Source organism: Pseudonaja textilis, chromosome 2 (assembly GCF_049901715.1).
Source record: "Pseudonaja textilis isolate UNSWEBS1 chromosome 2, rPseTex1.2, whole genome shotgun sequence".
Lineage (NCBI taxonomy): Eukaryota > Metazoa > Chordata > Lepidosauria > Squamata > Elapidae > Pseudonaja > Pseudonaja textilis.
Genome location: NC_141991.1, coordinates 8,206,743 through 8,267,690, shown reverse-complemented (window position 1 = coordinate 8,267,690; position 60,948 = coordinate 8,206,743). Strand labels below are relative to the sequence as shown.

The following is a 60,948-nucleotide window of genomic DNA, read 5'->3' as shown; positions in this document are numbered from 1 at the left end:
TATTATTATAATTATAATGTAATGTTATGCATTATTAAATACAAAAGTTATACATGTTTTGAAGGTTCCTCCAGGCCAGTTTATTTGTCCTGTTATCTGTATTAATGTGGTGACACCCATAAAGGAACCCTACTTTTTCTACAGAATGCAATCTGCCCTATATATCTTCGGTTTCTATTTCTGTGCTGTTGGAAGTCTTGACTTTCTGTCCACCTTTTCTACTTGATCTTTCCTGGCTGGTTGATTGGCTGATATGCTATTTATGTTTCACATAGCAACAGAATGTCCTACTGTTTTCTTTTTGTGTGAAGACAGATGCAAAGTATGAATTTAGCAGTTCTGCTTTTCTCTCTCCTGCCCATTACTTACTTGGGAGATGGGGAAAAAAATAACGAGTAGAGAGAAAGCAGAACTGCTTGATTCATGCTTTCCTCTGTCTTCATACAAGAAAACACATCTCAACTTTCAAAAAAGAGAACCATAAATGACAGGGAAGGAATGCAAATTAAAATATATAAAATATATTAAAATATACTTGGAAAAGATAATCAAGTAACAAATCTGCGAACATCTAGAAGCAAATAAAGTTATAACCAGAAGCCAATATAGGATTATCAAAAACAGATCATGCCATGAAGAAATCTTACTTCATTCTTTGACAAAGTGACTAAATTAGTGAATCAGTCAAATGCTGGGGACATAGTATACTTAGATTTCCGTGAAGCATTTGATAATGTAGATGCACAACCTACTTCTTAGAAAGCTAGAAAAATGTGGAATAGACACCAACACCACTAGGTGGATCTGTTACTGGCTGACAAATTTGTGTAGTCCTCAATGGAACTACATCCACATGAAGGCAAGCGGTGGGGTTTCCCAAGGTTCCGTTTTAGGTCCAGTACCGTTCAACATCTTCATAAACAATATAAATGAGGGAATAGAGGGGGAACTCATCAAATCTGCCAACGACACTAAAGCTGGCAGGAATAGCTAACACCCCAGATGACAAGCTCAAGATCCAAAAAGATCTTGACAAGATTGGAACACTGGACCCTAGCTAACAAAATGTAATTCAACATAGATAAGAATAAGGTTTTACACTTAGGCAAAAAAACCCAACTGTATAAGTACAGACTAGATGACACATAGCTTAATAAAGCAACTGTGGGAGGGATCTTGGAGTCCCAGTGCACAATCACTTAAATATGAGCCAGTGTACAGCAGGTGTCCAAAAAGCCAACACTGTCCCAGTTTACATCAACAGAGGAACAGCACCAAGGTCATAGGAAGTCATCATATTCGTCTATATGGCATTCGGGAGGACCTAGGTACCTTCAGCTTAACAAAACAGAAAGGTTAAGGTAGCAGTCTTCCAGTGCTTAAAGGGCTGTCCCAAGGAGGAATGGTCCATTTATCTTCCAAAGCACCTGAGGTCAGGACTAGAAGCAGAGGGAGGAAGCTCACTGGTGGGACAGTGATCCTGGAAATGAGGAATTTCCTAACAGTGAGAAGTATTAATTAATGGAACAGCTTTTGCCTCCCGGAGTTGTGCATGCTGCATCACTGGAGGGAAGGTCCAGAAGGGTAGAGTTAAGAGCAATAGCCTGTTGTTGGGGAAGGCACGTAATACAGTGAAGCACGCTGTTTCTAATGCTGTGCTGTGTGTGCTCACTCCTTGGATATCAGAGAACACTCACAGGATCATGAATAATATTCCAGATCAAACAAAAGATATCTGCACATTCTATGCAATAATAAGCTTCCTTCTCATTTCTGGATTCTTTCATGGTTAAGTAATTTGTTTTGAATGAAGCTCATTCCATAGATTTATAATATTTCTTCTGCACACATAATTTTATGAGGTTTTCGTTGTCCTTTCCAAGTACACCTCTTTCAACACGCTATGAATTTATATGGATTTTCCCCACTTTGGATTCCTTCCTTGTGATTATTGGAGCTTTCTCCATACTACAATGGATTTATATGGTCTCTTGTGTGGGTTCTTTTATGAGAATTAAGTTGTCCTGTCTGAGCAAAGCTTTTTCCACACTCTGTGCATTTATATGGTCTCTCCCCTGTATGGATTCTTTCATGAGTAATCAAATGAACTTTCCGAGTAAATTGCTTCCCACACTCCCTGCATGTGTATGGTCTTTCCCCAGTATGGATCCTTCCATGTTGAATAAGTTCTGTGCACCAATGAAAACTTTTTCCACACTCTAAGCATTTATATGGTCTCTCTCCTGTGTGGATTCTCTCATGAGAAGTCAGTTGTCCTTTCTGAGCAAAGCTCTTTCCACATTCTATACATTGAAATGGTTTCTCCCCTGTATGGATTCTTTCATGATAAGTAAGATGGCCTTTCGTAGTAAAAGATTTCCCACATTCCACGCATTTATATGGTCTTTCCCCAGTGTGGGTCCTCTTATGATGAATAAGTTCTGTATTCCGACGAAAGCTTTTCCCACACTCCATGCATTTATATGGTCTGTCCCCTGTGTGCAACCTTTGGTGGAAGGTAAGTTCACAATTGCTAATAAAGCTCTTCCCACACTCCATGCATTTATACGGTCTCTCTCCTGTGTGGATCCTTTGGTGCCGAATAAAATTTCTGTTCTCAATAAAGGTCTTTCCACACTCCAAGCATTCATGCCGTCTATCCATTGTGTGGACCCTTTGATGTCGAGTAAGGCCACTGTTGTCAAAAAAACTCTTTCCGCAGTCCAGGCATTTATATGGTCTCTCCCCTGTGTGGATTCTTTGATGGGAAATAATATCACTACTCTCAGCGAATGTCTTTCCACACTCCTTGCAACTATATGTTTTTTCAGCTGTGTGGATCTTCTGATGGCGAGCCAGATTACCGTTTGTACTGAAGCTCTTTCCACATTCTATGCATTTATAAAGTTTCTGCCCCATGTGAGTCTTTTCATGACGATTAAGATGCCCTTTCCGGGTAAAACTCTTTCCACACTCTAAGCATTTGTATGGTTTCTCACCTGCATGGATCCTTTTGTGAATAGTAAAAGTACTAGAGTTACTAAAGCTCTTGCCACACTCTATGCATTTATATTGATTCTTTCTGGTGTGCATTCTTTCATGACGAGTAAAGATTCTGTAGTGATTAAAGCTTTTTCCACACTCTGTGCATTTGTATGGTCTCTCCTCTCTGTGGATCCTTTGATGGTGACTAAGGTCTCTGTTGTCGATAAAGCCCTTTCCACATTCTATGCATTTATATGGTCTCTCTCTTATGTGGATCCTTTGGTGCCGAGTAAAAATTCTGTTCTCAATAAAGCTCTTTCCACACTCCAGGCATTTATATGGTCTTTCCCCTGTATGGATCCTTTTGTGATGAATAAAATGTGTGTTTCGAGAAAAGCTTTTTCCACACTCCGTGCATTTATATGGTTTCTCCCCTGTGTGGATCTTCTGGTGACGATTAAGTGTACTGTTGCTACTGAAGTTCTTTCCACATTTCACACAGAGCTTCGTGTCTCTGCTCACACTGAAACACTTTCCAAATTTTACAAATATATTTGGCTCGTGTTTCCTGTACAGTTTCTTAGGTAAAGAAAGAGAGAAAGAAGGATTGATGGATTTTGCATACTGTCTGTATTCATATGGTTTTCCTTTGCTCTGGCTTCTGCCGTATTCAGCTAAATCGAATTCATTTTTCTCCCTTTTGCTGTATTTTCCCTTTTGCTTCCCATTCTGGTCTTGCTGGATTTCAATAGGAAGATAAGTGGAAGATCTCGCCCCCTGATCTTCTGAGTAGCGTTTTTCTTGGGGGCTTGCATCCTGTTGATGGTCAAAAATCACTTCTTCTACTTGAAGGTTTGCTGTTTCCATAGGCATTAACCTCATCTGTTTCTCATTGTCATTCTCCAGACTGTCACCTGATTTGGAAAAAGAAAATGTAAGCTCCCATTAGAATGTAGTAAATGGATTCTTGGTTGAGGGACTACTATCCTTCTAAAAGGAGGCAGCAGTGTCACCTCCAAAAGCCATTGCTCAGCCTGATGATTCTGGATTCCTAATATATTCAAATCTTCAAATGAGGCTCTTTAAAAAAAAGGATGAGGCTACAGCTACATAGGACTCAGCTTGGAGAACATTATCTAGACTTATTTTATGGAGATTCAGGTCAGGGTTACACACAACATTACCTCCTGAGGGATTGCTATATCAGGAGTGTCATTATCTAATCTTCTTTGTGGCTTTTCATACAATTGAAAATTCTGGACCATCCCCATATCACATGTTGAAAATATTATATTGCAGTGGTTCTCTTTTCCCAAGGGACAGTTCTGGAGCAGCGTTGAGGGGGAAGGTGGGATGGAGGGGTGATTGACCCCATGGTTGCTCAGTTGTGGTCTTCCTCAGCATTTGACATCTCCTTAGTTAACATGGAGATGAAGCTACTAGTAGAGGTGATCCACCAAATAGGGTTGGGCAAGTCATTCTGATGTTGAAACTGCTCATGTTTATTTCTGGAAGCCTAAGCTGAACATAGGATGATGCCCAAGATGTTCAAGTCTAGACTGGAGGAGGAACAAATTACTAGTGTATTTACAGGTAGACATATGACCACAACTGAGCCCAAAATATCTATTGCTGAGATATTTGTGAAATGAATCACCAGTCAAAAAGAGGGCTGTGAAAATATTTACAGACCCCTCACATCCCGGACATAAATTGTTTCAACTCCTACCCTCAAAATGATGCTATAGAGGATTACACACCAGAACAACTAGACAGAAGGACAGCGTTTTCCCAAATGCCATCACTCTGCTAAACAAATAATTCCCTCAACACTGTCCAATTATTTACAAAGTCTGCACTACTATTACTATTAATCTTCTCATCACTCATCACCCAACCCCTCCCACTTGTGACTGTAATGTTGTCGCTTGTATCCTTACAATTTATATTGACTGTTTCCTAGTATGATTTGATTGCTTATTGTACCCTATGACTAATATTAAGTGTTGTACCTAATGATTCTTGACTCTTGACAAATGTATCTTTTCTTTTATGCAATGAGGGTATTTGCACCAAGTATTTGCACCAAGACAAATTCCTTATGTGTCCAATTACACTTGGCCAATAAAGAATTCTATTCTATTCTATTCTATTCTATTCTATTCTATTCTATTCTATTCTATTCTAGTCTTGTCTACTCTAGTCTACTCTACTCTATTAATTTTGTCCCATTTTACAATCTTTCTTGCCACAGTTGTCAACTAAATCATGCAATTGTTAAGGTACTAACACGGTTGTTAAGTGAATCTGGCTTCCCCACTGACATTACCTGTCAGAAGGTTGCAAAAGGTGATCACATGCACCTTTCCTTTTAGATGGTGGGGAGAAAGGGGGGGCAGAAGGGGCAGGTCTGCTGGTAGGAAGGTGGCTTCCTCTACACACACACACACACACACACACACACACACAATTTTAATTCCCAATTCTTGAAAGATGCCATATGGATCTAAGTATCAACAGGCATACAACCTATTTCCTGCCAGAAGATCTCTATTTGTGTTTTGGACGCAACCAGGAATTTTTCTTGACCGTAACACAGAAGTGGCAAAGAGAGTGCAGTTATTCAGGGGGCACCCAGGCAGGTGTCAGGAACAGCTTATGCAACTGAGTGCAGAGATCTTCCTTGTTTACCTCCCACTTAAAACACCTTTCCCAATTAACTGGACCCAGAGCAAAATGGCTCCTTACCCAGAGCGGCCATATTCCTAAAAATCTCCAGCATGACTTCTCTGCACAAGGCCTTTTGGCCAGAATCCAGCAGTGCCCACTCCTCCTCTGTGAAGTCTACAGTCACCTCTTCAAAGAGAGAAGAGCCCTAGAAAGAGAAAGAACACTATCCCTAACAGACAATCCTTTCTTACAATGCAAAACACAGCTTTTCAAGACCAACTGGACATTTTCTTACAGGATAGGTATGTTTGTAGGTCTCCATGGTCTATAGACCAACCACCTGAGCTACTCCTGCAAAGGTGCAAAATACGGCTTAGATGAATGGAAGTTGTCGGATGACAACACCCCCTTTGCGGAGTTGCCAACAGCTCCAGAATGACTCAGCAAGGTAGTTTTTGGGACCACAATCAGCAAATTCCTTTCAAATAGGACGAAGCCATCAAGATCTTCTTTCCTGGCCTGTTTCCAAATTTTAGAAATAACCAGGGAAATCCCAAATCCTTTGACCAGCAATCTTATTGTTACAGCCATTTAGGATTCACTTAGTAGGTTTTACAGAGGGAACCTGCCCTTCAGGTGATTCAATTTTAAATGGATATGCTGGGACATTTTGGAAAGCAGTTCTTTTCCAATTCATAATTTGTAGCTGGTTTTCAGGTTCTTTTGAAAGAGACGTATTAAACTCTTCCAACAAATTGATTACATTTTGTAATACAAGCCTCTCATTTTGTGAACCGTCCTTTGCTTACAGACTAAGAACAATGTAGAAAATGACTGAGTGTGACTCAGTGGAGCATTCTGGGGAGACACCATGTCCAAATGCACAGATTTGGCATTTGGTTGTAAAAGCAGCTCTAGAATGGAAAGAGGTGGAACTTTATTGCTTTCAGAAGAAACCTATACTTGCCTGGCAAGATGGCCCAAACTGGATCCTCCTGAAATGAAGCTGTTGAGAAGGACTGGATTCATCTCTTTCCTGGAGCTCTGCTGAGATCTCTCTTGCGAACAGCTCCTGTACCTGAAATAACAGCTTGTATTATGATCCATGTTCATAAGACTATTGCCATGTTAGATTGCTTGGCTTACCTTTTGACTCTCCACTTGAATTTCCCCAACTCAAGTCAAAGTGAGAGAACTCAGGGATTCTGATTTGAAGGTGACTGTTATTTCTGGGTAAATGTCTGGCATTTTTTGTATAATGTTTTTTTTGCCTCTTTTTATTTCCTCTCTTCATTCTAATCAGGAGTTACTTCTTTATCTTCTCCCTGAGCTATGCCTTCCACCTTTGTGGATTTACATATGTCAGCTCTATCCCTTCCTCTGGGAATATTTTCTGTTAGATTTAGGGACCATTAGCATTTGGGAGGGATGGGATTGATCTCTCCTTCTTTTTGGTTTAGCTTCACTAGGATAGGGAGGAAACTTCCAGTCGGGCAGCTCGTGGACATACAGGTGAAACTCAAAAAATTAGAATATCCTGCAAAAGTTCATTTATTTCAGTAATGCAACTTAAAAAGTGAACCTAATATATGAGATAGACTCATTACATGCAAAGCCAGATAGTTCAAGCCATGCTTTTTCATAATTGAGATTATTATGGCTTACAGCTCATGAAAACCGCAAATCCACAATCTCAGAAAATTAGAATATTGTGGAAAGGTTCAATCTTCTAGGCTCAAAGTGTCTAATCAGCTAATTAAGCCATAAAAACTGCAAAGGATTTCTGAGCCTTTAAATGGTCTCTCAGTCTGGTTCAGTAGGAATCACAATCAGGGGAAAGACTGCTGACCTGACAGTTGTGCAGAAAACCATCACTGACACCCTCCATAAGGAGGGAAAGCCTCAAAAGGTAATTGCAAAAGAAATTGGATGTTCCCAAAGTGCTGTATCAAAGCACATTAATAGAAAGTTATGTGGAAGGGAAAAGTGTGGAAGAAAAAGATGCACAAGCAGCAGGGATAACCGCAGCCTGGCGACGATTGTCAGGAAAAGGCCATTCAAAAGTGTTGGGTACTTTCACAAGGAGTAGACTGAGGCTGGAGTCAGTGCATCAAGAGCCACCGCACACAGACGGATCCTGGACATGGGCTTCAAATGTCGTATTCCTCTTGTTAAGCCTCTCCTGAACAACAAATGTCAGAAGCGTCGTACCTGAGCTAAATAAAAAAAAGAACTGGTCTCTTTCTCAGTGGTCCAAAATCCTCTTTTCTGATGAGAGCAACTTTTTCATCTCATTTGGAAACCAAGGACCCAGAGTCTGGAAGAAGAATGGAGAGGCACACACTGCAAGATGCTTGAAGTCCAGTGTGAAGTTCCCACAGTCTGTGTTGATTGGGGGAGCCATGTCATCTGCTGGTGTTGGTCCAATGTGTTTCATTAAGTCCAGGGTCAACACAGCCGTCTACCAGGGGATTTTGGAGCACTTCATGCTTCCTTCCACAGACGAGCTTTATGGGGATGCTGACTTCATTTTCCAGCAGGACTTGGCACCTGCCCACACTGCCAAAAGCACCAAAACCTGGTTCAATGACCGTGGGATTACTGTGCTTGATTGGCCAACAAACTCACATTACTGAAATAAATGAACTTTTGCACGACATTCTAATTTTTCGAGTTTCACCTGTACCTTGGGATCAAGGCCAATTGTTCACAAGGCCACAAAATCCTGAAAGCATTTCTTGCCTCCTGTCCTTTCACTCTCTGGTAAACTGAAGCATTTCCCATTTCCCTGCCACCCGCCCCACCCCGACTGTCTACTTGTGGGTGACGGTTGTGTATTCCGTGGCACTTCCCTTTCCAATGTCATTCCCACAGATCATTACACTATCCCAACATGCATCTTCTACACCAGAAGTCTCCAAATTTGACAACTTTAAAGACTTGTGGCCTTCAACTCCCAGCCATGCTAGCTGAGGAATTCTGGGAGTTGAAGTCCACAAGTCTTAAACTTGTCAAGGTTGGAAACCCGTTCCAGATTTCTCTTGTCAGTGACTATTTTTAAAGAAGAGAAACAAAGGAGTGCATATCTTTAAAAGAAGGTTCACAATATTGTAAAGACGCTGAAGAGTTTGATTAATATCAATTTAAACCAAGGGTCTTCCAACTTGGCAAATTTAAGACTTGTGGACTTCAATTCCCCAAATTCCTGAGCCTAACATGACTGGAGGAGGAATTCTGGGAGTTGAAGTCCACAAGTCTTAAAGCTGTCAAGCGTTGAGGAAAAAAAGAGGGGAAAAGTGGAGAAGGGATTCCAGCCAGCTCCCCAAGACTCTGGAGCTTCTTTCATCCTTTCAGGATGGTGGTGGCAGGACTGGACTGAAGTTGGCTTGAATTTCTCCTCCTTCCTATGGCATTATCACCAAGAGGAAGAACAAGCTTTTGCATCAAAAAGAAATAACTTTTCAAAATATTAAGAGCTGCTGAAAATTTTGCTGCTGACTCTTCCTTCATATGCGGGATGTCTTTTTTTTTTATTCTTCACCTGTTAAACTTTTTTAAAAATACCGGTATATGTTTTATTTTGATTCATAACCATTTTGAATAGAGTTCATTGTCAGGGCATATCATTAACGGAAAAAAAACCCCAAACAGAAATATCAACATATATACTAGTAACATGCGGTTTTCTTAGGAAGGAGACGGGACCCTAATAAACTTGAATTTCTCCTCCCTCCCTTCTCCCTCCGATGGCTGCAAAATATTTCAGCCTCCCACGGCTGACTTGTCTCACCTGCCGCCCCTTGCCGGGCTCCGGGGAGTCTGAGGGGCCGAGGAGGCAGCCTTCGGCCAGGGCCACCGCCTGGGCGCAGCTCTCCGCCCCGCACTCCCTCAGCCAGCCCGACAGCTCCGGGGGCAACAGGGCCAGCAGCTGCTCCAGCACCACCAGGTCCAGCATCTCGGCTTTGCTGCTCCGTTCGGGCCGCAGCCACCCCCGGCACAGCCGGTGCAGGCGGCTGCAAAGCGCCCGGGGCCCCTCGGCCTCCCGGGAGACGCAGCAGGGGAAGCGCCAGCGCTCAGCCTCGGAGCTGCGGGGACCCTCGGGGAGGCCGCTCAGGACGCCGCTTCCCCCGCCGGACTCCTCGCCGCCGCCGCTGCTGCTCCCCGCCTGAATGGGAGACTCCATTCGGTCTCCGGCTTCAGCGCAGCCCCGATGAGGTAAAACTTCCTCAGAGGCCGCCGCCGCCTTCGGTCACAGCTGTCCGCTTCTCCTCGAGACTCTCCGGGCGAGCCTGTTCTAGTCACCGGCCGCCCTTTCCCGCGTTCCGCTTCCAAAGCGAGCAAAATCCTCTCCGGGTCCAGCAGAGGCGAAGCAGCCAAAGGGGATCCGAGGAGGGGAGAGACACCCCCGAAGCGTCGCCTCTTCCCGCTGCCCCACCGACATCAGCAGCTCCGGGCGAGGGTTCGGGGACCAGAGGCCGCAGCCGAGGCTCCTTTCTCGGCTTCGGCTCCCTCGAGTTCCTCCCTCCTCCACGTCTTCTTCTCGGTTCCCGGGAGGGGAAAAGGCGGGCGCCGCTTCCTCGGGGGCTTTTCCACATCAGCAAATCGGCCGCCAGTAGCTCCGGTCGCAAGTCCCCCCGCCTCCCGCCCCCTTCCCCTGTCCTCCCAGCGGTTCGGACACAGAGTCCTCTTTCCCAGAGAGGCAAAGCGCCTCCTAGCGGTTGGGAAACAGAGGCCTCTTTCCCAGAGAGGCAAAGCGCCGTACGCGACCACGCTTCCTGCCTTTGGCGAGAGCGCCTCCCACGGCCAAGTGCCAAAGGTGCTTACCCCCCACCAAGAGGCAGATGGATTCGTTTTTCTTTGAACTTGACAAGTGGAGTGCTGAATTTTTTTTTTTTAAATGACCAGCTATCTGCAAGGAGTATAAATCCTTCCATTCCCTGCCATCCTGTTAGAGCTGAAGAGGCTTCTTGGATGACAAGTGAAACGTCTTCAAAAAAAAACAAGTCCAGTTGCCCCTTTGAAATGGGACAACCATGACCTGGATGATTGAGAATCTCCATAGGCTTGTACTGAAATAAAGGTTTTAAATAACAGATGATCAGTTGGAAGGGACCTTGTAGGTTATCTAATTCAACCCCCTGTCCAAGCAGGAGACACGACCATTTTTGACAGATGGGAGTCCAATCTCTTCTTGAAGGTCTCAAGTGATGTCGCTCCTACAGCTCTGATCTTTTATTTTCTTCCTTCCTTTTTATTTCTGCTTCAGTGTGTGCTCGACGTGTTTAAGTCCAGCATGTAAGACTTCAAGAAACTTCTATCTTTCTTGTAAAGTTCTGACAAGACTTGTCTTCTTCATTATCCTTAATAAATAAATATCCCAGCAAATTCAGTGAGGCAATTATCCTGTCTTACTGCTGGAGATCAATTTCAGCACCTTCAGGAAGTAAGAGCACCATGTCCAACAGATACACAATGAAGAACAGTAAAAAAAACACCACCTCCTGCTTTCTGCCTTTTTTAAGGACAAATCAATTTGATTTCTAATATTCCAAATAATATGTCCTTCCATGCCAGAATGGTTGCTTGTCTTCAATAAACATATAAATACGTATTTCCCTTCTTCGCCAAACTTACCTATAGACAGATGCAACATTTTCAAGCTCTTCTTTCTGAGATTCAAAGGGGCATTGGGTCATAACTTTGACTAAATCCTGAATTATTGTGATAGCCTTCAAACTCCAAATAATCAAGAAAAAGGCTATTATTTTCCAATCTCAAGAGACAGTTCTCCAAAAGAGCAAGCCCTTTTGATAAAACTTCTGTCCTTTTCAACAGAGCTGCAATATGCACCATTTAAGTTATATAAGTTATATAATACTATATAAGATAGGATGGTAAAGCACCTGTACATTATTCCTTGTCCGTTTTTGATAAGTCTTCCATTATTCCAGTTTCGATAAGTCTTCATTATCCCACTTTTCATTTTACATATTGACTGACAACGCACTTGTGGAAATAAGTCTCTAATATCTGCTTGTGGGAAGTACACCCCAAAAGGACAGTGCCAGAAACCTCACAGCATCTGAAACCTCAGAAAACAGTGCCAAGAAACTCAAGCCAGTCCTTCCCCCTTTAAGAAAACTAAGAAGTACCACCTGAAAGGAAAACTTAGAGCAGTTAGAAAAGTAACAAACACTTAAGTAGAGCCATTAAGATAAAGGGAATCAGGCTAAAAATAAAATCCAATAAAAAATCCAAGGCAGGGGGTCTCCAACCTTGTCAATTTTAAGACTTGTGAACTTTCAACTCCCAGAATTCCTCAGCCAGCTTTGAAAAAAAGTCACTTCAAGTCCACAAGTCTTAAAGTTGACAAGGTTGGAGACCCTTGCTCCAAGGCAAACTGAAACTCCCTCTTCCTGACCCCTGACAGGATTAACTCTTAGGACAAGAAAACACAAAGATCCAGAAAAACAAAACCCAGGGCAATCAGGAACAAAACTCATCAAGCTACAGGAGTTTCAAAGGGAAATTGAGCATAAGACTCAGAGTCATACTCCCAACCTGTTCCCAAGCCAGGAACGCTCCAGCTGTGTCACTTTTTGCTTCTTGCCTTCTTACAGTAGAGTTCCACTTTCTGACAGCTGGCTTCTGCATCTATTTCTTCTCAGCGTCTGTGATGTGTCCCAGCCGGGAACGAACTCAGGAAATTTCTTCCAACATGCAGCTACAAACTGCCTTGAGGGATTCTCAGCTGTCTCTTCAGCCAATGGGTCAAGCTCTGCCATTAGCAATGGGTATTTTAAACTTTTTAGGCAAAATTCTAGTAGTCCCTCCTTTAGATCATTACAATTGCCACCTAGTATGTATGATATCCACGATATCCACAATTTCAAGGACAAATGAACTCACAAACTGTCCTAGAGCATTAAGGCACTGGCAAAGCCTGTGTTGGCTTGCATTTTTCACATTTGATTTAATGAAGAGTGTTCTTGCAAGGGTAGAACTCATTGAAAACAAAGGCTGCAACTGAAGAAACCACTGGAGTCAAATAAAATCTTTATTTCAGTATTCCACTTGTCAAGTTGTTCAAAGAAAAACCAAAAAGTCCAGCTGCCTCTTTAAAAAGCTACCTGGGTGACACTCCCACTTCAAGCCAACTCCTTTCTTCTCTGCATAGCAGGGAATTGATGTTAACTGACAGGCTTGACATATAACACTGTAGTCCCATTCTTTAGAGCAGGGGTCTTCAGACTTGACAGCTGATGTGACCCTATACCATTTCAGACAAATGGCTGTCCAGCCATTTTTTCAAATCTTTCAGCGATGAAGCACCCACAACTTCTGAATGTAAACTATTCCACTGGTTAATTGTTCTCAGTTAGGAACTTTCTCCATAATCCCACATTGCTTCTCCTTTTTTTTATTTTTTTCTTGTTTACAAACATAACATTGTGGGGACAGTGTGGTACCAGAGTGTCTTACATTTTAAAACAAATGACAATATTGTTCATATTCAATACAGTTGGCAATCTTATAAAATTTCATATTACACATATTTTCTTTGATAATTCACCATTTCGGTATCTTATTTTTATGTCAATCTTCATGTTCTAAATATCCTTCTTTTACTACAGGTAAAATATTATTAACCATATTTGTAGTGTTTAAAAGATTCTCTAATTCTAATAATAATTCAATTTATATAATCTTCCATTATTTATTCTCTAATTTTTAATTGTGCCACTATTATGTTTAAGAAAAATCCCCTTTCTAATCACATTTTACAACTTATTTAATATAGATAAAATATTTATGTTTGACAAGTTATATAGTTCTAATAATGCAGTTGTTTTTATCAAGTGTAATTTTTTCATTATTCTTATTCAATGTTTCATTATTTTCGTATCAAATTTTACATATTCCTTTTTCTGCATAGACATTAATATTCATATTTATTACGTTCAACAAACCTAGCTAGATTTCGTTGAATTGTATTCAGTTGATTATGTATCATATTCGAAGTTACCCTCACTGAAATTCTATCATCCCTCATTATTAATTCACCTTATAATGTAAAAGTATCTATTCCATTAATCCCCCTTTCTCTAACTTCTACCTCTTTTTTATTATCCATCATCTCTCATTCACCTTAAAACTTTAATTATTTGTTTCTTGGCTTGTCTCCCCTATTCCTTTCTTGCATCTTTAGATTGGTTACCACTTCTTGGCCCATCCTCTTAAAACATTTCTCCCTTCTCTACACATTTCCATTGCCTCATTTTCAAGTTGTGTAGTCTTAACACTGTCTCTTAAAAAAAAAAAAAAACTCCCTGCAATTCCTGTTTAACTTCCCTCAAAACTCTCCCCTTGATTTATATCATCAATCATTGTCATTTCTTTTTTCCTCATCATTTCTTTGTTTGTTGCTTTGTCTTTTCTGTTTCTTCAGCTGCTTTTTCAATTAACTCCTCCTCTTTCTGGACATCCTGTTTTCTCTTTGTCATTTGTGTCTTAGTTTCCAACTCATCTATGCTCTGTATTTTATTCAAAATCTCCTCACACCTTATCAAAATATCCTTCATATCCTTAATTTCTGATGCAATCTCTTCCCAAAGTCCATCTTATTTTTCTCTAAAAAAGCAATCTTTTATTCAAACTAAAGCCATTTCTCAAACAAAGAATTCAATGTTCAATGTCCAAGAGTCTTTATATCCCCCAGTTAATCAGTGTTTTTCTAAATTATCCAAAAGTGGGACCTTTATAGAACTTCCTGCCAATTCAATCTTTATTGAAACTTTCAGGGGTCTTTTTAATAATAAAGTTTTTCTTATTCTTTCCTTTAAATCTCCAAAAGCCAAGCCTTGCCTGTATTTTGGGAATATATTGTGCCTTCCTTTGACAGCAGGTGGAGCTCTTACATCAGTTTTCACTTTATCTTGTCTTCCAAATTCTCCAAAATATTAATATAAAATTAGCTGTTTATGTAAATAGTTCCAGCATTTTACAGTGCCTACCCAAAGCCAACATCTGTCCAATTTAAAAGTCCAATTTTCTGTGTTTTTACCAGATTGTCTATGTTCTTCCTTTCTCTTCCATTTTAAAAGCTTAAATTTTTAAATGTTAAAATATGTTAGGTTGCTGCCACTTTAACAAGTTCTGAGTCTCTTTCTGAATCTTTTTTTGGGGTGGTGGGGTGGTGGTGTTACACTTTAAATAGAGGATTTTTCTCATCCAGTTCCAAACACTGTTCACCAGCTCTGCTCCAACACTTAGGTGACAAGCAGTCTCCAGCTGTATGGCAGCCATCTTGGCTGCCTCTTCTTCCTGCCATGGCATAGAGGGCTCAGAAAGCCCTGGGGCTCTACAGGGAGCTGCGTTCCCCCCTGGAATTTTGCAGGATGCCCCTCTTTTGCTTCACCACCCCTCCAAAGCAGCTTTGGCTGCTTATGGACCCATGAACAAGGAGAACCCAGAGCAGGGATGGATCTCCGTTTCCTTGTGACATCACCAAGTTTTTGAGTTTCTCTCCTTGATTAGTTTCCATCCATTGGTTCTTCTTTTAGCTTCTGGTGCTTTGGAAAATGGTTTGCCCCTCTCATCTTTGTGGCAACCCCTCAAATACTGGAATCCTGTTATCATAGCTCACCTAGTCCTTGTTTTCATTAGAGTAGACATACCAAATTCCTGCAATTGTTCATGTTTTAGCCTATAGCTCCCTAATCATCTTTGTTCTTCTCTGTACACATTCCAGAGTCTCAACATCTTTTTTATATTGTGGTGACCAAAACAGGATGCAGTATTCTAAGAACGGACTTCTTAAGGCTTTGTAAATTGATACTAATACTTCATATGATCTTGATTCTATCCCTCTATTAATGCAACCTAGGATTGCATTGGCTTTTTGGGTTGCTGCCATAAACTATTGGCTTATATTTAAGTGATTGGCTACCTGGACTCCAAGATTGTTCTGTGTTATTGGTATTGAGCCAGGTTTCACCTAGCCCGTAGGTGTAGTTGCTTTTTCTTGGCAAGTGTACAATCATACTTTTATCTACATTGAATTTCATTTTCTTAGTAGGATCTAATATTCAAGTCTGTCAAGATCCTATTGGATTTTGAACCAATCTTCTGGGGTGTATCAGCCTGACCTCAATATCAGGGAAGATTCTGGAAAAGATAATCAAGCAACTAATCAGCGAACTAGACTAATCTTATTGCCTTCTTTGACAAAGTGACAAAATTAGTTGACCAGAGGAATGCTGTCAATATAATTTACTCGGACCTCAGTAAGACATTTGATAAAATAGACCATAACCTACTAAAGTAAAAAAAAAAAAAAGTGGGTTAGATGGAATAACTACCAGATTCGTAACTGGCTAACCAACTGCACTCAACATGTAGTCATCAATGGAATTGCATAAACATGGAGGGAAGTATGCAGTGGAGTACCCCAAGGCTGTTTTAGGCCCAGTACTCTTCAACATCTTCATCAATGACTTGGACAAAGGGATAGAGGGGGAACTCATCAAATTTGCAGACGACACCAAGCTGGCAGCGATAGCCAACACTCCAGAAGATAGGGTTAAGATACAGAAGGAACTTGACAGACTTGAACACTGGGTGCTATCTTAACAAAATGAAATTCAATGGTGAAAAAAGGTTCTACATTTAGGCAAGAAAAATCAAATGCACAGGTACCTTGCTCAATAGTAATAACTGTGAGAGGGATCTCTGAATCCTAGTGGACAACCATTTAAATATGAGTCAGCAATGTGCAGCAGCTGCCAAAAAAGCCAACACAGTTCAGGGTTGCCATCTGGCCGTTTTTCCGGCCAAATTCGAGTAATCTGGCCATATAGAAATCTGTTTGGCTGTGAAAAAAATCATGTCTCCAGCCAAATATATTTGGCCGGAAATTTGGCTGTATGAAAGTTGCTTGGCCATGAAATTGAAATTTTGGCCGAATACTGGTTTTCAATACAATATATTCACATGAAAATGACTGCCGGATCGTCTGAAAACCTCTGAAAAACGATGCGATACACAGGCCGAAGCCTTCTGACTGTGAACAGTGCTGCGTAATATAAGCGGATGTTAACCCGGATGTAAACATCTCAGTATTGGATTGTTTTCTTGCCAGCTGGTGTGCAGCGTCACGGAAAATCCCGGATGTGCGACCGAGAGAATATGCCTGTGGTACATGTAAGCTAGCCAAATGCATTGTGCGTGTACTCTGCATGCATGGTAAGGTAGCTATGTGTAATATGTATGTGCACAGCGCATGTATATTAGCAAGCGGAAGCCTTACGTTAGCGTTAGCCTAGTCTCTAAACCATATTTTACCCCGAACAAGTGAACAACTCTGTATCTACGGAAGATGGCAGCGATGGGAAAATGGAAAAGGAAATATGACAGTGGTAGAAAGTATAATAAATTGTGGGAACAAAACTTCTTGTGGCTCACAAAATCTAGCGATGGAAGTGAACATGGATTGTGCAAGCTTTGCAAGACACAAATCGCACCAAAGCTTTCTTGCCTTTCGGACCACGAAAAAACGAAGGGGCATACAGAAAGAGTAAGTGCTAGTTCTCATTGTGCAGCATTACCCTTTTTTCAGAAACTGAAAATAGACAAAGATATTGAGATAACCAAATGCATAGAAATTGAGCTTGTTGTGACTATAGCATGTCACTGCGCAACGTCCACTGTTGATCACCTGGCAGAATTTATGAAGAATGGGAAAGGTAGCAAACTCGCAAACTTTCAAGTTCATCGCACTAAGTGCAGTAAGCTTATCTCTAAAGTAATTTCCCCTGCTTGAAGGAGACTCAACAGCATGATGTCAAGAACAAAAAATTTGCAATGCTCATTGACGAATCAATGGACATTGCTATTGACAAGCATCTGTGTATTGTCATCAGGTATTTCAACCAGTCAGTTACATATTGTGACTGAATTTGTTGCTCTAAAGCCCATTGTTGGGGCTACAGGTACAGAACTCTTTGAAATACTCAGGAACACACTAGATGAACTTGGTCTGAAGCTGGTTGACTGCATCGGGTTTGGCAGCGATGGTGCATCTGCGATGATTGGGGAGCACAACTCCATGTGGTCTCGAATTCATGAGCAATCACCTCATTGTCAGCTGAACCAATACATATGTCATTCGCTTGCACTTTGTATCGAGAAGGTGTTTGATAAGCTTCCATCAAACCTGGGGTATCTCCTAGCAGAAATTCCCAAGTGGTTCAGCAAGAGTATCCTCCGGAAAGAAGCATTCTCAGATCTGTTCAAAGTGATGGATGCTACAGATGAGCGAAAGGGAACACCTCTTCCTTTCCAGAAGCTGTCTGCAACACGATGGTTGGTGAGGGGCAAAGTCATCTACAACATTCTTATCAACTGGGAAGAGCTGAAGGCTTACTTTTCGGCAGTCGTCCCCACTGCTGATGCCTCCTGCCGGTACAAGGCCACGGAGATCCTGGGGATGTTGTCAGATCTTGTGAACGCCTTGTACTTTCACTTTGTGTCCCCCATTGTCGCCGAATTTGAGCGGGTCAACTCTTTTTTTCAAGCAACTGATGCTGACCCAGAGGAGATGGTGCAAGAATTGCTCATGTACTACAAAAGTTTGAAAGGTCGTATTATCGACAGCAAAGGGAAACCACTTGACCTGGACAGAGTTGATTATGGGGCCAAATTTACGAGTGAGCTTCGTTCCTTCGTGAATAGCCAAAATCGTTCCCCTGACGCACTCAACAAGGCAACGGAGATGAAGACACGCTGTGCAAGCCTCCCGAGTGAAGCCCTCAGTCAGCTCGAGAAGCGCCTTCCAGCATTGATGGAAGTCTTCAAAGGTCTAAGAAGCTTGTCACCGAATAAAGTGTTGAGCCAGGCCGCCAGGTTTCCATTTCAAGATCTGCCAATGCCTCATCTCTGAAGTGCAAATGAAGCTGTGATTGAGGAGCAGTATCGGAGAATTCTTCATGTGCATTGGGCAGAGGAGTCAGTGTTTGATGGAAGAATTCCAAGTGACACAGCAACCTTCTGGGCAGGGGTGTTGCAGTACAAGTCCAAAGCGGGTGAGCAGCCGTTTGAAGAGTTGGCAATGTATGTGCTGTCCTGCCTTGCAACACCAATGAGTAACGCTGTTGTAGAACGCATTTTCTCTGCAGTAACACATGTGAAAACGAAGGCTAGAAATCGCTTACAGATGGAAATGTTGGACGCCATCACCAGAATTCATACACATCTACAATTTCAGGGAAAGTGCTATATGGATTTCAGTGCAACAGAACGCATGCTTCAGCTGTTCACATCAGAGAACATGTACGGAAACCAAGCCGGTCAACCAGATCATCCTGAGGATATTGACGAGGATATCATGAACATTCCATATTAGAACACTTCATTCATGACTTTGCTCCTATTTCAATCATACTTGACAGACTTGATCTTTGTTTGTTTGTTTACCTTTTTCTTTCTTCACATTGCTACATTAGAAATACTTTTTGTTTTCATGTAATTATTGGGATAACTCCTTTTTGAAAAGATGGTTATTGAGCATTCAGTTTTCATAAGGATTCTATATATAATTGCTATTTTTGTGTCATTTTATTTGTTTAGTGATTATATTTTTTCAATTGGGGGGGGAGAATCCCCCTAAAAACCCTCATGCCTTAGCTCCCGCCTCCTCAGGATCGCTGCATTTGGCTCTGAGCTTTCCAAACGGTAGTAGCGGTTATTTGAAGTGAGCTGCCTAGCCTGGATGTGAGTAAAGAAATGCAGAAATTCCCATGACGTCATGTCACGTCAAATAAACACTATTTTTTATGATTTGATTATTTAAAAAGTTTAAAAAAAAAAACAAAAAACAATATATCCTCATGTTATATTGCATAAAAAAATTTGGCCGGAAAATCTGGCTGTGGGAGAAAATAATTTGGCCAAATTTAGCTGTATTTTGACTTGAGTTTGGCCGCAGAGCCAAGCTGCAATCTGGCAACCCTGACACAGTTCTAGGCTGCATAAACAGAGGAATAGAATCAAGATCACATGAAGTGTTAATACCACTTTATAATGCCTTGGTAAGGGCACACTTGGAATACGGCATCCAGTTTTAGTCGCCATGATGTAAAAAAGATGTTGAGACTCTAGAAGGAGTGCAAAGAAGAGAAAACAAAGATGATTAGGGGACTGGAGGCTAAAACATATAAAGAACAGTTGCTAGAATCAAGTATGCCTAGTTTGATGAAAAGGACTAGGGATGACATGATAGCAGTGTTCCAAAATCTCAGGGGCTGCCACAAAAAAGGAGTCAATTCTTCAAAGTACCTGAGGACAGGTCAAGAAGCAATGGGTGGACACTAATCAAAGAGAGAAGAAACTTAGAAATTTCCTGACAGAACAATTAATCAGTGGAACAACATGCCTCCAGAAGTTGTGAATGCTCCAAAAGTTGAAGTTTTAAAAAAGATGTTGGATGTTGTCTGAAGTGGTGTAGGGTTTCCTGCCTAAGCAGGGGGTTGGATTAGAAGACCTTCAAGCTCCCTTCCAACTCTGTTATTCTATTCCATTTCTATTCTATATTAAGATGTCTTTTTTGAATAAAGTCCTTTCCACAGTCCAGGAATTTATATGGCTTATTCAGTATGGATCTTTTGGTGTCGAAGCAGATGAGAGTTTCTTATGAAGCTCTTTCCACACACTGTGCATTTATAACGTCTCTCTCCTGTGTGAATTACTTTATGAGAATTAAGATGTCCTTTCCGAAAAAAGCTCTTTCCACACTCCATGCATTTATAGGGTCTCTCCCCTGTGTGGATCATTTGATGGATAGTAAGTTCTCTCATTTCAAAGAATCTCTTTCCACACTCTCTGCAGCTATATTTTTCCCCCTCTCTGTGAATCCTCTCATGGCAACTAAGAGAACGTTTGAAAGAGAAGCTTTTTCCACACTCTGTGCATTTACAGGGTCTCTCCTCTGTGTGAATTATTTTATGAGAATTAAGATGTCCTTTCCGAATAAAGCTCTTTCCACATTCAAGGCATTTATACGGTCTCTCCCCTGTGTGGATCCTTTGGTGATGAGTAAGAACTTTGTTGTCAAAAAAGCTCTTTCCACACTCCAGACACTTATATGGTCTCTCCCCTGTATGGAACCTTTGATGAATAGCAAGACCTCCCTTCTCAAAGAATCTCTTTCCACATTCCTGGCAACAATATTTTTTCTCCCCTCTGTGCCTCCTCTCGTGGTAATTAAGCCTACTCTTGAAATGGAACCTCTTTCCGCACTCTAAGCATTTATGTGGTTTCTCCCCTGTATGGATCCTTTCATCAGAATTCAGTTTTCCTATTAAATCAAAGCCATTTCCATATTCCTCATAACCGTAAGGTTTCTCAGTTATATGGATTCTTTGATTGTTATTAAAAGTAGCCTTGCTCCTGAAGTTATTTCTATACTTCATGCATATTTCAGTCTCTCTGCTCAGACTGGAATCCTTTTCTGATATTATAGTGGTATATAGTTTATGTTTTCTATAAAAGTTAAGACAAAAGGAATGATGAGATGTGGAGGGCCTTTCTCCTCCATCTTCTGATTGTTTTCTCTCTCTCTTTGGATTCTCTTGATGGTCAGATGTCACCTCTCCTTCACAGTTTGTTGTTTGCAGTAGCATTAACCTCTCCTGTTTCGCATTCACATTCTCCATTCCATTACCTGATCAGAAAGAAGAAAACAGAAATCCTTGTTCAATTTAGAACTGTGAGGTAGGGGAAGATTAGTTCCTGTGGGGTGAGGAGAACCAACACCTTCATTTTTCTGTAGTGTCATTTCACTGAAATTGGTAGGTGGATGACAGGCTTCAACTTGAAAAGTTTTTCTAGAAGAGAGAACTGGAGATTGCCTAAATGACAGTAATAGAGCCTGCCTATTTCGGTCATAAGGCAGGATGTTAATTGGAACTCATTAAGTGAAAGCGCCCTCATCCCAGATTACCCCAATGCGTATATTAAACAAATGTACGGGTGAATGCAGGGGTCGTTAAATACACATGGGGTGCCTCAGGGAAGCCTGCATGCCTTGGGCCTCTGAGGGCATCCCCCATCCCCTGAAATACCACCTGCTCTGCTTCTTTTCCTTAGGGTCCCGTCAGCCAGTTCCAGCCCTCACAATCACTTGCTTACCTTCTGGAGATTTGCAGAACTCAGGATGTGGGTGAAGGAGGGAAGGAAAATATTGGTGACATTCTTACTGGGCCATGGTGAAGCCGTTAGTTTGCAAACTTGTGGTGACATTTTTTTTAAAAGAAACAAGAGCGAGGTGTGGAAAACAATGAAGGGTTAAGTGTTAAGTGGGAAGGAGCAGGGAAGAGCTGCTTTGTCTTGTTTGAAACCTGTCCTGGAAGGCAAAACAGCTCTTCCCCTCCTTCTGCATCACCCTTTTAACACTTAACCCTCATTGTCTGTTCTCCACACTGCACTCCTGTTTCTTTTTAAAAAACTTCACCAGCAAGTTTGCAAACATGGCCTACTAAGAAGGTACTTTCCTTCTCTTCTTCACCCACACTCTTAGTTCTCCAGAGCTCCAAAAGGTAAGCAAGGGATTGTGAGGGGTGGAAAGGGGGGGCAAAGCAGTAAAATTCTCATGTTTGAATCATGGTGGTACATGGCTTTTCTGTTGTAACTTTGAACAGTTACTAAATGATCCGTCATACCTTGAGGATTACTTGTATGTACCTTACACTGCCAATTTTTGTAAGCTGACAGCAAAACCTCTCATTGTGGAGCCTCTTGGGATTAGCTAAAATTGTGGATTGCAACATGCTCTGAAACATATATGCTGTTTCATCAGCTGCTGGGTGGCATTCTCTTCCATCTATTTTAAAAAGTATAATGGCTTGCAGCTTCCTAAAATTTTTATTTTTAGCAATCTATTGCAATATACAGGCAAGAGGTTATTTTAGAGGGTTTTTTTTTGAAAGCTTTTAAATGTTTTGTGAAACTAATTTAAAATTTATGAAGTAATTAGAAAGAGTAATCACCAAACCAGTAGTAACGCTGGTTGAATCCCACTCCTGGGGACCGGTGAAAGTAGACTAAGTTGAAATGGTGCTATATTAACTATATATGTTCTTAGGTATTTTTATTAATTTTTACTCGATCTTTGCTGAATAGTAAGGAGAGCTGATGCACTTACAGAATATTGGGTGATGTATGGAATGATGAACTATTTTGGTTTTATCTTGAAAGATGAATTGTTAATGTTGAACATACTTATTGGAGATGAAGGGAAACATTTCTTTCATATACATACAAACATAGGTATGGGGTATTTCTGGGATTTCTAAATATTGTTTTTCTTTTTAATGTATTTTGTATTACATTAGTGTGTGTGTTTTATCTGTTTAAGATAATCTTTAATAGAAATGTTTAAAAAAAACTATAAAGGAGGGGTGTGTTCTTTAAAAACATATCAATCTGCATTCCAGGTATGGTATCAGACATGAATCCAGCTTGGATGCAAATTGTTAACTAGGAAATTCTGATGCTATCCAAGGGATTTTTCAACTAGGAACCAGATTAAGATTTTGCTGTTGATTGGACAGTCTGGGGAATTTCCCAGCTCTATGGTGAGCAAGGCTTTAAGGAGAGGTGACTACCTTAACCAGCTTCACTTCAAGTATCTTCCTTGTCATTTCCCCCCCCTCCCAAAAAAAACCCCTTCCTTCACTAATGAATGGAACCCTGAGCAAAGTGGGGACTTACCCAGGGCAATAATATTCCTAAAAGCCTCCAATGTGACTTCTGCGCACAGGGCTCTCTGGTCAGAATCCAGTAGCGCCCACTCCTCTTCTGTGAAGTCCACAGTGACCGCCTCAAAGGGATCAGACCACTAGAATGAGAATGTTGTATAGAAGATTGTTCCAGAAAAGAAGTTTTCCCTCTTACTACACAAAACAGAACTTTACATGAAACCAAATGGGCATTTTCTTATAGGGCAAATTGACATCTAGATGTTCACATGGTCTTGACTGTGAAGCCGCCAGTTTCCCTTGCCCTAATAGCTGGTGTTCTTAAGTGCACAAAATATGACTCCATCCAAGTTGCTGACTAGCAACACAGCACCATTTAGGTTACTTCCTGCTTGTTTGGAATTACTCAACAAGTGGGATTTGGGGAATAGATTCCAGAGGCTCACCTGACTTGGGAAGGAAATTCTACATTCTTTGTAAACTAGGAATTTCTTCCATGGCTTATTTCAAAAGGGCCTGGAAATCTAAAGACACTTGAAGAACACTGATGCAACCATTTAGTGATGATCTTAGGCTTTTTCATGAGAAATCTGTCCTCATTTGGGGGGAGGGGAGGGAGGAGAGTCACTGTTTAACTACACACAGACTCAGCATTTGCCTATACTGCAGAAGAGCTCAGGAAGGGAGCTTGAACTCTGCTGCTCTCAGAAGAAACCTACAATTACCTGCTGAAATGGCTCAAGTTGGGACCTTCCGAAAAGCAACTCTTGGGAAGGACTGCATTGATTTTCTTTTTCCTGTAGCTCTGCTGAGATCTCTCCTGTGAACAGCTCCTGCATCTGAAAGAGAAGCCTAGTTTATGATCCATGCTCATAGGACTGTAATTATGTTAGTTTGCTTGCCTTACCTTTTCAATTCCCCAAGTCAAAGTGAGAGAACTCAGGGATTCAGATTTGAAAGTGGCTGCTACTTTTGAGTAAATGACTGCCATTTTTGTGAGATGTTTCATTGCCTATCTTTATTTCCTTTTATTCTGATCAGGAATGTTCAGATCTTTACTTGTCTCTTTCTCTTAATAGCTTTGTTATCCTCTTTTGTGGATGTACCTATGCTTGTTTTATCTCTTCCTCAGGTCTTTCCTTTACATTTACAAAGCTTTACCTCTTAAGTGCATGGCATGGATCTTCTCTTCCTTTTCTTTTGGCTTCCCTATGTCTCTTGTAGTGGGGAGACTCTCAACCAGGCAATTCAAGGAAAGAGCTTGGGATAAAGATTGAAATGGTTTTTGTGAGGAAGATGCACACCAGTCTCATTGTGGTAACTGAGATACCTTTTAGAATTAGATGGTTGGCCAGTCTGATTTTTCACCTGTTCTCCGAGTTATTCCCACAGACCCTTACACAATACCAATATACGGCCTCTTGATGTAGGTTCCCAGGGAGAGTTTGTAAAGAAGGGAAGCAGGAATGGGGACTTCAAAATAAGATTTGCTATGTCATAAATGGAACAAATTGTTTGAAGAATGTCAGCTGAAATGGAGCAAATTCTCAATTCATTAAAGGAAAGGGGAGGAGGGATTCTGGCCTCCTCCCTCAAACTCTCTTATAGTCCTGAGATGTTGCTCTTTCCTTCCATAAAATTACTCCCAAGAGGAAAAATAAGCATTTCCCTCAAGAACAAATACACTGACAAAATATTAGGAGTTTCAGAAAAGTCTGGCAGACGGTTTCTTTATGCCTGATTTCTTAGAGACACTTATCCTCGCATGGACACCCAGGTTGAAACTATCTCACCTGCTATCCCTTTCCAGGCTCCTGGGAGGCTGTGGGGCTGAGCAGGTAGCCTTTGGTGAGGGGAATCCTGACTTTAGGAAACATTTATTAGCCCTTCCAGGTAGACCAGACAAGCCCCACAATGCATATTAGCTCTATCTTTAGTGCAAGACCACATTAATAAAATCTTTTTTGATCCTCTCCTTGTACTTGCTGGAAAAGTAGGCAAGGTTTTAAATGACACGTTCCCACCCACCCACGATGGGGGGAATTGAGATATCTTTTGCATTATGGCTGTCCAGTCCACGACAAAGTATGAGGGGAAAACAGAATGTGGCAATAAGGTCCCACAATGTTATTCCCACATACTATTTACTGTTTATATCCCAACACGTGTTTGGATGTCTTCTCTCTGCGATTATGTGCAAGGAAGAGAAACGAGGCGTAGAAGAGGATGAAAGTGCCTCACCTGCCGCCCCTTGCCGGGCTCCGGGGAGTCTGAGGGGCCGAGGAGGCAGCCTTCGGCCAGGGCCACCGCCTGGGCGCAGCTCTCCGCCCCGCACTCCCTCAGCCAGCCCGACAGCTCCGGGGGCAGCAGGGCCAGCAGCTGCTCCAGCACCGCCAGGTCCAACATCTCGGCTTTGCTGCTCCGCTCGGGCCGCAGCCACCCCCGGCACAGCCGGTGCAGGCGGCTGCAAAGCGCCCGGGGGCCCTCGGCCTCCAAGGAGGCACAGCTGCGAAAGCGCCAGCGCTCAGCCTCGGAGCTGCGGGGTCCCTCGGGAAGGCCGCTCGGGCGCCGCTTCCCCTGCCGGACTCCTCGCCGCCGCCGCCGCCGCCGCTGCTCCCCGCCTGAAGGGGAGACCCCCGGGCCTCCATTCAGTCTCCGACTTTAGCGCAGCCCCAACGGAGGGAAACTCTCTCCGAGGCCTCCTTCGGTCACGGCGGACCCTCCCTCACCCACTCGCCCCGCCCCTTTCCCGGTTTCAGTGGGGGGCTCCGTTCCCTCAGAGGTTCTACGCAAAGCTGCAAGTCGTTCCCGCCAAAAACTTCCCCCACCCTCCCAGAGCCTGGACCACAGTGCTCCTTCCTAGAGAGGCAAAACGCTATACGCGATCGTTGTTTTATACCCTTGACGAGTTTCTTCCTCCCACAACACTCCCCGTGCAACGAAAACCCTCCCCTACTGCTGGCAGTACGTTCGCCTTCTGCGCATGCTCATTTCGGTTGTGACGTCAAAGATCGACCGAACTCCTGCGCCGGCGGAGTATTATGTTGGGGTGGGGGGATGCGATGAAAGGAGTATTGAGGAGGTCGTGGATGATGGACATTGTGTGTGCGCGCGCGCGCGTGTTGTAATAAACAAAGCGACCTTTGGATGAAAACTTCTCCTACTTGTGTCCTTGTCTGTTTCTCACAGAATCTCTTGGAAATGTGGATGTGCTCCCGAAACAGACAGTAAATTCATTCATTTGCTATCGAATAAACAGGCAAGTAAACCTTAAGGAGATTCTTTTAGGCCAATTTATTTATATTGACAGCGATTAAAACAAGGACGACAAAATAAATTGCATTAGAAGGATTCCTGGGATGACAACTCACATGACAACTTTTTTTCTAGAGCTGACCTTTACCTGCTTTCTTTTGTTTTTTTATTTCTTGTTCTGATCACGCCTTTTTATATATATATATCTTTACACCTTTTCGCTTTGGTTGTTTGTGGCTGGTTGATTCCTGAAGAGTAGAACAGGTTCAACTGTACAAGTTTAAAAGAAAAACAATACATGGGCTGGGTTTCTCCCCCAGCTGTGTTTAAATGTCAGACTCAGCAGGTCATGACAGATTCAGATAAGGGGAGAAAAGACTCATGAAAGGCAATGCCGAGAGGATTACAGGTTAAAGAAAACGTTTATTACTAAAATGCCAAGACTTGTAACATCAAGGGATTTCTTCCCTGACATCCCCAAGGAAGCTTCAGTGGTGATTAATTTGCCACGGTACTACTTGCAAAGGGGCAGATCTCATATCCCTTTATTTATGTATTTTGATTTGTCAATTGCTTAGAAGATAATAAGTATAAATATATACATAGTTATGAATACATGAAATGGGTACATATAAGAAAAATAAAAGAAACAATAGGACAGGGACGTAGACACGTTGGTGCGCTTATGCATGTCCCCTACAGACCTCTTAGGAAAGGGGTGGGGTCAATAGTAGACAGTCTAAGGTTAAAGTTTTTGGGGTTTGGGGAAGAAACCACAGAGTCAGGTAGAGTATTCCATACATTGACCACTCTGTTGCTGAAGTCGCATTTCCTGCAATCAAGTTTGGTGCAGTTAACCTTGAGTTTGTATCTATTGTGTGCTCTTGTGTTGTTATGGCTGAAGTATTCATTTACTCTTTCTCCCCCCCCCCCTCAGAAAAAGCAAACAAAAAGGCTAAATCAGGGGTCCCCAAACTTGGCAACTTTAAGGCAAGGATTAAAGTTTCCAAGTTTGGAGACCTCTGAGCTAAATCTTTGGAAGAAAAGAAAAAGACCAGACACAGAGATAGTAGAGAACATACAGAAAATAACCTCTCAGAAGGGAGGTAGAAGATCTTGATAGGGTGCTTGAGAGTTCGCTGTTGATCCTTAGCGAGGAAGCAGAGGTGCACCAAAAAGGAAATGGCAAGAAGTGCTTGTCCTCAACCAGGGAAGCAGCCTCACCATAAACCCATTAATAGGCAGGGAAATATGGTAGGTTGAAGGATTATGACGGAATGGCTTTTTAGATGGGAAGGTAAACAAATGATGGGTGATAATACACCTTCTTGGGTTTGAAAGCAATGTCAGTTCTTCGTTTCCCATGTTCTGAACAGTAAATGGTGTGATCTGCTTACCAAAACTGTCCAATTCCAGCCATCTTAATAAATTAAGATGGAGAAAACAAGGAATAATAATAATAATAATAATAATAATAATACCCTGATTTTACAAAAAAACCCACCCTATTTGGAACAGCTTATATCCTTCGATGCTACCTGAACAGTTCCTAGGTCCTTGGAAGCTGTTGAGCTACCAACCAAAGGCTATGAATCTCACTAAAGATTTAAGGTGTGGGGGGGAATTCTGCCTCTGCCTATCAGCATCCATCGATATAAAGGTATAGTAGCTTCAAATATTTCCAAACAGCCCTCAACTCTCATACTGACTGGATGCTAGCCAGATGAATACCGATGGATGCTGGTAGGCAGAATTCCCCCCACTTAATTTCCTCCCCCAAAACTAAGCCCGATCACATAGTTTCTTTGGAGTTTCTAGAAGTTCTGCTTTATTAGTGAGATTTCAGGAAACAAAAAAAATACTCATTAGGAATTAACACCCCCCCCCCCAACACAATCAGTTAATGGAATCAACTCTTGATATTTCAAAGGGAAGGACAGAAATACAGGTAGTTCTCAACTTACACCCACAATTGAGCCCAACATTTCCGTTGCTAAGATAGATAGATAATTGAGTCGTGCCCTAGTTTGGAAGCTTTTATACAACATTCATTTATCAAATCACTAGGGTTCTCAAGTATGGTTGTTCAGTTAGCAACCATATGTATGGTTGTTCAGTGAATCTGCCTTTGTCCATTAACTGTGCTTGGTGGAAATTTACCAATGGAGATCACATGACCCTGGATGCTGCAACCACGATAAATGCATGTCAGTTGAATTTTAATCACGTGATCATGGGGATGTTGCAACAATCATGAAGCATGAAAATTGGTCTAAATCACGTTCGTCATTTTATTTCATTTTTTCATTGTAACTTTGAAATTTCATCCAAAGCAGCTTCTAGCTCCTTGGGGTGTCATTAACAAAGACTTTAAGATTTACAACAAATGCAGCCAAAATTTGAATGTACTTATTCTTATGCTTCATTCTGTGTAACTGCATGCCAAAAAAACCCCTTCTCTCGTTTTTTAGTTATATCAATAAGACTATTGGATTTGGTTATTTAATTTCTAGTGGTGAGACCAAATGAATCTCTTTTGTCTGCAGCTAAGGAATAGTAACAATTCCTTGTCAGGCGGTTCGGCAAGATTTAAAACTATGAATGCCACCAGTCCAATATAGTCTTATTAGCTAATCTGCTGCATACAAGGTTATATGCCAAGGCCCAGGTGATTTTTAAAGAGTGAGTGGCAGTCCTGTTTGGCTATTTACTCTACGCAGGTTTGCATTTTAACATCTCCAATTACTTCGTAATTCTGCAGATTAAAACAAGTTTAAAAAAAACACGACTTCCATTTTTGGACAATTAAAGTCAGAAAATAGAGTGGAGCACTACTCCATAATAATGAAATCAAATGCAATAATGTATAATAATACTCACCAATCCATACAAAGAGCACGGAAAAAAAACCAGGACATTATTTGACCCTTATTATGGGTCAAAATCACATTTAGAGTAGCTGGAAGCTCTGCTTTATAAGTGGCTTAAATGCTGTTATAAAGGCTTCAAATTTCAGGAGGAACATAATTTGCTCATGGGGTACAAGCACCTCTCTCCACCAACAAAATCAATTAATGAAATCAAGTTTTTTTAATATTTCAGATTGAAGGACAGTAATACAGGTAGTTCTCAACATATACCCACAATTGAGTCCAACATTGCTAAGTAAGGCAATTAAGTCACTTGTTACCCAGTTTGCAACCTTTTATGCCACAATCATTCATCAAACCACTGCTGTTCTCAAGTATGATCTGTCAGTTAACAACCATACACGTGGTTGTTAAGTGAAACTGCCTTCCCACGTTGACTGTGCTTGTTTGTAAGTTTCCAAATGGAAATCACATGACCCTGGATGCCGCAAGAATCATAAATGAAAATACTTGACTTATGACAACAGAGTCCAAAATTTCTGTTAAATGAGACATTTCTTAGTTTTTGCTCCATTTTACGACCTTTCTGGCCACCATTAAGTGAATCATTGCAGTTAGCAAGTTAGTAAGCTGGTGGTTAACTGAATCTGGCTTCCCCATTGACTTTGCTTGTCAGAAGGTTGCAAAAGGTGATCACATGATCTTGGGACACAACAATGGTAATATGAACCAGTTGCCATGCATCTGAACTTTGATTACATGATCATGAGGATTTTGCAATGGTCTTAAGAGTGAAAACTGGTGTCAGGCAACTTTTCTCCTTTTATTTCATTTGTGCGTTGTAACTTTGAATGGCCATTAAATGAACAGTTGAGGACTAGCTGTATATGGTATCTCCATAATATGGATTCTTTTATGAGAAATAACTTGGCCTTTCTGACTAAACCTAATTCCACACTCCAGGCATTTATAGAGTTTATGCCACGTGGCTCCTTTGATGGATAGTAAGGGCTCTGCTCTCAATCTCTTTCCACACTCCCTTTGGGTAAGCTTTTTCTCCGGTGTGGATCCTCTCATGGCGATTAAGAGAACTTTTGAAACTGAAGTTTTTCCCACATTCTGTGCATGTATAGGGCCTCTCCCCTGTGTGAGTTATTTTATGGGAATTAAGATGCCCTTTCTGAGTAAAGCTCTTTCCACACTCCAGGCATTTATACGGTCTCTCCCCTGTGTGGATCCTTTGGTGACGAGTAAGAACTTTGTTGTCAAAAAAGCTCTTTCCACACACTGGGCATTGATATGGTCTCTCCCCTGTGTGGATCCTTTGATGGATAGTAAGGGCTGCCTTCTCAAAGAATCTCTTTCCACATTCCTGGCAACTAAGCTTTTTCTCTCCTCTGTGGATCTTCTCATGACGATTAAAAGTACCCCTAAAGTGGAAACTCTTTCCACACATTGTGCATGTATATGGTTTCTCCCCTGTGTGAATCCTTACATGAGAATTAAGTTTTCCTATTAAAGCAAAGGCTTTTCCACATTCCATACAACTATATGGTTTCTCAGTTATGTGGATCCTTTGATGGCCATTAAGACCAGTCTTGTTAAAGAAGCTCTTTCCACATTCTGCACATTTATAGGGTTTCTCTCCTGTGTGGATTCTTTCATGAGTAAGATTTTCTTTCTGCTTTCCATACCCCATAGAGTTATACGGTTGCTCCCCTGTGTGGACTCTTGTATGAAAATTAAGTTTTCCTTTCTCAATAAAGCTCTTTCCACACTCCAGGCATTTATAGGGTCTCTCCCCTGTGTGGATCCTTTGATGGATAGCAAGGGTTCTGTTCTCAAAGAATCTCCTTGCACACACTCTGCAGCTATACTTTTTCTCCCCTGTGTGGATCCTCTCATGGCGATTAAGAGAACTTTTGGAACGGAAGCTCTTTGCACACTGCATGCATTTGTAGGGCCTCTCCCCTGTGTGGATTCTTTTATGAGAATTGAGATGTCCTATCTGACTAAAGCTCTTTCCGCACACCAGACATTGATAGGGTTTATCCCCGGTGTGGATCCTTTGATGACGAATAAGAACTTTGTTGTCAAAAAAGCTCTTTCCACATTCCAGGCATTTATACGGCCTCTCCCCTGTGTGGACCCTTTGATGGATGGTAAGCTCTCTGTTCTCAAAGAATTTCTTTCCACACTTGTTGCACCTATATTTTTTCTCCCTTCTGTGGATCCTCTCATGACGGGTAAGACTAGGCTTGAAATGGAAGCTCTTTCCACACACTGTGCATTTATATGGTTTCTCTCCTGTATGAATCCTTTCATGATCATTAAGTTTTCCTATTAAAGGGAAGTCCTTTCCACATTCCACACAACTATATGATTTCTCAGTTATGTGGATCCTTTGATGGCCATTAAGGCTAGCATTGCTGCAGAAGCTCTTTCCACACTCTGTGCAGTTATATGGTTTCTCTTCTGTGTGCATCCTTTTATGAGAATTAAGTTTTCCTAATAAAGCAAAGCTCTTTCCACATTCCTCGCAACTATATGGTTTCTCAGCTATGTGCATCCTTTGGTGGCCATTAAGGCTAGCATTGCTACTAAAGCTCTTTCCACATTTCGTGCATATTTTAGTTTCTCTAACCAAACTGGTACCCTCCCCCAATTTCACAATACTTCGTGGTTTGCGTTTCCTATAAAGATTCTTAGGTAAAGTAAGAGAAAAGAAATGATGAGATGTGTAGGACTTTTCCACTCCATCTTCTGAGTGGCTGCTCTCTTGTTTTTTTGGATTTGTTTGATGGTCAAATGTCACTTCTCCTTCATAGTTTGCTGTTGGTAGCGACATTAACCACTCCTGCTTCTCCTTCTCCATTGCATCACCTGTTTGGAAAGAAGAAAATATATATTTCTATGGGAATTTAGAACTGTGAGGAGAGGGCAAGATAACTTCTCATGGGGCTAGGAAAACCAACACCCCCATTTTTCAGTAGGGGATTAAGCCAAAACTGGCAGGTGGATGTAAGGCTTGGACTGCTGAATTTTTTTCTAGAAGAGAGAACTGGAGATTGCTCATTTGTACTTTATACTGCCATTTTTTTAAGCTGACACCAAAACCTGTCACTTCTGCAGATACTTGTTATAGCTAAAGGTTGTGGATTCCATCAAGCTCTGAACCATAAATGCCACCTTTTCAGTTGTTGGGTGGCATTACCTTCCATTCATTTTAGAAAGATCATGGTTTGAGAGTTTTAAATCTTTATTTTTTGAAATCTACTGCAACATACAAGCAAAAGATTATTTTAGAGTTGTTTTTGGAAAACTTTAAAATATTTTTTGAAAAAGATTTAAAGTCTATGATGTTAATTAGAAAGAAAATCTTGTACCAGAAAATGTCTTGTTTACATATCAATCGTAAAGCAAAATTTTGAATTGATTACCAGAGAACAGGGTGGCTATTTTAAAGCAAATATTTCATTTATGCACTTTTGCATTTTTTTAACTTGTTTTTCTTTACTGGAATCAGAGACAACTGACAAGGTTTCACCGGAATTATAAATGCAAATTAATGATACTATTTTAATTTGAAATTTAAGAGATTTATTGGATTATTTCAGGGAAATTACAAGAAAATTTGAAGGATGATAAGAATTCGGAGTGAAAAGAATATAGAAAAAAATTATGGGATTTAATGATAGTGGGAGGAAGAAGTTATATAGGAATTGGTATCATTTGATAGTTTTAATTCCTTTTTTGCAAAGTTTAATAGTTAAGTTTAATTGTAGTAAAAGACTAAGTAAAAATGAGAAATATATTATTAAGTATTTATGTTACTGGGTATTTTTGTTAATTTTTACTGGATCTTTGGTGAATAGTAAGATTTGAAGATTTAGAGTTCATAGAATATTGGTGACATATGGAATGAAAAGGTATTTTGATAAATTGTTAATATTGAACGTACTTGTTAGAGATGGAGAAATTTCTTTCATATACATACAAATGTAGGTACGGGGGTATTTCTGTATTTACTAAATATTTTTTCTTTTCTTTCTTATTTATTTGGCATTACATTGATTTATGTGTTTATTTAAGATAATCCTTAATAAAATTATGTCGGGAAAAAACCAGCTGTTAAGGAAGGGTCTTCTCCTCAGAAGAACATGCTCAATCTGCATTCCAGGTATATAGCATCAGCTTTGAACGCAACTTGGAGGTCTTGGATGCAAATTGTAAGCTATGAAATTCTGACGATATCCAAAGGATTTTTCAGATGGAAACCACATTAAGACTTTGCTGTTGACTGGACAATCTTAGGAGTTTCCCAAAACTATTGTAAGCATTTCTAACAAGGCCTTAAGAAGCAACTTGACTGCAAGTATCTTTTTTATTTACCACCACCACCCCAGAAAAAAAGACCTTCCTTCCCTAATGAATGGAACCCTGAGCAAAGTGGGGACTTACCCAAGGCAATAATATTCCTAAAAGCCTCCAATGTGACTTCTGTGCACAGGGCTCTCTGGTCAGAATCCAGTAGCGCCCACTCCTCTTCTGTGAAGTCCACAGTGACCGCCTCAAAGGGATCAGACCACTAGAATGAGAATGTTGTATAGAAGATTGTCCCAGAAAAAAAGTTTTCCCTCTTACTACATAAAACAGAACTTTACATGAAACCAAATGGGCATTTTCTTATAGGGCAAATTTACATCTAGATGTTCACATGGTCTTGACTGTGAAGCCGCCAGTTTCCCTTGCCCTAATAGCTGGTGTTCTTAAGTGCACAAAATATGACTCCATCCAAGTTGCTAACTAGCAACACAGCACCATTTAGGTTGCTTCCTGCTTGTTTGGAATTACTCAACAAGTGGGATTTGGGGAATAGATTCCAGAGGCTCACCTGACTTGGGGAAGGAAATTCTACATTCTTTTGTAAACTAGGAATTTCTTCCATGGCTTATTTCAAAAGGGCCTGGAAATCTAAAGGCACTTGAAGAACAGTCTTACTGTTGCAACCATTTAGTGTTGATCTTAGGGCTTTTTCATGAGAAACCTGTCCTCATTTTGTGGGGAGGGGAGGGAGGAGAGACACTGTTTAACTACACACAGACTCAGCATTTGCCTAAACTGCAGAAGAAGAGCTCAGGAAGGGAGCTTGAACTCTGCTGCTCTCAGAAGAAACCTAATTACCTGCTGAAATGGCTCAAGTTGGGGCCTCCCCAAAAGCAACTCTTGAGAAGGACTGCATTGATTTCGTCTTTCCTGTAGCTCTGCTGGGATCTCTCCTGTGAACAGCTCCTGCATCTGAAAGAGAAGCCTAGTTTATGATCCACGCTCATAGGACTGTAATTATGTTAGTTTGCTTGCCTTACCTTTGCAATTCCCCAAGTCAAAGTGAGAGAACTCAGGGATTCAGATTTGAAAACTACTTAAGTACATGGCTGCCACCTTTGTGAAGTGTTTCATTGCCTATCTTTATTTCCTCTTACTCTGATCAGGAATTGTTACATTACTTGTCTCCTGCTCTTGATAGTTTTGGCTTTTCCTCTTTTGTAAATGTACCTGTGCCTGTTCTATCTCTTCCACCAGGAATCTTTTAGTTTTAATATTTACCTCTTGAGTGGGGAGATCCTGCAACGTAATTCAGGGACAGACCTTGGGATGAACACCGAGATGGTTTTGTGCAGAAGATGCACACCCAGTCTTTTTGTGTGGACTTAGATACCTTGGTTGTTCAATATGGCTTTTCAACCATTCCCCTAACATCCTTCCCACAGACTATTACATCATACCAGCCTATGTTCTGTGGATGTATGTTCCCAGGGACAGTTTGTAAAGAAGAGAAGCAGGAGTGCAGGACTTCAAAATTAGATTTCTTATATCATAAATGAGAATGAAGAGTTTGAGGAATGTCAGCTGATATGGAACAAATGAATCAGTTCATTCATACATTAAAGAATGACAGGGCTGTGAAGAGATTCTGGCCTCCTCCCTCAAAGTCATAGACCCTCTTATAGCCCTCGGGGTTGAATGTTTCATTCTATGGAATTAACTTCAAAAGGAAAAATGAGCATTTGCATGAAGAAAAAATGACTCCTTAAAGCAAGGGTCTTCCAACTTGGCAAATTTAAGACTTGTGGACTTCAAGTCCCAAAATTCCTGAGCTAACATGACTGGAGGAGGAATTCTGGGAGTTGAAGTCCACAAGTCTTAAAGCTGTCAAGTTTGGAGACCCCTACCTTAAAGAATGAGGAGTTTCGGGAAAATCGAACGGATTTCTTCACTGCTCGATATCTCTTATCGCCCTGCCTCGCCACCCCAGGGATGCTCAGGATAAAAATGCCTCACCTGCCGCCCCTTGCCGGGCTCCGGGGAGTCTGAGGGGCCGAGGAGGCAGCCTTCGGCCAGGGCCACCGCCTGGGCGCAGCTCTCCACCCCGCACTCCCTCAGCCAGCCCGACAGCTCCGGGGGCAGCAGGGCCAGCAGCTGCTCCAGCACCACCAGGTCCAGCATCTCGGCTTTGCTGCTCCGCTCGGGCCGCAGCCACCCCCGGCACAGCCGGTGCAGGCGGCTGCAAAGCGCTCGGGGGCCCTCGGGTAGGCCGCTCGGGCCGCCACTTCCCGCACCGCTCCCCGCATGAAGGGGAGACCTTCGGCGGGCCTCCATTCGGTCTCCGGCTTCAGCGCAGCTCCAACGGGGGGAAACTCCCTCCGAGGCCGCCGCCTTCGGTCACGGCGGACCCTTCCCCCAACCAGTTGCCCCGCCCCTTTCCCGGTTTCACGGCGTGGGTGGGCGGGGGAGAAGGAGTGGGCTCTTCTCCCTCAGGGCTTTTGCGCCTCAGCGGAGAAGCTGCAAATCGTTCCCGCCAAAATTTCACGCACCGTCCTGGCCTCCTAGAGGCTGGACCTCCTAGGGGTAGAGTTCTCTTTCCTAGAGAGGAAAAAAAAAATCTACAGGGGACCGTTCCTTCCTCCGCTGGACGAGCGCGCTCTACCCCGCCCCCAGCGCAAGCGTGAGGCCCTTGTTTTCTGTGCCGCAGGGAATGCCTTTCAGAATCCTCTGCGCATGCTCTGTTCCGTTGTGACGTCGAAGACCGTTGGAACACCTGTGCTCGCGGAGTAGTTGCTGGGGGGGTGGAGGAGTCGTTGGTGAAAAGGGCGAGGAGGAGGATGGGCCCTGGGGGTGGAACGGGCTGAAAGAAACAAAGCGGCATTGGGATGAAAAGTGTTTGCCTGCTTCTATGCCCTGCGAATGTCTTTTTTCCCAGAATCTCTTGGAAATGTGTACGTTCTCCTGGGACATGGGATTAAAGTGGTGGTGGTGAGACTTGATGGAGCTCTGGAAACGAGAGATGGAGATAGAAGCCCCAGGAATCCAGAATCCAGGCAGGAGATTATTTATTATGAAATAAGTAAAGCGAATAAACACTTTGGAGATTCCTTCAGGCAACTTTGTCCTGTCATCTCAATTCTCTTGTATCCTATGGTGAAGGTATTTTTGTTCCCCTAGAGCCAAGGTTGTCCTTTTATTTCAGGGATAGCCAACCTTCTGGACCTCAGGGGCCACCAAACTTATCATTTTAAATCCCGTGGACCGGAGACCCTGGGAAAATCCCCCCAAAAAAGTCTGCAGGAAAATTCCCCACCCCGTTTTCCTACCAGTTGGTCATTCTTGTTTTGGGATCACAGGATACTATCTCCAGCTCCGTTCTCAGGGAAGGCGGGAGAGAGAGAGAGAGAGAGACTTTGGCTTCATGCAAAGAAAACAGCAGAAGTCGTTCTTTCTCGTCAGAAATGAGTCTTTGTGAGACTTGTCCTGCCAGTGCTGCCTCTTGGAGCAAGGATGCCTTGCAGGGTCCCAAAGACTCGTTTGGGGGAGAGAGAAAAAAAGACTTTTGCTGCTTTCCTTGTGTGCAGCCAAAAGCAGAAGTGGAAAGAAGCAGCCCAGTGGCCAGGTAAGGCACATGTGGCAAGTGCAACAAGTGTGCTCTTTCTCCCCTCCCCTCACTACCTTGTTATTTGCAATGCAAGCAACGCAAGCCTTGTGTTCCCAGGGGCCGTGTGGGCCTTGTGTTCCTGCGCAGCCTGGATTGTGTTCCTGCGCAGCTTTGGGGATGACATTTATCTGCGGACCACCAAAATTTTATTGCGGACCACCACTGGTCCACGGTTGGCGATCACTTATTTGGTTTGTGTTTTTTTTTTTATTTGTTTGTCAAACATATACAAGATAGCAGGTATAAGTATGAACATAATAAGCAGGAACAAAAGGAAGTAAATACAGATAAATGGGGACAGTAAGACAGGGACGGTGGGCACATTGGTGCACTTATGCACGCCCCCTTTAAGGACCTGTTAGGAATGAGGTGAGGTCCATGGTAGACAGTTTGAGGTTGAAGCTGTGAGGGGTTGAGGCTGTAATGGAGTAGAGCAGCGGTCTCCAACCTTGGCAACTTTAAGGCTTGTGGACTTCAACTCCCAGAATTCCTCAGCCAACAAGTCTTAAAGTTGCTAAGGTTGGAGACCCCTGAAGTAGAGCATTCCAGGCATTGACCGCTCTTGCTGAAGTCATATTTTCTGCAATCAAGTTTGAAGCGATTTACCTTGAGTTTGTACCATTTGCCCGTGTGTTATTGGGGTTGAAGCTGAAGAAGTCATTGACATGTTGTCTATTTCTATTCTGTCTTAGCTAAATTTTAAGAGAAAAACAAAGAAAAAAAGGGGTCAGGTACGGAGCACACAAAAATCTCGTAGTAACCTCCTGGAAGGGCTGCATAAATAGTTGGCTATGAAGCTAAGGTCAAGGCAGACTACTTGTGAGTTTTCAGTTGATGCTTAATAAGGAAGCAGAGGTGCATTCCAAAGGAAATTAAATAGCAAGAACTGCTTTGTCTAATCCTCAGCCAGGGATGCAGCCTCACCACATACATACTAATAGGCAGGGGACCTTGGAAAAGAAGGAACATTGTAGCACTTGTTAGCTGAGAAGGTAAGCATGAGGGTAGGAGATGATGATATACCTTCTTGGATATGAAAGTAATGCCAGTTCTTAATTTCTCAGGAATAATTGGTGTGATCTGCTTATCAAACTGTCCAATTCCAGTTATCTCAATAAATTGCAACAGAGAAAAAGGGATAAGATATAAACATATATAGTAGCTTTCAATATTTTCTACAGCAGCTATTAATTATATTTGAGAGCAGAGATTCATTTTCCGAGCTTGTGGGTTGGTTTCTGAGCATTTCGTTACCAGGCTAAGTAAAATCTTCATAATTTAGGGAATGTCATTGTTGGTGTTCTGCTTATAAAGGCTTTGTGTGCTCAGTAGATCTTGTTATGGGAGGGTCACCTCAGGTGAGTGACGTGACTCTCCCATCAGACCCAGTGTTATATTTTGTGTGTGTTGTTGAGCGGATTGTAAAGAATATGAGCAGCATTGAGTGGCAGACTAACATAAAGGAATGCATTACATAGAACAACCTCAAAGTACAAGGGGTACAGTTATGGCAAAGTGTTTCTTGACAATATTCCATCCCTAATTCTAGCTAACTTCTGTTGTGAAACTAAGCCTTTATGAAACACCCCTGATTCTTTCATGAATCTATATGGAGCCACTCCAATAATTGGTATAACAATATCCTATTTTCCTATATTATATCAATATCAAAGATTTTATCAAAAGCAACTTATGGCTCTTTGAGGCATCATTAATAAAGACTTTAAAACTTAGATTTACAACAAATGCAGCCAAAATTTGAATGTCTTTATTGGTTATCATTTTTTCTGTGTCACTGCATGCCACAAACTACCCCCTATGTTTTATAAGCTATGTCTAAAAGACCATTTCCTTTGGTAGTTTAATTTCTTGTGCTGAGACCAGGGGAACTCCTGCTGTCCACATTACAAATTCCTTGCCTGGAATTTGGTATAGATTTAAAACTATGAATGGCACAACTTCAATGCATCTACTAGCTAATCTGCTGCATAGTGTTATATGTCAAGCCACAGGCAACATTCTTTAAAGTATGAGTGCCATTACGTTTGGATATTTGCCATGTATAAAATTGTAATTTAATGTTTGCAGATACTTTGTAATTATCAGGATTAAAACAAGTATGGGAGAAACACCACTTCCCTGTTTCAGCAATTAACGTAGTTGAAAATCGATTGGGGTATTATAATATGCTGCATAATTAAAAAAATGCAGTAATGTGATTTACTCACCAATCAATACACATAGCACCAAAAAATGACGACTTTCCTTACTCTGGTTGAAAATCACACTTGCAATAGCTGGAAGTTCTACTTCCTAAGTGGCTAAACGCTGAGGTGCATAGGCTTGACATATAAGTATAAAATTTGCCACTGTCACAAAGAATAAAATTTGCTGATGAGGAACCTCTCTCCTCTCCACCAACAAAATCAGTTAATGGAATCATGTCTGTTCATATTTCAAAAGGAAAGACAGTAGTACAAATAGTTCTCAACTTACAACCACAATTCAGCCCAACCTTGGTAAGATAGTTAACTGAGTTGCGCCCTAGTTTACAACTTTTTATGTTATAGTTGTTAGGCAAATCAAAGCAGTTCTTAAGTGAACATGTAGTTGTTAAGCGAATCTGCTTTCCATCATTGTGTTCGTTGGTAGTTTACAAATGAAGGTCACATCATGAATGCATGCCAGTTGCCAAATGCCTGAATTTTGGTCATGTGATCATGGGGATCCTGCAAAGTTTATAAATGTGAAAATGGATCTAAGTAACTTTTTTCATTTTACAATATTTTATTTTTTTTATTGCAACTTTGAACAGTCACTAAATGAATGGTTGTAAGTTGAGAACTACTTTGTATGGTCTCTCCATAGTATGGATTCTTTTATGAGAATTAAGTTGTCCTTTCTTAGTACCCGTTTGTACACTTCAGGTATTTATAATGTGGATCCTCTGATGGATAGTGTTAGGAATAACATACCTAACGTAGTTAGGAATAACATACCTAACGTAGTTTGGGTAAAATAATATATATAAACTATGATAGTAAGTTTAAGTGTGTGTCACTTTAAACTGCAAAGCATGTAATTTTGGGTGCGGTATGAAACCACCATAAGAGGGAGCAAGAGAACCTGTTTGATTGCTGACGATTCCTGACGATTGACTGGTTTGATGGATTGATGATTTGTTAATTGCGTGTTTTCCCTACTGCTGAGTTGCTGAACGCTGGAGGAAGAAAGGAGGTTTTCACTTCTTCATATCTCTACTGCGAGAAGATATATTACTGGACTGATATTTGTAAGTTTACTGACCGCTTTTTCGACACTGGAATTTGCAACTGAATAATCCCCGGACGGACTGAATTAGTGAATGATATATGGACTGTTTTTGACTATGCTAAAACTATTGCTGGAATAAACTATTTAACTAGCACGGTGTATCTGTTTTACTGAGTGTAAGCTACAAAAATGTTTATCTCACATATTTTGCCTGCCTGCCTTGCAGATTCTGCTAGGGTGTATCCCTAACAGTAAGGACTCCCTTCTCAATGAATCTCTTTCCACACTTTCCACAACAGTGTTGTTTCTCTCCTATGTGGATCCTCTCATGGCAATTAAGAGAACTTTTGAAACAAAAACTCTTTCCACACTTTGCGCATTTATATGGTTTCTCCCCGGTGTGGATTCTTTTATGAGAATTAAGTTGTCCTATCTGAATGAAGTTCTTTCCACACTCTGTGCATTTAAATGGTTTATTCCCGGTGTGGATTTTTTGGTGACAAGTAAGCACTTTATTCTCAAAAAAGCTCTTTCCACACCCCATACATTTATATGGTTTATCCGGTGTGAATCTTTAAGTGTCGAACCAGATGAGAGTTTGTACTGAAGCTCTTTCCAGTCTGTGCATTTATAGTCTTTCTCTTGAGTGGAGCCTTTGATGAGAATGAAGAGGTTTCTGACTAAAGCTCTTTCCACTCTATGCATTTATATGGTTTATCCCATGTGTGAATCTTTTAAGTGTAGAGCCAGATTAGAGTTTGTACTGAAGCTCTTTCCACCGCCTGGGCGCAGCTCTCCGCCCCGCACTCCCTCAGCCAGCCCGACAGCTCCGGGGGCAGCAGGGCCAGCAGCTGCTCCAGCACCACCAGGTCCAGCATCTCGGCTTTGCTGCTCCGCTCGGGCTGCAGCCACCCCCGGCACAGCCGGTGCAGGCGGCTGCAAAGCGCCCGGGGCCCCTCGGCCTCCCGGGAGACGCAGCTGCGGAAGCGCCAGAGCTCAGCCTCGGAACTGCGGAGCCCCTCAGACAGGTATCTCTGGATACTCTTTCCGCCACCGGACCACTGTTGCTCCCGCCCAGGGGGACTCTCGTGCTTCCATTCGGTCTCCGGCTTCAGAGCAGGCCGGTGTGGAAACTCCTTCCGAGGCCGATTTCAGTCACGGCGGACACTTTGACGCCGAGCCGCCCCCCCCGTTTCGAGGAGAGAGAAGGGGGGCTCCGGTCCCTCAGGCTTCTGAGGTTGAGAAAAGCAGCTGCATGTCACCCCCTCCCCCAGAGGTTTCTCCCCCCCCCCACAGAGTGCCTGGACCACAGAGCGCCGTCCCCACCCAGCGCACTCCAAAGCCTTTTATAATCTGCATCCCAGAGAATTTTTGTCAAGTCTTATGCGCATGCTCAGGTCCCTTAGGACCATTAAAAAATTGCCTTAGCAGAGCGGCCTTTCTTTCACTCCGAACTTGGTCACCTTGCAAGGTGTTTCATTCATTACCAAACCTTGGTAACATCATTAATACTAGTTAAGAAATGGGATTTGCTCTCACTTTATATTCTAGTCTAGTGGTTTTCCCTTGTCAGTCTGCTGGGAGGTCTAATTGTTCATTGGTGATTTCCTGTAGCCAATTTTTTTGATTTTGAGCCAATATTTTTGAGCCTCTGGGCAGGACCACCACAGATGATAATATGTTCCCTCTTTTGGGGGGCTGCTTATTTTTTTTGGGGGGGGGGAGTTCCTTGATTGGGATATTTGCAAAATTGTAAACCATTTTGGAGTAAATCTACACTGATATGGGTGCTGATTGCCCGTGAGATGTTTTGCTCTTTTTGTTCCCTTATTTAGATTGTTGATTGTCAAACTGCAACTTAACCTGGAAGGAAGGTATAAGCAGTTAGCCACAAACCCTACCAGCCAAGGTAGGGTACTTGTGAGTTTGCTATTGAAACCACAAATCCAACTGCTTTTCTAACTGATCGGACATGAATACTTTGCATAAGACAACATCAAAGTATAAGGAATACAAATGTAATAACAATGGCAAGTAAAGTTTCTTGAATATATTCCATTTGGACTAGAGATAACTATTCTAACTTATGAAGTTGAGCCTTCATGAAAATTCCAGAAAGCATTCATTAATGTACGTGCAGACTGCATACCCTCTACTAATAAATGAACTAATGACAGCTTATTCTGCAACATTTACATTTTCAGAGAAAAGATTTTACCCAAAGCAGCTTATGGCTCTTTGAGGTGTCATTTATAAATAAGAATGTTAAAACTGACTGACAACAAAATGCAGCAAAAATATGAATGTCTTATAATTTACTGTATATTTGCATGCCAGAACCAAGCACTCTTCTTGTTTTATAATTATACTTGAAATAATATTTAACTTGGTAATTTAATTTCTTATGGTAGGACCAGATGAATCTCTATCCAGTCAAGAAACAGTGCAAATTTCTTTTCAGGATTTTGGTAAAGATTAAAAAGTATGACTGCCACAAGCCCACTACAAACTTTGAGCTAGCCTTCTCCATATATTGTTACATGTCAAGGCCAAGACATTTTTTGCTGATGCTGATATGTTCAACTATTTGCCCTCCAAAAAAGCCTGCATTTTAACATCTCCAAATATTTCCTAATCTGGATTAAAACATAGAAACAACTTTTACATGTATGGGCAATTAATGTCATCTGAATATAAACTGGAGCTTAGGAATATTTCTGCATAATAACAAAATCAATGCAATAATGTGATTTACTTGCCAATCAGTACATGGAGCACAGAAAAATGGAGACATCCCTTACCCTGGTTCAAACTCTCTGGCTAAATGCTTAGGTGTAAAGGCTTGACATTTCTGCTGAGGAACTTAATTTGCTCATGGAGAACAAACAGCTCCCTTCAACCAATAAAATCTTTTAATGGAATCAATCCTTTTGATATTTCATCAGGAAGGACAATAATAAAGGTAGTTCTCAACTTACGACAATTCAGTCCAAGATTTCCCTTGCTAAGCAAGCAGTTACATCTCAGTTTGCAAACATTAGCAAATCACTGCACTTTTAAAGTGAATGATATACCGTGTTTCTCCAACAATACGGTCTCCCCCAATAGGAAGTCCCAGCATGTTTTATCGCCATAAAATCAAATTAAGCCCCTCCCCCCCAAATTAAGGCCTATATTAAACATGCGAAATTGGGGGGGGAATGGCGGAGGGGCTTGTCATTAGGAAGTACTTTTGTTGCAGACCCGGATATGGTGCTGCCTGCGTTGACTTTGGCGGGGCACTTCATATCAGGAGACCTTCCGCCACCGTTGCTTCCCCTTCTCCCATGCTGCCGTGGCGTTTAGAGCAACGCCGCGGCATTTGGCGCAGCCACGTGCAGCCAGCCAGGGCTCCTCCCTGCAACCGGAGCCCAGCGGAGACACTCTGCTTCAGGCGCTCCTGTCACTGCCTTCCCTTCGCCTTCAAAGGCAAAGCCAATTCTTTTAAAAATGACACCCTACAACCGGTACGACAAAGCCTCCCAGTTGCCAAGTGCCTGAAGGGGCCACTGGGAGAGGCCGCCCGAGGCAGTGATAGCGCCCACCCATGGACAGGGGCAAGGCGAGAGCCTGCGCCACGTCCTCCTCCGAGCTGAGCCCCACTGAGTCAGGACCTCTGCCCGATGCCCATGCCGCTGCAGCGTTTGGAGCTGCCGGCGCATTTGGAGATGCGTGGGGACGGGCATGGGCTGGGTGAGGGGTGGAAAGGATGGGAGGCTTCGGGCTCTCCCCGCCGGCCAGGGAAGCAGTGCTGCCATCATACCTCCCTGTCTGCGGACAGGCAGCCTCTCCCGGTGGCCCTTGATTCGGGCTGGAGGGACTTGGTTGGGAAGCCAAGCTCAGATCAGCCTGGCTCTTTTGTTTGGCAGGCGGGCGCGTACCCACGGCTCGCTTTCCTGGCTCTGTCCAGCCTGAAAAGCTCTGGCGCAGCCCTGGTGAGATGAGCAGAGGGTCCGGTGGGGATGCCTGTCAGCTGCGCTGGGCACCCCAGGCAAAGATCTTTGTGCTCTGCCCAGCGCCAGGCAGGAATAGTGGCTGGGTGCTTCTCCCGGGGCGGGCCGACCCTGGACTATGGCCCCAGGAGATTCGCCTCCCCACGTGGGGTTGGGCTGCCCCTCTTGAGCAGGGGAGGCTTTGTCGTACCAGTAGTAGGGTGTCGTTTTTAAAAGAATTGGCTTTGCCTTCAAAGGCAAAGGGAAGGCGGCAACAGGAGTGCCGGAAGCCGAGTGTCACCGCCAGGCTCCGGTTGCAGGGAGGAGCCCTGGCTGGCCGCACGTGGCTGTGCCAAATGCCGCAGCGTTGCTGTAAATGCCACGGCAGCACAGAAGAAGGGAAAGCAACGATGGTGGAAGGTCTCCCAATACGAAGTGCCCCACCAATGCCGAGGTCCACATCCAAGCCGTCGCTGCCCGCCCACCCGAGGATGCAAGGGGGGGAATTAAATCACCCCCCCCGAAAAGACAGCCTAGCCTTTTTTTCAGGGGTCAAAAAAAATAAATAAGACCCAGCCTTATTTTGTGAGAAACGCGGTAGATAAGCGACTCTCCCTTACCCATCGATTGTTGAAAGCTTACAAATGGAGATCATCTGACCCCAGAGCGCTGCAACCAGATAACAAATAATTAGTTGGAAGGGACTTTGCAGGTCATCTAGTCCAACCTCTCGCCCAAACAGGAGACCCTACACCATTTCTGACTAATGGCAGTCCAATCTCTTCTTGAAAGCCTCAAGTGATGGTGCTCCCACAATTTCCGAAGGCAACTTCCGTTCCATGGGTTGATTGTTTCCACTGTCAGAAAGTGTCTCCTTATTTCCAGGTTAAATCTCTCCTTGTTCAGTTTCCATCCATTATTCCTTGTCTGGCCTTCGGATGCTTTGGAAAATAGCTTGACCCCTTCCTCTCTGAGGCAGCCCCTCAAATATTGGAAGACTGCTATCATATCTCCCCTGGTCCTTCTTTTCAGTAGACTTGCCAGGCCCAGTTCCTGTATCTGTTCTTCATAATCTCCAGTCTCTGGTCCAGTCCATCATAAATACATGCCAGTTGGCAAGTGCCTAAATTTTGATCACATGATCATGGAGATGCTGCAACAGTCATTAGTATGAGAACTGATCTAAGTCATATTTTTCATTTTATTTCATTTTTTTCACTCTTTGAACATTCACTAAATAAACTTTTATAAGCAGAGGACTAATTGTATGGATTCTTTTAAGAGACTTAATTTGTCCTTCCAGATGTCAAGGTTCCAAGTAATGAACCCAACCAATCCAGCAACTCAACTCGACACTTTTAGTTTTCTCAAATAACCGATTTATTGAATACATCATTTCAGCACAGTTGAAAAACAAAATCAGCTCTGGCTATTTCCCACACTTTCAGTAAAAGATTAGACAGCTTCCTCCCTCCTTGTCACAGGTCACATTGTTCAGTCAGGTGTTCTGGCATCTCCTTGGAAACCTCTTCCAGTCTCTGGCCAGCACCTGTTAAATAACCTTGGTTCCCACAAGATAGTAAGTTGTTGATGTCTGGTCTGACATTCCAAAGCTCCCACTTTCCCCCAAAGTGTGTCAAGCTGAGAAACAGAGAAAATGGCTGTGACACTCCCAATCTGTCTCAACGTTGACACCTAAGTAAAGCTCTTTCCATGTTCCAGTTTAATCCCTGTGTGGATCTCTTGTGTTGAGCTACGTGAAAGTTCGTATTGAAGCCCTTTCCATACTCTTTCCATTTATACGGTCTTTCTACTCTGTGAATCCTTTAATAGCTACAAGGTCTCTCCTCTCACAGAATCCTTTTCCAGACTCCCTGTAGGAATCTGTGCATCCTCTCATGGGAACTAAGAGAACTTTTGAAATGGGAGCTTGTTGAATATACAGTGTGTTTATAGGGGCTCTCCTATATGCATATCCTTTTCAATTTCATTGTACACATGTTGTGCACTGACAATAAACATTTGATTGATTGACACATAGTAATGTTTCCCCTCATATCCTTTTCCACACACCATTCAATTATTTTGTTTCTCCTCTCTGTGGATTCTCTCATGACTATTAAGATTGCTCCTGAAACGGAAGGTCTTTCCACACTCCGAACATTTATATGGTTTCACTCCTGTGTGAACCCTTTCATGAGCAGAAAGATGTGTTTTCCTAATGAACTGCTTTCCACATTCCATGCACTTAAATGGTCTCTCCCCTGTGTGGATTCTTTTATGAGAATTAAGATTTCCTTTTGAAATAAAGCTCTTCCCACACTCCAGGCATTTATATGGTCTCTCCCCTGTGTGACTCCTTTGATGGATAGTAAGCTCTCTGTTTTCAAAGAATCTCTTTCCACACTCCCTGCAGCTATGTTTTTTCTCCCTTCTGTGGATCCCCTCATGGTTATCGAGACTATTCCTGAAATTGAAACTACTTTCACTCTCTATGCAATTATTTACTTTCTCACCTGTGTGACTTTTATGAAAATTAAGTTCTCCTATTAAAACAAAAGCCTTTCCACATTCCTCACAACTATTTAGTTTCTTCCTTGTGTGGATCCTTTGATGGATAGTAAGATCTGTCCTCTCATAGAATCCTTTTTCACACTCCATGCAGCTATGTTGTTTCTCCCTTCTATGGATCATCTCATGGCAATTAAGATTGCACCTGCAACAGTAGTTCTTTCCACACTCTGTGCATTCATATGGTTTTACTTCTGTGTGAATTCTTTCATGATCAGAAAGAGAACTTTTCTGAGTGAAACTTTTTCCACACTCCACAGAGCTATATTGTTTCTCCCCGCTATGGATCCTCTCATGGCGCTTAAGATTACGCTTGAAACGAAATCTCTTTCCGCACTCTGTGCATTTATATGGTTTCACTCCTGTGTGAACCCTTTCATGATCAGTAAGATCTCTTTTCCGAATGAACTGCTTTCCACACTCCATGCACTTAAACGGTCTCTCCCCTGTGTGGATTCTTTTATGAGCATTAAGATTTCCATTTGAAATAAAACTCTTTCCACACTCCAGGCATTTATATGGTTTCTCCCCTGTGTGACTCCTTTGATGGATGGTAAGAGCTGTGTTCTGAAAGAATCTCTTTCCACACTCCCTGCAGCTATGTTGTTTCTCCCGTCTATGGATCATCTCATGGCGATTAAGATTGCACCTGAAACGGTAGTTCTTTCCACACTCTGTGCATTTATATGGTTTTACTTCTGTGTGAACCCTTTCATGTTCAGAAAGAGTACTTTTCTGAGTGAAACATTTTCCACACTCCATGCAGCTATATTGTTTCTCCCCGCTATGGATCCTCTCATGGCGCTTAAGATTACGCTTGAAACAAAATCTCTTTCCGCACTCTGTACATTTATATGGTTTCACTCCTGTGTGAATCCTTTCATGATCAGTAAGTTCTCCTTCATAACTTGTTGTTTGCAGTGGCATTAACTTTTCCTTCTTCTCATTCTCCATTCCATCATCTGCTTTGAAGAAAAAAAATAGAAATCCCTATTGAAATTTAGAACTGTTAGGGAGGAGGAGATAACATCTTGTGTGGTGAAGAGAACCAACACCCCCATTTTTCTGTTGGGGATTTGGCCGGTTAGATGTCAAGTTTGGATAGCTGATTTTTTTCCCTAGAACAACTGAAGATTGTCCACATTTACTTTATACATCTGATTTTTGTAAGCAAACAGCAAAACTTTTCATTTCTGCAGCTGTTTGTGATCAGCTAAAAGTTGTGGGTTCCATGATGTGCTGAACCATAAATGCAACCTTATCAATTACTGGATGGCATTCTCTTCAGTCCATTTTAAAAGAATATCATAGCTTTGCAGCTTTCTAAATTATTTTTGTAATCTATTGCAATATACAGGGAATAGGTTAGTTTAGTTGTTTTTTGAAAGCTTTTAAATGCTTTGTGAAAATGGGAACAAAAAAAAAAAAAAAAAAAAAAAAAGAAAAAACCCAACAAAACCACGCCCCAACCCCCACCATTAGAATAATTATTAAAAAAAAAAAAAAAAAAAAAAAAAAAAAAAAAAACAAAACAAAAAAACAAAAAAAATAAATAAAAAAGCCATAAAAAAAAAATAAAAAAAAAAAAAAAAAAAACCAAAAAAAACAAACCCCTCGGCCCCAACCCAATCCCCCCCCCCCAACCTTCACATAATAAAAAAAAAAACACAACAAAAAAAAACCCCACCCCAAAAAAAACCTTCCCATTCACCCCCAAAAAAAAAAAAAAACCCCCAAAACATAAAAAAAAAAAAAAAAATAATAAAAACTTTATTCTCCCTTCCCCATTTCAAAAATTAAAAAAAAAAAAAAATCAACAAAAAAAAATATACCAAAAAAATCAAAAATATAAATAAAAAAATAAAAAAAAAAAAAAAAAAAAAAAAAAAAAAAAAAAAAAAAAAAAAAAAAAAAAAAAAAAAAAAAAAAAATAAAAAAAAAAAAAAAAAAAAAAAAAAAACAAAAAAAAAAAAACCCCCCACACCCCAACCCAAAAAAAAACCCAAAAAATCTTCCCAAAAAAACTTAAAATATCAACATCACCATAAAAAAAAAAATCCAAAAAAAAAAAAAAAAAAAAAAAAAAAAAAAAAAAAAAAAAAAAAAAAAAAAAAAAAAAAAAAAAAAAAAAAAAAAAAAAAAAAAAAAATAAAAAAAATTAAAAAAAAAAAAAAAAATAAAAAAAAAAAAAAAAAAAAAAAAAAAAAAAAAAAAAAAAAAAAAAAAAAAAAAAAAAAAAAAAAAAAAAATAATAAAAAAAAAAAAAAAAAATAAACAATAAAAAAAATAAAATAATACCCCCCAAAACAAAAAAAACAAAAAACCCTTTCAAAAAAACAAAAACCCCAAACAAAAAAATAAAAAAAAATACATCCCCCAAAAAAAAAAAAGAAAAAAAACCAAAAAAAAAAAAAAAAAAAAAAAAAAAAAAAAAAAAAAAAAAAAAAAAAAAAAAAAAAAAAAAAAAAAAAAAAAAAAAAAAAAAAAAAAAAAAAAAAAAAAAAAAAAAAAAATAAAAAAAAACAAAATAAAAAAAACAAACAAAACCCCAAAAAAAAATAAAAAAACATCAACCAATTCCCAACCCCAAAAACCCACCCAAAAAACCAAACCCCCCAAACCCCAAAAAACCCCCCCCCATACAAAACAAAAACCCCAAAAAACCCAACAACACAATTACAAAAAAAAAAAAAACCCCCCAAACCCCCACCAAAAAAAAAAAAAAAAAACACCAAAAAACACCAACCAAAAAAAAAAAAAACCCCAAACCCAAAACAACAAACCCCACCCCCAAAACAAACAAAAACCACACAACCCACAAAACCCCCCCCACACCCCCAACCAAAAAAAAAACCCCCCCACCCCCCCAAAAACACCACCCAAAACAACAACCAAAAAAAAACCCAAAACCAAAAACCAAAAAACCCCCCACCCCACAAAAAACACAACCAAAAAAAAAAAAAAAAAAAAAACCCTAAAAAAAAAAAAAAAAAAAAAAAAAAAAAAAAAATCAAAATTCCAAAAAAAAAAAAAATTAAAATTTCAAAAAAAAAAAAAAAAAAAAACCTTATTAAATCAAAAAAAACCCCCCTCATTTTTTTAATTTTAAAAAAAAATTAAAAAAAAAATTTTTATAAAAAAAAAAAAAATTTTTATTATATAAAAAACACCAAATTAAAAAAAAAAAACACAAACAATACTTAAAAAAAAAAAAACAATTTCAAAAATAAAAATTTCTCAAATAATCACCTTCTTTTAAATCAAATTAAAACATTAAAAAAAAAAATTCAAAACCCAAAAAAAAAACCAAAAATTTAAAACCTCAAAAATAAAAAAAAAAATAAAAAAACTCCAAAAAAAAAACAAAAAAAAAAAATAAAATCTTCTCAACACACAAAAAAATTAAAACACCCCCTAAAAACCACTCAAAAAACCTTACAACCCCCAAACAAATATAAAAAAATAATTTATCCCCTCACTTAAAAAAAAAAAAAAATAAAAAATCAGCACAAACACCAAAAAAAAAAAAAAAAAAAACAACCCAACCCTTTTAAAAAAAATTAAAAAAAAAAAAAAAAAAAATAACAAATTTCCCAAAAAAAAAAAAAAAAAAACCCCCCCAAATTAAAAAAATAACCAAAAAAAAAAAAAAACAAAAAAAAAAAATAAAAAACAAAAAAAAAAAAAAAAAAAAAAAAAAAAAAAAAAAAAAAAAAAAACAACAAAAAAAAAAAAAAAAAAAAAACAACAAAAAAAATAAAAAAAATAAAAAAAAAAAAAAAAAAAAAAAAAACACTAAAAAAAAAAATAAAAAAAAAAAAAAAATTTAAAAAAAAAAAAATATAAATAATTCCAAACAAAAAAATAAAATCCACCCTAACAACCAATAAATTCCCAAACCCCAAAAAAAAAAACCCCCAAACAACCACCCAAAAAAAAAAAAAAAACCCCAAAAATTAATACAACCCCACCCCCCCAACCCCCCCAAACCCCAAAAATTCCACCCCCCAAAAAAACCCCCAAAAAAAATAAAAAATTCCCAACAAACACAAAATAAAAAATTTACTTATACAAAAAAAAAAAACCCAAAAAAAAAAATTAAAACCCCCATCCCCCCCTTTTAAAACAAATAAATAAAAAAAAAACCAAAACCCCCCAAAAAAAACATTATTAAATTCATTTCAAATAAACCCCCCCCAACAAAAAAAAACAAAAAAAACATAATTTTTTTTAAAAAAAAAACCCCCCCCCCCCCCCCAACCCCCCAAAAAAAACAACCCCCCACAAAATTCTCAACAAAAAAAAAAACCCCCCCCCCCCACCAAACTCCCCCCAAAAAACCCCCAAAAATATAAAAAAAAATAATTAAAAAAAATCACCCCCCCAACACCCCCCAAAAAACCCCCATAAAAAACCTTTACTTTAAAACCAAAAAAATTACCCAAACCTTAAAAAAAATATCCCCCCCCCCCCAAAAACACACAAACCCCCCCCCCCCCCAGATAAAAAAAAAAGAGCCCCCCCCACAAAATTACCCAAAATACACCCCAAACCCCCACCCAAAAACCCCTTCTCCTTCCCACCCCCCCCAACCAAAACCCCCCCCCAAAAAAAAACATAACCAAAAAACAACCCCCCATCACCACAACTGATTAAAATTTCCAATTCTCCCCCCAAAAACCAAAAAAAAAAAAAAAAAAAAAACACCCAAAAAAAAAAAACAAAAAAAAATAAAAACAAAAAAAAACCCCCAAAAACAAAAAAAAAAAAAAAAAAAATCCCAAAAAAAAAAAAAAAAAAAAAAAAAAAAAAAAAAAAAAAAAAAAAAAAAACAAAAAAAAAAACCAAAAACACCCAAAAAATATTAAAAAAAAAAAAAAAAAAAAAAAAAAAAACAAACCCCAAAAAACCCCCCCCCCCTAAAAATAAAAAAATATAAAAAAAAAACAAAAAAAAAAAAAAACCAAAACCCCCAAAAAAATTAAAAATAAAACAACCGATTAAAATTTTATGAAGTTAATTAGAAAGAGCATCCTATATGGGAAAAATCTGTTTTGTTTATGTATGAATTGTAAAGCCAAACCTTGAAGGTTTATTACCAGAGCACAAGGTGGCTACTTTAAGGGAATGTTTGACTTTTACTTATTTGAAGTTTTTGATCCTTTTTATCTCTTTACTGAAAACAGGGGTTACTAACGAAAACCAACAAACCTCTCTGGAGACTGCAGACAAGGGTTCACTGGAATTATAAATGCAGTTGGATGATACCATTTTAAATTGAAATGTAAAAGATTTTTGGAGTCATTTCAGGAAAATTACAAGTGGATTTGATATATAAGAATTTGAAGAGAAAGGAAAAGGATAGTAGAAACAAATATATCGTTGAAGAATGGTTGGGAGGAAAAAATATAATATTGCCTTTTCTGATTATTGGTAAAATGAGTTATTTCTGCTGATGTTGAATTGTTTGGAATGGATAGTGTTTCTTGTAGAAATGTTTAATAGGTGATGAACAAGACACTATGTAGGGATTTGGTAATGTTTAATAGTTTTAAATTCCTTTTTTGCAAAGTTTGTTTAAAAAGGGTGTGTGGAAGGCAGACTAAATGGAAATGGGGACTATATTAGTAACTACTTATATCATTAGCTTTATTTTTTTACTATTTCTTGGCTAATTAGTAAGATCAGAAGTTTTAGACATGAGTTTATAGAATATTGGGTGATGTATGGAATGAAGAGTATTTTGGTTGTACTATAAAAGACAGTGATAAGTTGTTAACATTGAACATACATGATGGAGATGAAGGGGCAAATTTCATATACATGCACACACATACAGGGGAATTTCTGTTTTCTAAATATTTTTTATTTTTAATGTATTTTTAAATTCCTTTTGTGTAATTTATCTGCAAAAGTGGGTGGAAATGCCTGTGCAGCTTATAAAGTGAATATTTGGGGGAGGGGGTTTGGTGTTCTAGGCAGCGGGGATCACTGCTGCCGATCACCGCAATTCAGTGGTGGCGCTGGGCAGCGAACGGTGGCTATGGTGTTCCCGATCGCCTAGAATAGCTGATGGGTGATATTCTGGGAGGCCAATCAAACAAACAACCAGCTGCTCAGCAGCAAAGGCTGGTGGCAGCAGCATCTCAGCTCAATTGAGTGCAACAGTGTGTGCGCAACAGAACGGAGTCCTTACGAGCCACATGCTGGGGCTGGGATAACATGCTGAAGCTGTCCAGGCTGTTTGCTGTAAGGATGCTAGCCAGATGAATACCGGATGGATGCTGAGAGACATCCATCCGGTATTCTTGTTTTCCTCCTCTAAAGCTAATGTGCATCTTATTTTCCAAAGCGTCTTATAATTCTAAAAATACAATAATCCTTAATAAAATTATGTCAAAATAAACAGCTGTTCTGGGGCTCTTCTGCTCTAAAAAGTATGCCCATCTGCATTATATGCCATCAGCCATGAATCCAGCTTGGAGATGTTGAGTGCAAATTGTTAACTGGGAAATTCTGATGATATCCAAGAGATTTTTTTCAATTGGAAACCACATTAAGACTTTGCTATTGATTGGGCAATCTGGGATATTTCCAAAGCTATGGTGAGCATTTCTAACAAGGCCTTAAGTAAAGAAGGTCACCTTAAGCAATTTGAGTGCATGATCTTCCCTTTTTACCTATGACAGAAATAACTTTCCCCAATTAATGGAACCTAGAGCAAAGTGGAACCTTACCCACAGCAGACATATTCCTAAAAGCCTCCAATGAGACTTCTTTGCACAAATCTCTCTGGCCTGAATCCAGCAGTGTCCATTCCTCTTCTGTGAAGTCCACAGTGACCTCCTCAAAGGGATCAGAGCCCTAGAATGAGAATGTTCTTTAATAGACAATCCAAGAAAAGATTTGTGCATTTTCTCTCTTACTGCACAAACAGAGCTTTGCAAAAACGAAATGAGCCTTTTCTTGGAGGAAAGAAGTCCTTGTGGATGTAAAGGCCCCAAGTCCCCCGTCTCTAATACTGGTAGCTGGTGCTCTTAATGCACAAAGCATGCCTGAATCCAAGTTTTTGAATGGCAATAGCCATTGGGGAGCCTCCTGGTGCATTGGAATAACTTAGCAAACATTTGTGGAATGAATCCATTAACTTGACTTCAGGAGCAAATTTTACATTCTTTACAAAACAGGACACATCCACTAGAAATTTCTTTTCCTCCCTTTCAAAATGCTAGAAATGAGCCTGTAAGTCTTAAGGCACTTGAAGAACATTCTAAGAGCTGTGGTAACACAGTGGTTAGAATGCAGTACTGCAGACTACTTCTGCTGACTGCCAGCTGCCTGCAATTTGACAGTTCAAATCTCACCAAGCTCTTCCATTCTTCTGAAGTCACTAAAATGAGGACCCAGATTGCTGGAGCAATATGCTGACTCTATAAACTGCTTAGAGGGCTGTAAAGCACTGTGAAGTGGTATATAAGTATAAATGCTATTGCTACTGATGCAGTCATTTAGTGTTGAGTTTGAGGATTTTTCATGGAAAATCTGTTATAAAGGCACACTATTTCTTTAGGAGTTATGATGCTATTACAATAGTTTCAACTCATGGGATTAATTTTTTAACTGGTTTCTCCATTCTTCTGTGAAGTATTAGAAAATATTAGGCTAGTAAATTACACTGCCTAATAGCCTATCAGGTTGTTATTGTGTCTTGTTTCTATCTCCAAAATGACCATAAAAATTCAATGAATGAGGCTCATTCTGGGCAGGATAGCATGTTCAACTACAAACTCCGGATTTGGCTATACTGTAGAAGCAGCTCATGAACAGAAAAAATTGAATTCTGCCACTCTCAGAAGAAACCTAGTTACCTGCTGTAGTGCCCCAAGATGGATCCTCCTGAAAAGCTGCCCCTGAGAAGGAGCGCATCGATTTCCTCTTTTCCAGAAATTGCTGAGATCTCTCTTGTGAATGGCTCCTGCATCTGAAAAAGAAGCCTGGTTTATAATCCATATTCAAAGGACTGTATTTATGTAACTTCACTTGTCTTACCTTGAAATTCCCAACACAAGTCAAAGCGAGAGTATTCAGAAATTCTGATTTGAAGGTATCTGTTATTTCTGGGTAAATGTCTGCCATTTTTGTGAAGTGCTTATTTCCTCTTTTCATTCTGACCAGGACTTGCTTATCTTCTCCGCTTCTAGTGATAGCTGTGGCCTTTCCTCTTTTTATGGATGGACCTATGCCTGTTTATCTCTCCAGGAATCTTTTCCTTTAGATTTAGAGTTTTGTCTCTGGAGTACGAAAGAATTGATCTTCCCTTCCTTTTCTTTGGGCTTCCTTATGCCTCTTGTAGTAGAAAGACCACCAACCTGGCAATTCAGAGACAGACCTTGGGATGAACACCCAGATGGTTTTGTGAGAGATGCAGAGTCTCTTTGTGGGGACAGAGAAACGCTATTTACATGGTTGTTCAGTCTGGCTTCTCAAGCATTCCCACAAACCATTACATTATACCATCATGATCATCATCATTTTAGCCATTGTCTATCCACTGCAAGATGAAGGTATCTTCCGCATATTTCCAACCAAATATAAACATACCAACATATGTTCTCTAGATATATGTATCCAGTGACTATTTATAAAGAAGAGAAGCAGGCAAGTAAGACTTATAAGATTCGCAATGTCGTTAATGAGAATGAGTAGTTTGAAGAGTGTCTGCTGAACGGGAACAAATCCTCCATTCATGCATTAAAGGATAGAAAGGCAGGGCAAAGAAAGGATTCTAGCCCTCCTCCCTCAAACTCTTACAGCCCTGAGGGTGAATTTCTCTTTCCTCTCATGGATTTTTCTTCAAGAGGAAAACGAAGCATTTGCCTCAAGAACAAGTAAGTTCTCAAAGAATTAAGAGTTCCAAGAAATGCAGACATCTTTCTTCTGAATGTCTCTTATTTCTTACAGAGGCTGCTAAACACAACAGCGTCCCATGCTTCCCTCACAGTTAACTCTTCTCACCTGCCGCCCCTTTCCGGGCTCCGGGGAGTCTGAGGGGCCGAGGAGGCAGCCTTCAGCCAGGGCCACCGCCTGGGCGCAGCTCTCCGCCCCGCACTCCCTCAGCCAGCCCGACAGCTCCGGGGGCAGCAGGGCCAGCAGCTGCTCCAGCACCACCAGGTCCAGCATCTCGGCTTTGCTGCTCCGCTCGGGCCGCAGCCATCCCCGGCACAGCCGATGCAGGCGGCTGCAAAGCGCCCGGGGCCCCTCGGCCTCCCGGGCGCCGCAGCAGGGGAAGCGCCAGCGCTCAGCCTCGGAGCTGCGGGGCTCCTCCGGGAGGCCGCTGGGGCTGCCGCTTCCCTCGCCGGATTCCCCGCCGCCTCTTCTCGCCTGGAGGGTACTGGGGGCTGTTGCTGCTGCTACCGCCCTTAAAGATCCTTGGGCTTCCATTTGGCATTTGGCCTCCGGCTTCAGCGTCTCCCAAAGGCCTCTTTCAGCCAGGGCAGAGCCTCCGCCATCGATCGCCACTTTCCCGGTTTCATGGGGCGGGGGGGGGAGAACGCGGGCTCCGCTCCCCTCAGAGTTTCTTCGCCTCAGCACAGGAGTTGCAAATCCTTCCCGCCAAAACTTCTCGCCCCGCCCTGTCCTCGCAGAGCCCTCCTTCCTAGAGAGGCAAGACCGCTATACGCGGTCATTGTTTCCGCCCCTTCAGTAGAGAGCTGCCCCTCCTCCAGTAAAAGAGAAATCATCGTTTCTCCTATGTACTGCAGGCACTACTTTCTAGAGTCTTCTGCGCATGCTCTTCCGTTGTGACGTCAAACTCGTCCGTTGGCGGAGTATTTCTTTTTTATTTTTTTTTATTTTGGGGGAGGGGGGGGGGAGAGAAGAAATCAAGTTCTCTTTTCTCAAGGAGAAAAGCAATCTGGAACTAGGGAGAAATTTCCCGACAGTGAGAACAGCCAGCTAGAGAATTCTGGGAGTTGAAGTCCACAAGTTTTCAAGGTGCCAAGTTTGGGGACCCCTGGTATAGTGTCTCCTGCCTATGCAGGGGATTGGACTGGAAGACCTCCAAGAACCCTTCCAACTTTGTTATTCGGCTATAGACATTGATGTGCACCTGTTTTGCAAGGGTGGGGGGAGCAATTATTTATGTTGAAATATAAGTATTGAACCAGTGTGAACTCCAAAGGTGTGCCGTCGTCCAGGAAATGGGAATGAGTTTAAGAGACTGGCACACAACTGGGAGGGGGATAGATGCAGTTGGGTAGCATCTTCGGTCTGATCTAAGTACGGTATATAAAATCATACATTGCAACGTATCTGTCAATGAATACTTCAGCTTCATAACAACGCAAGAGCAAACAAAAGATACAAACTCAAGGTTAACCGCACCAAACTTGATTGCAGGAAATACGACTTCAGCAACAGAGTGGTCAATGTCTGGAATACTCTACCTGACCCCGGTTTCTAAGCGCACCAATGTGCCTACCACCATCCCTGTCCTATTGTTTTTTTCTTATTCATATCCATTTCATGTATTCATAACTATGTATATACATACCTATTATCTTGTAAGCGATTGACAAATTAAAATAAAAATCTTCTGCTACAGCCTTCCCTCCAGGCTCCCGTAGCATCCTGGGCTCCCGTAGCATCACCAATAATGCATTGTCCTGCCCCATTGATCCGCAAGTTAATCATCCTTCCCCTTCCGGACCTTCCTGGACATCTGGGATTTCTTTTCCCCAAATTCTCTTGGAAATGCAGATGTGGTTCTGGGATACATGGAAGAAGGCGGAGGGGAAGGGGTTTGGGGAAGGAAATGTGAGAAATGGAGTCTCAAGGCAGGGGCCAGCCAATAGATTTATTCATTTATTACTAAATAAGTAAATGCTTTGAGGAATCTATTAGGGCAGGGTTTTTTTGTCCTGTTATCTTAATCTCTGTTTCCCTATGGTGATTTTATGGAATTAGCTTCCGTTTTCTACAGAGTGCAATCTGCCTGTTACCTGTTTCTGTTTCCTCTTTCTAGTCTGTGCAAATCTTGAGTTTTTATTCATCCTGGCCTTTCTGTTTGGCTGTGCCTGGCCAGTTGAGTCTTCAAGAATTTTCCAAGGGATTATAGATTTTTCATCTATATCCATATCTACACAATAAAAAATTCAGAAATGTGTGTTCCTCCTAAATGGACTGAAATGTGGCACTCCGTATAGCTGGCCATGACAACTGGGTCAGATATTGAAAAAAGAAAACACAGAGATAGGTCATAAGAGTTAATCAACTAGGTCCCGTGCTTACAATGTCTTCTTCCCAAATATGTGCTGAAGTGGTGAGTAATTGACATGCCAATTGCTGAACAAGGCTTTCTGTTAAGTTTGAGCAATGAGAGGCTGAACCAGAGCATGAGTGCAACAGTACTTTATTTACAAATAAAGGGCTGACCGTGCTTGCCAAAGCCTGGAACTGGCTCGCAGCAATCAGCAGCCAGTTGGACCCCGCAGCCTGCTTTTATAGCTGGCTGCTGGGGAGAACTGACCAATGGGAATGGGGGAAATAACGCCCACACAAGTGAGTGGACCTGAGTGAGAACTCCTTGAGTCCTCAGGACATAACACCCCTTCCCCCCAGATGCGAACACGCATAGTCCTTGAGGTAGATGGGGGGTTTGTGCTGGCGCCTGGAGCGGCGCAACTCGGGAACATTGTCTGACTGTTCGGCATCAGTCTGTGACGGTTGTGCTGGCATAGTGTCACCAACACTCTCTCTGGACTGGGCATCCTCGGAAACCACCGGGTTGGTTTCTGGAGTCAAACTCTCGTGGGTTGGATCCGGCTGATCAACTCTCTGGGCGCTGTTGTCCGGGTTTGGGCTGACCGGGCGACCGCTGGCGCAGACTGGTCACTGGGTGCGATGTGGCTGGGTGGTGGATGGGACGGTTCCCCTTCGACTGGAGACTCTGGATCCTTGTTTGCGAGGTTGCTGTGGCGCCTTCTGAGTTGGTCTATGTGTCTCCTCCAGACGCGACCGTCCTCTAGCCTGACTCTATATGATCTCGGCCCGTGACGGCGATGACTTCGCCCGAATCCAAAGTGGGTCCCCAGCGAAATTCCTGGCGAATATCGGCTCCTGTAACATAAAATGTCTAACCCCCGAAGTGGAAGCGAGGGGAGAGTCAGGGCAGTATTGTGGGTGCAGTCTATCCAATACAGTCCTCAGGCGTCGGCCCATCAGAAGTTCCGCTGGGGACTTATTGGTGACTGCACAGGGGTTGAGTGCTGGCTCATCAGGAACCGTGAGAGTTTGTGGTGCCAGTCATCTCTGCCAAACCTAGCGAGGGCCTCTTTGGTGGTCCTGACGGCCCTTTCAGCTAACCCATTACTCGGGGTGGAATGGGGCTGTTAAAATGTGGCGAATGCCTAGGTTGGCTGCAAAACGGCTGAATTCTACTGATGCGAACTGTGGGCCATTATCGGAGACCAAGGAGTCGGGTAGTCCATGGGTAACGAACAGGCGCGTTAACACGTTGGTGATTGCTAGTGTGGTTGTCGTGGATAGCTGCGCCACGTCTATCCACTTGGAATAAGCGTCCACGACCACTAGGAACATCTTTCCATGCACGGGCCGGCCAGATCGATATGGATTCTAGACCAAGGGCGCTGGCGCTCTCCCATCTGGTAGGGGTGGCGATGGGGGAGCAGGACGGGATTCCTGGCAAATGCTGCAGGAACTTACCCAATTGACAATGTCCTCGTCTAGACCCGGCCACCATACGTAGCTGCGTGCCAACGCCTTCATTCTCACAATGCCGGGGTGTCCCTCGTGCAACGCCTCCAGGACTCGGACGCAGCGAGGTCGGAATGATCACTCGAGTGCCCCACAGTAGACAACCCTGCAAACTGGACAGCTCCTGCATGCGAGTCTTAAAGGGTGCGAATTTGTTATCAACATTGCCTCCCGGCCACCCCTCCTCACCCAGTCGAGCACCTGGGCGAGCGTTTGGTCTGCCTTGGTTTTGGCGGCGATGTCAAGGGCGGTGATGGGCAGGTCCAACTGGGTGATTTCAAAAATGGCATTGACAGGAGCTGGGTCTTCAGCCGGAGCGGGTAAGGGCAGCGACTGAGTGCGTCAGCGTGGGATAGAGTTTTGCCCGGGCGGTGGATAAGTTTGTATGAGTAGGCCGCTAAAAAAGCGTCCACCGTGTCATCCGAGGGGAGAGGACTTGAGGTGTCTGTTTGTCGCCGGCCAGTAGGCCCAGGAGGGGTTTATGGTCGGTGACCAGTTCAAGAAGTGGCCAAAAGGAATTCGTGAAACTTTTTCACGGCTGCAACAGCTGCTAGGGCTTCCTTGTCTATTTGGCTGTAATTTCGCTCCGTGGCCGAGAGCGTCCTGGAAAAAAAGCGATGGGTGCTTCGGGCGCCGTTGGCGAGTCGGTGACTAAGGACCGCCCCAATTCCAAAAGGGGATGCGTCTGCTGCCAGTACTAAAGGAAGGTTGGGGTCGAATTGGATGAGCACTGCCTCTGACGTAAGTAGTGATTTGACGGCGTTAAACGCCTGGTCTTCTTTGTGCCCCCAGTGCCACGGTGACTTTTTGTCTAGTAATCTGTGTAGGGGTTCGGC

The 60,948-nt window shown here is 41.6% G+C and overlaps 2 protein-coding genes and 1 pseudogene across 3 annotated transcripts; all 3 read right to left on the bottom strand.

Annotated features, from left to right (window-relative positions):
* Window positions 1-505: 505 nt before the first annotated feature.
* Window positions 506-10,322, bottom strand: LOC113451017 (uncharacterized). Of its 2 annotated transcripts, none has more exons than XM_026722378.2 (4): window positions 9,446-10,322; window positions 6,623-6,733; window positions 5,734-5,860; window positions 506-3,899 (listed from the first exon to the last, which is right to left on the bottom strand). In XM_026722378.2, exons 1-4 carry the CDS (start codon window positions 9,836-9,838, stop codon window positions 1,969-1,971), a joined length of 2,562 nt encoding a protein of 853 aa, XP_026578163.2. In that variant the 5' UTR covers window positions 9,839-10,322; the 3' UTR covers window positions 506-1,968. The 2 variants fall into 2 exon arrangements, with proteins under 2 accessions (XP_026578163.2, XP_087783929.1); XM_087927803.1 differs by having other exon boundaries at window positions 10,091-10,320.
* Window positions 10,323-10,871: 549 nt separating this feature from the next.
* On the bottom strand, window positions 10,872-13,262 carry LOC113451008 (glomulin pseudogene; annotated as a pseudogene).
* A 710-nt stretch (window positions 13,263-13,972) lies between these two features.
* LOC113451012 (uncharacterized) lies at window positions 13,973-57,485 on the bottom strand. The gene is given in 11 exon segments (XM_087927651.1): window positions 13,973-20,303; window positions 20,305-21,373; window positions 23,422-23,548; window positions 24,134-24,247; window positions 25,650-26,067; window positions 30,511-32,416; window positions 33,995-34,121; window positions 34,718-34,831; window positions 54,076-54,202; window positions 55,207-55,319; window positions 56,354-57,485. Coding segments are annotated over 11 exon segments (4,611 nt in total). The 5' UTR covers window positions 56,780-57,485; the 3' UTR covers window positions 13,973-20,233.
* Between the last annotated feature and the right edge of the window lie 3,463 nt (window positions 57,486-60,948).

Coding starts and splice junctions, on each gene's coding strand:
- LOC113451017 (XM_026722378.2), bottom strand. CDS start 9,838: ATGGAGTCTCCCATTCAGGCGGGGAGCAGCAGCGGCGGCGGCGAGGAG. Junction 6,734..9,445: donor AGCCCGGCAAGGGGCGGCAG/GTGAGACAAGTC, acceptor CTGTTATTTCAG/GTACAGGAGCTGTTCGCAAG. Junction 3,900..5,733: donor TAGGAATATGGCCGCTCTGG/GTAAGGAGCCAT, acceptor TTTCCAAATCAG/GTGACAGTCTGGAGAATGAC.